The sequence below is a fragment of the Staurois parvus genome, unplaced genomic scaffold (genome assembly GCF_062004578.1).
Source record: "Staurois parvus isolate SC_StPar_1 unplaced genomic scaffold, SC_StPar_1.0 ptg000159l, whole genome shotgun sequence".
Classification (NCBI taxonomy): domain Eukaryota; kingdom Metazoa; phylum Chordata; class Amphibia; order Anura; family Ranidae; genus Staurois; species Staurois parvus.
In genome coordinates this window covers 2,131,881-2,195,501 of record NW_028317955.1, presented here as the reverse complement: position 1 = coordinate 2,195,501, position 63,621 = coordinate 2,131,881, and the positions used below count along the sequence as shown (strand labels likewise).

At 42.7% G+C, this 63,621-nt stretch overlaps 1 protein-coding gene across 2 annotated transcripts; it reads left to right on the top strand.

Annotated features, from left to right (window-relative positions):
* Window positions 1-3,176: 3,176 nt before the first annotated feature.
* Window positions 3,177-40,558, top strand: FNBP4 (formin binding protein 4). 2 transcript variants are annotated; one of them, XM_089675838.1, is made up of 17 exons: window positions 3,177-3,353; window positions 12,731-12,814; window positions 15,568-15,704; window positions 19,160-19,352; window positions 20,281-20,428; window positions 20,512-20,632; window positions 22,376-22,699; window positions 23,262-23,454; window positions 23,581-23,693; window positions 25,497-25,601; window positions 25,921-26,054; window positions 26,912-27,099; window positions 30,990-31,273; window positions 31,749-31,872; window positions 31,962-32,218; window positions 36,723-36,880; window positions 38,141-40,558. In XM_089675838.1, exons 1-17 carry the CDS (start codon window positions 3,248-3,250, stop codon window positions 38,229-38,231), a joined length of 2,760 nt encoding a protein of 919 aa, XP_089531964.1. In that variant the 5' UTR covers window positions 3,177-3,247; the 3' UTR covers window positions 38,232-40,558. The 2 variants fall into 2 exon arrangements, with proteins under 2 accessions (XP_089531964.1, XP_089531963.1); XM_089675837.1 differs by having other exon boundaries at window positions 3,178-3,353; window positions 20,509-20,632.
* Window positions 40,559-63,621: the final 23,063 nt, after the last annotated feature.

Genomic DNA, 63,621 nt, shown 5'->3' with positions numbered 1-63,621 from the left:
ATCTTGGTGAGGTTAGATAATGTAAGGGCAGAGGAGATATCTAGAGTCTGATAGACCCCAGATTTCTCAAAAAAGAATATATGACAATGCCCATTGCTATCACAGGGGATATTAACAATAAAAGTGATAAAAAAAAGAAAAAGAAAGGGACAGTGTAAAAATAATTTAAAAAAAGAAAAAAAAAAAGAAAGCACCCTCATCCACCCACGCATGCGCGCAATGGGGCATGCAAGCGTTGGCCCCATGTCAGTATGTAAACAGCAGTTGCACCATGCATGTGAGGTATCGCCATGAACGTCAGATCAAGGGCAGTAATTATAGCTCTAGACCTCCTCTGTAAATCTAAAATGGTAGCTTGTAAAGGCTTTTAAAGCATCACCTATGGATATTAAAAATGTATGCAGTTTGTTGCAATTGCACAGGGCATGCACAGTTTTACAGCGTGTCATGTTTGGTATCTATTTATTTGGCATTCCATCATCTTTTATATTTTACCAAACAATTGGCCATTATACTGTTTTTGGGTATTACAATTTAAAAAAATGATTTTCTTTCAAAACATTTGCGTTTGAAAAATTGCTGCGCAAGTACTATGTGACATAAAAAATTGCAGCACCCACCATTTTATTCATTAGGATGTCTGCTTTAAAAAATATATAATGATTGGGGGTTCAAAGTAATTTTCTAGCAAAAAAATACTGATTTGTTTTCATGTGAGCAAAAAGTGTCAGAAAAGGATTGGTCTTCAGGTGGTTAGAAGACTGAGTGATGTGTGGCATAAACTGCTGGGCATAAAATGCCCCCACCCCCCAAAATTACCCCTAGACACCCCAAACTATTTGCTGAGAGGCATGTTGGGTCATTAGAAGAATTTATTTTTTACCACAAGTTTTTGGAAAATGACAATTTGTTTTTGTTTCTTTACACAAAGTTGTCACTTAAATGATATATTTCTCGCACAAGCCATGGGTATATGTGGAATTACTCCCCAAAATACATTCTGCTACTTCTCCCGAGTGTGGGGGTACCACAGGTGAGAGACATTTTGGCAGTCTAGCCAAGTATAGGACCCCAAAATCCAATAAGCACCTTCAGGCTTTTAAAGGGCTTTATTTCCTCGTTACACTTCCTGACTACCTATCACAGTTTCTGAGGCCCTGGAATGCCAGAATAGCACCAAACCCCCCCAAATAACCCCTTTTTGGAAAGTAGACACCCCAAGGAATTTGATAAGAAACATGGTGAGTATTTTACAGATCTCGTTTGTTGCCACGAAGTTTTGGAATATAAAGAAAATGAAAACATATTTTTTCTTTTTCAAAACCTTAAGAGAAAAAATGAGATCTGCAAAATACTCACCATACCTCTTATTAAATTTCTTGGGGTGTCTACTTTCCAAAAAGTGGTCATTTGGGGGGGTTGGTGTTATCCTGGCATGTCAGAGCCTCCGAAACTGTGATAGGTAGTGAGGAGGTGACATAAGGAAATATGCCCTTTGAAAGCCTGAAAGTGGTCATTGGATTTCAGGCTCCTGTATGTAGCTAGGCTGCTAAAGTGTCTCTCACATGCAGTACCCCCAAACTCGGGAGAAGTAGCAGAATGTATTTTGGGGAGTAATTCCACATATACCCATGGCTTTTGTGAGCAATAAATAATTAAAATTATAATGTTGTGTAAAAAAAATTGTCATTTTCCAAAAAGTTGTAAAGAGAAAAAATAAATCTTACATGGACTCAATATGCCTCTCACCAGATAGCTTAGGGTGTCTACTTTCCAAAAAGGGGTCATTTGGGGGTGTTTGTACTATCCTGGTATATTAGCACCTCAAGAAATGTGATGGGCGGTCAGAAAGTAAAAACTGTGTAAATTCCATTATCTATACCAGGGGTCCCCAAACTTTGCAAACAAAGGGGGACAAACTGTGGTGGTCAGGGGGAGTAAACAATGCCAATATCTGGTGTCAGTGGGAGGAATAGTGCCCCATCATTGGCGTCAGTGAGAGGAACAGTGCCCCATCATTGGTGTCAGTAGGATGAATAGTGTTCCATCATTGGTGTCAGTAGGAGGAATAGTGTTCCATCATTGGTGTCAGTAGGAGGAATAGTGTTCCATCATTGGTGTCAGTGGGAGGAATAGTGCCCCATCATTGGTGTCAGTGGAATAGTGTTCCATCATTGCTGTCAGTGTGAGGAATAGTGCCCCATCACTGGTGTCAGTGGAAGGAATAGTGCCCTATCATTGGTGTCAGTGGAATAGTGCCCCATCATTGGCATCAATAGAATAGTGCCCCATCGTAGGTGCCAATGGAAAAAATTGTGCCCCTTCGTTGTCAGTGGGAGGAATAGTGCCCCATTATTGGTATCAATGGATGGAATAGTGCCACATCACTGGTGTCCATGGAAGGAATAGTGCCCCATTGTTGGTGTCAGTAGGAGGAATAATGCCCCATCATTGGTGTTAATGGAAGGAATAGTGCCCCATTGTTGGTGTCAGTAGGAGGAATAATGCCCCATCATTGGTGTTAATGGAAGGAATAGTGTCTCATCATTGGTATGAATAGGAATTGTGCCCCGTCGTTGGTGTCCATGGAAAGAATTGTGCCCCATCATTGTGTCATTGGGAGGAATTGTGCCCCATTGTTGGTGTCATTGGGAGGAATTGTGCCCCATTGTTGGTATCATTTGGAGGAATTGTGCCCCGTCGTTGGTGTCCATGGAAAGAATTGTGCCCCATCATTGTGTCATTGGGAAGAATTGTGCCCCATTGTTGGTGTTATTGAGAGGAATTGTGCCACGTTGTTGGTGTCAGTGGAATTGTGCCACGTTGTTGGTGTCATTGGGAGGAATTGTGCCCCATCATTGTGTTATTGGGAGGAATTGTTCCCAATTGTTGGTGTCATTGGGAGGAATTGTGCCCCATCATTGTGTTATTGGGAGGAATTTTTCCCAATTGTTGGTGTCAGTAGGAAGAATTGTGCCCCGTTGCTGGTGTCAGTAGATGGAATAGGGCTCCAAGGGACGGATATAGGCAAGCAATGTGGGCGGGGATTATTCCCTGCAGCTTCATGATTCGCTGTTTCTACTGAGCAGGCGTGCCAGCAGGGGAGGCGGTAAAGCACACCGGGGGCGGGGTTCCTGACAGTCACATGCCTGCCGGGAAGTCTAGACTGCATGACGTAGTGACCGTCGCCCGGAAGTGATGTGTTAGTTCCGCGCCCCGTGGTGTGAGGGGCCCTATACGCGCTCTCATGGGGAAGAAGACACGGGCGGTGTCGGGCCGGAGACCTATCCTTCAACTTTCTCCGCCGGGACCCCGCGCTGCCACCCGAGAGGAGGCTGGCTCTGGTTCGGAGGGTAAGCCCGCCGGCCTTAGGGAGGGTGCGGCGGTGTGGGGGAGGGGAGCACGTCGTCTCTTTCTTCTTCTCCTGATAATCGGTGGCGGGGGCCCGGCCGTCAGTCATGTCTGTACCGGCACAGGCCTCAGTGTGATTGTATGGGGGCCTAGAGCTGCTGTCCTGCCCTGAATCCCCCTGGGCCTTGTCACCATCATGTATTATCACTCTGTTTAGAGGATGAAAGTTATGAAAGCAAAATGTCCAATATAAGGCGCTCAGTCTGTGTTTTCAAATAAAAAGAACACCGTGTCCCCTGCAGTACCTCTTCTCCACCATGAGATGTCCTCAGTCTTCAACCCCGGGGACTGAGAACATACTGTGGGTGCACAGCGTCCCCTGTGTTCAGTGTACAGCACTAGTGGTCTACTCTGATATGGGGGACCTTGAGTGTGGCCCCTGACATCAACCTTGGCGAATGTTCATTATCAGAGACAGAAGACACTCAATAGGATATAGTCAGACTATGGGAGTGATACAGAAGGTAGAGACTGTGGACGGGACACAAGAGACGGTCAGAGACTGTGGACGGGACACGAGAGACGGTCAGAGACTGTGGACGGGACACGAGAGACGGTCAGAGACTGTGGACGGGACACGAGAGACGGTCAGAGACTGTGGACGGGACGCGAGAGACGGTCAGAGACTGTGGACGGGACGCGAGAGACGGTCAGAGACTGTGGACGGGACGCGAGAGACGGTCAGAGACTGTGGACGGGACGCGAGAGACGGTCAGAGACTGTGGACGGGACGCGAGAGACGGTCAGAGACTGTGGACGGGACGCGAGAGACGGTCAGAGACTGTGGACGGGACGCGAGAGACGGTCAGAGACTGTGGACGGGACGCGAGAGACGGTCAGAGACTGTGGACGGGACGCGAGAGACGGTCAGAGACTGTGGACGGGACGCGAGAGACGGTCAGAGACTGTGGACGGGACGCGAGAGACGGTCAGAGACTGTGGACGGGACGCGAGAGACGGTCAGAGACTGTGGACGGGACGCGAGAGACGGTCAGAGACTGTGGACGGGACGCGAGAGACGGTCAGAGACTGGGAGCGGGACAGGATAAAGAGACGGTCAGAGACTGGGGGCGGGACACGAGAGACGGTCAGAGACTGGGAGCGGGACAGGATAAAGAGACGGTCAGAGACTGGGGGCGGGACACGAGAGACGGTCAGAGACTGGGAGCGGGACACGAGAGACGGTCAGAGACTGGGAGCGGGACACGAGAGACGGTCAGAGACTGGGGACGGGACACGAGAGACGGTCAGAGACTGTGGACAGGATACAAGAGACGGTCAGAGACTGGGGGCAGGACAGGATACGAGAGACGGTCAGAGACTGGGGGCAGGACACGAGAGACGGTCAGAGACTGGGGGCAGGACAGGATACAAGAGACGGTCAGAGACTGGGGGCAGGACAGGATACAAGAGACGGTCAGAGACTGGGGGCGGGACACGAGAGACGGTCAGAGGCTGGGAGCGGGACACGAGAGACGGTCAGAGGCTGGGGGCGGGACACGAGAGACGGTCAGAGACTGGGGACGGGGCACGAGAGACGGTCAGAGACTGGGGACGGGGCACGAGAGACGGTCAGAGACTGGGGACGGGGCACGAGAGACGGTCAGAGACTGGGGACGGGGCACGAGAGACGGTCAGAGACTGGGGACGGGGCACGAGAGACGGTCAGAGACTGGGGACGGGGCACGAGAGACGGTCAGAGACTGGGGGCGGGGCACGAGAGACGGTCAGAGACTGGGGGCGGGGCACGAGAGACGGTCAGAGACTGGGGGCGGGGCACGAGAGACGGTCAGAGACTGGGGGCGGGGCACGAGAGACGGTCAGAGACTGGGGGCGGGGCACGAGAGACGGTCAGAGACTGGGGGCGGGGCACGAGAGACGGTCAGAGACTGGGGGCGGGGCACGAGAGACGGTCAGAGACTGGGGGCGGGGCACGAGAGACGGTCAGAGACTGGGGGCGGGGCACGAGAGACGGTCAGAGACTGGGGACGGGGCACGAGAGACGGTCAGAGACTGGGGACGGGGCACGAGAGACGGTCAGAGACTGTGGACGGGGCACGAGAGACGGTCAGAGACTGGGGACGGGGCACGAGAGACGGTCGGGGACGGGGCACGAGAGACGGTCGGGGACGGGGCACGAGAGACGGTCGGAGACTGTGGACGAGAGACGGTCGGAGACTGGGGACGGGACACGAGAGACGGTCGGAGACTGGGGACGGGACACGAGAGACGGTCGGAGACTGGGGACGGGACACGAGAGACGGTCAGAGACTGGGGACGGGACACGAGAGACGGTCAGAGACTGGGGACGGGGCACGAGAGACGGTCAGAGACTGGGGACGGGGCACGAGAGACTGGGGACGGGGCACGAGAGACGGTCAGAGACTGGGGACGGGGCACGAGAGACTGGGGACGGGGCACGAGAGACTGGGGACGGGGCACGAGAGACTGGGGACGGGGCACGAGAGACTGGGGACGGGGCACGAGAGACGGTCGGGGACGGGGCACGAGAGACGGTCGGGGCACGAGAGACGGCGGGAGACTGTGGACGAGAGACGGCGGGAGACTGTGGACGAGAGACGGCCGGAGACTGTGGACGAGAGACGGCCGGAGACTGTGGACGAGAGACGGCCGGAGACTGTGGACGAGAGACGGCCGGAGACTGTGGACGAGAGACGGCCGGAGACTGTGGACGAGAGACGGCCGGAGACTGTGGACGAGAGACGGCCGGAGACTGGGGACGGGACGCCAAAGACGGCCGGAGACTGGGGACGGGACGCCAGAGACTGCGGACGGGGGCGGTCAGAGACTGCGGACGCGACGCAAGGGGCGGCCAGAGACTGTGGAAAGGATACCAGAGATGCAAGGGGCGGTCAGAGTCTGCGGACGCGACGCAAGGGGCGGTCAGAGTCTGCGGACGCGACGCAAGGGGCGGTCAGAGTCTGCGGACGCGACGCAAGGGGCGGTCAGAGTCTGCGGACGCGACGCAAGGGGCGGTCAGAGTCTGCGGACGCGATGAGAGATTGTCAGGGTCTATGTATGTGCATTTTGGAGTTTTCGGAGACTGGGTACATGTGTTCAGTAGATCGTCAGTCAGCCATAGACTGGAGACATATTACATGAGGCTGTTAGAAGTCACTGCTATAACAAGGCAATCATGAAACAAATGTTCGTGTCAGCAGGGACCCCGAGGGCCACATATGAAGTGCCTGAGGGCTGCAGGTTGGGCACCAGGCATGTAAGGAGAACAGATGGAACTGTGGGGCAGAGCAAGGCATCAGTAGGAATTCTGGTCCAGTTACAGGTGTGTTGGTACCTAAAGGGGGGAATTACAAGTTTAGTTCTGATATGGAAGCTGCTGTTTGTAATGTGGGGCATCCCAAGGGGTCCCTGGAATAATCTGCAGAGTAGATGGATGGGATCACTGCAGATAAGACACAAGTCTGATAGGTCACTACTCTGTACAACAAGCGCTCCTCATACTATCCAGTACATTCTGCGAGCTCAGCAATCCCCTTCATCCCCTTTGATGCTGATGATAAATATGGAGATTACTGGATAACAATTTGTGATGTGATCAGTTAGTGTTGGGCTGCTGGTAGGAATGAGCTTGGGCACAGACCAAACCTGGAAGTCATCAATCACTGCTGGGCCAATGAGCTGCAGACGGGAGATTCCCCTGCCCCGCGGCCAATGTACACAAAGGGGTGGGGGTGCTACTGACATAACTGACCTAACGTGGCCATGTGTTCATATTAGGTTAGTGATGTCATCCCTGCCACTTTGTGTATGTCAGCTGCGGGGCGGAGATTCTCTTGAAGCTCATTGGCCCAGAGTGACAGCTGAACTGCGTTCCAAGTTCAGACCAAAGCCAAGCTCGCCTCTAGGCGCTGGTTGGACAGCCAACCTTACTGGGCTCCTCCTACCTGCAGCCCTCTCACCAATCATGAGATATTATGGAGGATACCATTGCTGATCTCTCCTTATGAAAATGCTAATTCCCTGGCTATCGTGACGTTTCGGTTGTATGAATCACTGACCCACGATAGCTACAGAGATGAAGAAATTCTGACATTCATTTGCAGCATGCTTGCCCAGGTCTGTGATTCAAAAATTGGATGCAACTAGCAATTTTAGGAGGAGGCTGCCTATAGCAGTGACACACGCACACTCCCCCCCCCCCATATTTGTTGTTCGCCACCCCATACACTATACAATCCAATTGTACGGACTTCTTTTAGATCTACCATCGTCCATATAGAGCAAGGGCCTGCCTGATTGGTCATATATTGTATACATTGTAGGTTTGTCTTATATTGTATCATTTAGGTAAATCTAAAGGAGATTGTATAGTGTATGGCTAGCCTTAAAGCGGAGTTCCACCCAAAAGGGGAAGTTCAGCTTTAAAGATTGGTCCCCCGCTACCCATTAAGGATTGGCACCTTTGGGGACCGGGGGGGGGGGGGTAAAATGGGTACCCGAATTTGACAGGTGCCCGCTCCCACTTCCACTGCCATTGCCTAGGCGATCGGAAGTGGAAGTTGTCGTCCTACCCTCCCTCCCTGAAGTCTTGTGGGACACGTGTCAGGTCCCAGAAGACTACGGGGCCATTCACAAAGCCCACACTGAAGATGATGGCGCCTGGAACACAGGACGGCCGGTGAAATGAGCTGCGGCGGGGGCAACGCGGGATCGAGGGACAGATGAGTGGCTGTTTTTTAAAAGTCAGCTGCTACAGTTTTTGTAGCGGCTGACTTATTTTTTTTACAGAGTGAGTGGAACTCCACCTTAAGTGGGGAAAAAATAATCACGTCTAAAGCTAGATAAGCTGGACATACGCTATACAATCATATAGAATCTGTGCAATCTGGTTTAGATTTACCGAAACTATGTAATAGAGGAACTATTCTAAACCATTCAAATTGAATCCAACCAGGCAGGCCATTGCATTACATAGTTTATGGCAGATCTAAAGGAGATTGTACAATTGGATTGTATAGCGTATAATCGACTTTCTAAACTCCATTTACTCACCTAAATCTACAGTCTTGTCATGTATCAGGTCCCAAGTCTTTCTTCTTCTGGACTGTGGTGGGCCCTTCTCTGGGTGTCCATGTCACTGCCTGGATAACAAGGACTCCTTCCATTGGCTGTCAAGCGGAAGGACTTTTTAGGCTTATGATAAAGGGTGGACGGATTGTAACGCACGGTCACAAGCTGAAGAAGTACCAGCGAGGACCAAGGATGGCAGATTTGTATTTAAGTGTGATGGAAGCGAGGTCAATGCATGCCCCAGGATCAGCTTTGAGTAGAAAATAATCCTCGTATTACAATACTTTGTGGTCTGATTCTGTAAAAGCCGTTCATAACTCTGCCCCAAAGTACATCACCAATCTTGTCTCCAAATATCACCCAAACCGTCCTCTCCACTCCTCACAAGACCTCCTACTCTCTAGCTCCCTTGTCTCCTCCTCCCATGCTCGTCTACAGGACTTCTCCAGGGCTTCCCCCATCCTCTGGAACTCCTTACCCCAATCTATCAGATTATCGCCTACTCTGCTCATCTTTAGGCGCACTCTGAAAACCTATCTCTTCAGGGAAGCCTACCCTGCCCTCAGCTAATACTGGAATCCTCTACTCTTTCAACCACTCCATCCCCCACAGCTAATTACCTCTTGTACCACTAACTCCTCCCTCCTAGATTGTAAGCTCCAAGGAGCAGGGCCCTCCTATCCCTCTTGTATTGAATTGTATTGTGACTGTACTGTCTCCCACCATAATGTAAAGCGCTGAGCAAACTGTCGGCACTATATAAATCCTGTATAATAATAATAAAATGGCAGTATGTGTTCTCTGTACATTAACTGACAAACCTCCAATAAGCAGTGTTGTGACACTAGTGAAAATAAATAAACTATGTGATGCTGTACTACATGCAGTGTGAGGAGATCAGCTGACAATAATGTGACTATTCATGAATCAAAATATGTGCACAGTCCTCCCTCCACATGAGTTGCCATAAAACTAAATAAGTACAGTAAAGATGCACATAAATAAACATCTACAGTATAGTGACTAAATAATCATATATAATGCAATATAAAAGTGCTTGGTCCATAAATTTAAGTAATATCTCCTAGATTGTAAGCTCCAAGGATCAGGCCCTCCTATCCCTCTTGTATTGAACTGTATTGTTGCTGTATTGTCTCCCGTTATATTGTAAAGTGCTGAGCAAACTGTTGGCGCTATATAAATCCTGTATAATAATAATAAGCAATAGAAATGGAGGAAATCTTGTTCCGTGATCATCTAGCACCAATACCAAAGGAAATTCACGCTGTGCCACTAGACTTCACACCTCTGTGCTCACAGAACTCTCACCTCCGGACTGAAGTAATACAATATGTATGTAATCACCCGAATTTCGACAGTATTTGAATCCTCCTACGCCTCCAGACCACTAGGGACTCTTCACATGTATTTCCTAATAACTCCAGTCATATGGGGGGGTGAGGAACCTTTAAAGTGTTACTAAACCCACGACCCTGCATTCACTATATTTGGTCTTCCACAGTATACAGAACATGGAAGTGAAATAATTTCAGTAAGTATAAACTGCTAAATACTTTTTTTCATTAGCAGTATATAGCAGTCTTGTGACTTTTATCAGTGTCCAGCAGAGCACTGGTTAAAGCTTGTAGGAGCAGTTTTCATTCTGCTCTGACTGTCCTATGAGGCTGCATGACCCCTGACCCTCTGTCTTGACAGTGATGATTGGCCCTGTGCTGATCACATGCACCCTCACGAAGAAAAAAAATAACACTCTAGCCATACACACTAAACTGAGCATATGCAGAGTGACTCCTAGAGCTCTGTACTATCAGCAGATGGATTGGGGAAAGTAGAAGAGGAGGATCAGAGAAACAAGATCAAACAGCCTTTTTGCACAATGCAGAAGATTAACCCCTTAGGTTCCACAGTGAGTATAACAAGCATGCTTTACTGCATATACAGACTGATTTTACTGGTGTGGGTTTAGTAACACTTTAAAGCTCTTGTCTATTTATGTAGCCATGTTTGCCTGGATAGCTGGTCAAGCCTTCTTGAAATTCCATTCTGCCTTATAACAGAAGTAATGGTCTTTTTGTTTCATATGTAAATCCCGGACCTAGATATATACAATTCTTATCTGTCTGGCCCCACACACAGCCCACGACCAGAGTATGAGGAATGCTGCACTCCACTGTGGAGTTGGTGTGTGGAGTGCAATGATGCAGAGAAATCATCTGCTAAAACCTGTTCAAAAGCCAGCATTTTCAGGAGTGTCAGGTTTCTCCCACCATCCCCTGCACATTGCTACAGGACACAATATTGAAGTTTATGGGGGTGGAGCAGCTGAGCGCAGAGATGGAGCAGAGACTCTCAGCAGTACCAGATTCTGAATAGACTTCCAACGCTGGCCTGGGGGTTCTTCCATTTCCCATTACAGAGCTAGATTTGATGGGTGAAGTGGTAGAAGTAAATATTTACTACTTTTATAGGGCGAGAGTTTGAAAAATTTAATTTTAGTGTAAGGGTTACTCTGAAATTGAGCTTTAAAATATGACTTGGGTTCTAACTCTTCTAAATGCTGTTTGACTCAGATGTTGGGTTGTTGTAAAACTCTAAACTAGAAAAACTGGTTCTGTGAAGTTGGCTTCATGAGCTGTCTGCACATTACGTGTGGATAGATCCCATCATTGCAGTACAGGGTGCTGCATGAAATGTCTCTTCTTGGTACTCCTATTTTCCACAACCACCCAATAATTTGCTGCGTGGTGCTTTGGTTACTATGGCAGAGACAACTCCCAATCAGAACTGTGTGGGAAAGGTTCCTTCACTTGTGTCATCATTGGGACAGAAAGTGAGGAAAATCTCTTCAACAAGGGTCAAACAGTAATGAAACGTTATTTTAACCACTTCCAGTCCGGACACTTTCACCCCCTTCCTGTCCAGGCCAATTTTCAGCATTCAGCACTATCACACTTTGAATGACAATTGCGCAGTCATGCAACACTGTACCCATATGAATTTTTTAGCATTTTTTTCAGATGGATAAAACTTTATTTTGGTGGTATTTATTTTTTTTTGCTATATAAATGAAAAAGTCCAAAAAATTTGTGTTTTTCTTATAAAATATTGCAAATACATCTTTCTTCATAAATCTTGGTCAACATTTATTCAGTTATCTTTTTAGTAAAAAAAAATCCAAATTCATTGATAGCCAAAAATTATAATTTTTTTAAAAAATTTGTTTACATTTTTATATTTATTTTTTTTTTTTTACATACTGTCACCCTAGCAGTACAATGTCACCATAGTGACACTGTACTACTTGTGGGGGGGATGAAATTGTTTTTTTGTTACACTGTTTACTTTTACACCCATAAAGGCTGTAAAAGCAATCATTTCTCCTTCTCTCTGGCTGCATTCTTGCAGCCATTGAGAAATAGAAATACTGTGTTACCTGTGATTGGTCACAGCTTGTCACATGGTCCAAGGCTGTTGTGAATAGCCTTGTACCATGTGACCTCTGTGATCATTCACAGATTTCACACGTAGTAAGCAATGATGTCAGAAGTGACATCTTGCTTACTACTTTGCATGTGATCACTGATTGGGCAATCAGTGATCACATGATCGGGACCTCGCCTAGAGGTCCCATACGACGATCGGTGTTCCTCTGTGTCTGGAGGACACAGCGGGCATCGGATCGCAGTGCTGCGCGCTTCCAGGGAGCGCGCACAAGCAGGTGGCAGGGAGGCCGTTTATAAACGGCCACCTGCACTGTCACTGTCCGATCGTTCATATACAACGGCCAGACGGGAGGTGGTTAAATAAAGTTGGTATGGGTGAGATTTACTTCTTTTTTTTTTTTTTTTTTTCTGCTGTTTGCATATCTCACTTCCTGTTTGGTGACCAGGATACGTTTGAGGTGTGGACCTCAAAACATTTTGTATTTAGGCAAATGAAAGGCCAAAATGTTTTGATTTCTGACTTCATATTTGGTGTTGCTACATCTTAGTGTATCCATGGCTACATATGTCCTAATTTGGGGGGCATCCTATCTTTGTTAGCAGCCGATTTTAAAAGCCAATGAATGGAAGTAAGTGACAGTATCACCAGACACCGTTTGATCCAGCGCCACTCATATGGGTAGCTTTTCACAGAAAACAACTCAAATGAGCCTGGCCTCTGGTTATTTGAGGATATCCGTGTGTCATGTTATTACTGAATCCGTTATGGTAAGTGTATTCACTTGTCTTTTTTCCATGGACAGATGATACAGATTCCCAGAAGGTGATAGCTCCTCCCGCCACAGGAATGATCCCAGAAGTCCAGCCTCCAGTGGTAAAGCCTACAGGTAAGATGCCCATCATTTGATACCTGGCACAATAGTGGTGGTTAGGTTTTGGTTTAATGCCAGTAACCTAAAAACTCATTTTCTATACACAATAATGCTTCTTAGATTGTAAGCTCCCAGGATCAGGGCCCTCCTAATCCTCTTGTATTGAACTGTATTGTTGCTGTATTGTCTCCTGTTATATTGTAAAGCGCTGAGCAAACTATTGGCGCTATATAATAATAATAATCATTGTGCCTGAAAGCATATACCAAAATAGATGAACTGATGAGGATAGGGGCTACAGTGTTTTCTGGGGTTGTATTAAAAATGCTTCTTCAGCATCACTTTACATATGTGCTTGGCCAGTTGTGAGCAAACTTAAAGGATAAGTTCACCTTTTGTAACATGTTACACGCATATTTAGGGTGTAACATGTTACGTTCGGACCGGACCCCGTTTTGACAGCTAGCGGGGTCTTCTCCCCTCTCTAGCTGTCAATCTAATTATGGGCAGCACAGTGGCTAAGTGGTTAGCACTTCTGCCTGGCAGTACTAGTGTTGTAGGTTCGAATCCCAACCACAGCACCACCTGCCTGGAGTTTGCATGTTCTACCTGTGCCTGCGTGGGTTTCCTCCGGGTACTCCAGTTTCCTCCCACAATCCAAAGACATGCTGAGAGGTTAATTGGATAAATAGAGGTAAATTGTCCCTATGAATGAATGTGAGTTAGGGACCTTAGATTGTACACTCCTTGAGGGTTAGGGACTGATGTGAATGTACAATATGTTTATGTAAAGCACTGCGTAAATTGATGGAGCTATATAAGTACCTGAAAGAAATAAATTAATTAATTTAAAAAACTCTGCCCACATGGCCGCGTCACTCATTCAGTCATCTGTGAATGAGAGACTACATGTCACGACAGCCTTAGCAGCTGTCAGCTTGTAGTCTTCAATGAACTACCATGGCACTGTGGAGCCCCGTGGTAGTTCATTCTTCCTGTCAGAATATCTGCTTGCTTGTACATCCCGTACAGCAAGCAGATATTCTGACAGGTCTGCAGGAGACTTGTATGATATCAACGATCTACTGATCAAGGCTTTCCAGGATCCTGCAGACAAAAATAATAAATGCACATTTTTTTTTACCTGCAAAAAAAGTGCATTTATTATTTTTTTTCTAAAAGGTGAACTTATCCTTTGAGAGAGTGAAGCTCCACTTTAATAAACATGGACTATTTTGAATCCTTATGTTGCTAGCATTAGCAAATAGATAGGAAAGTATATCTCAGTTACTTATTTTAAACTTTTTTTTTTTTTTTTTTTTGTTACTTCCTGGTTTCCAGGCCTAGGCAAATGATGTCTTCAGGAGGGGAGAGCTCTCGGCTCAGCCAATGCCTTAGCTAGGGGCAGATGGATTCCAGGAAGTAAATGCTACATGAATCATCTGCCCTTACTCAAGGTGGCCACTGCCAGAAATGCTAGGGGGTGCTTTTCAAAATGACTCAAAATAAAGCATGGAGACATGGATGAATGGGGGAGTTTGCTTTGAATATTAACAATGAATTAAATAGCATTTTTAGTTTTTGGTGCTCAAATGCTGTGCATTTCCACTTTAAGGAGCATTTACATACATCCAAATGCATGCAAGGGAGGGATTCTTTCTTTTAGATCATTCCAGCATGTGCAGAGATCTGTGAACCTGCAGGTAAATTCTATCGGGAAGAGTAGAAATCTTTTTCTAGGCTTGGCTTTCCCAGTACAAAAAGTCAATGGAGGAAGAAGTAAGAGAGTCCCCAGACAGGAATACCCTCTTTCCTACTGTACCCACAGCCAAACCATTACCTTTTTTTCTGCTCCCCTACCTCCCTCCTATTTGTTCACCCCCCTCCCTATCTGAAACCACACATTTACACTCTTCGTTTACTGTAGAACCTTAAAGTATATCCAATCCCCCAAACAAAATGTATTAATATGCAGCTTACCAGTCCTGCATTGGATTGCTTTTTTTCAGACTTTTTACATTTTATTTTCATTTTAATCCTGAAAATGACACACTTCCTGTCCTAGTATTTCTATGGTCACTCTTTATCTATGAAAAAAGCCATATTAGTCTCACTAGGCTACTCTCCTCATTACAAATATGTATTTCAATACAAACATATCTTCATTACTCGGGCTGCAACATTTGTAGTTAACAAGTTAGCTGGGCAGAAAGAGAACATTGTTTGTGATTCACAGAAAGCTACAAGGACACTGGTTCTGCCAATATTAGCAGTTATTTTCTGTACCTACTAAAAATCCTGTTAGCCTGAAAGATGATGTATTAGGTTTTTGTCCTTGGGTGTAGGTAGGCTTTATGGTAAGTCTCTTGTGCCTTTGCAAAAGAAAGAAACAACTAGCAAGGTGTGAAATGACATATTTCTTATCTTTTCTAGTTATGCCAAATAATTTATCAGTTTGCAGAGTACTTATTTTTGCCATAATATGAACATCGTTTCCTATGTATATCTACTGTATAAAATGTAATTACTTTATGTTCCATTGTAACATGCAGGTTTTTCTTTGACAAAGTTAAAAATAATTGATCATGGAAAGAAACAGAAAAGTGAAAATCACATTCAAAAATGCATTCCCATCAATTAGATACTTGCTTGATAATTTGTGGGAGGCCTCTCTAAAGAGGGGGATGAATGATAAAAGCAGTCAGCATAACAGGTTTATTTAATATGCTCTGACTATGTAATCAGTCTAAGCTGTTCTATATCTATAGGTGGTCTTTGTCTGCTTGGGGCATATACAGACAGCGATGATGAAGAAGGAGACTTGTCCGAGAAGTCCAAACCTACTCCGGCTACAAAAGCAAATTCATCTGCTGACATTGACAGTACTCTGGCCAACTTTCTTGCGGTAAGATAATTTATGCGTGGTTAGCTTGCAGTAACTTAATACTTCTGTGATGGATGGATGCATACGCACATTGAGCACTGATATGCAACATGTTTCAAAGTTGTTCCATCTAGGAAGGGTCGGGGTCTTTTTAAAGCGTTCATTTCCAGGTATTTGCACTTGTTTCTTTATTTGATTAAGAGCTGTAGGAATACTTGCATTTAGCATTGAGAATTACTTCCTTGCGGCTGAAAGGTATTAATCGGTAGAAGGGAATGTGGTAGGGAACTATTAGTGCAGTGGCTAACTGTCAACCAATATCCACAGATGCAGAGAATCAATCAATTATTGCCATTTACAAAACCTTTACCTTACTAAAATATACTTTTAATTATTAATTTGTACTTCAGATAGAAACACATACTTCAGGAAATAAAAAAAAAAATATTCCTGCGCCAATACAACTTAAGTGAATCACCCTTCTAAATTGCTGCTGTGCAAAAAATGTGAATACACAAACAGTGAAATATATAAATAAACAGCACAAAATAGACCTAAAATCAAGTATTAATCAATCACAAAATATAAGTGTCCCATAAGTGGTGCATATCTGTATCAAAAAAAACTTTTAGAAAAAAAACACCAAAAAGTCCCTTGTGGTGAGAAAAAAGAACTCCAAATAATTTTTCTAGCCTTCCACCTTTCACCCGTGCACACCAACATCAATTGCATTCACCAGATTTTGGTGAATGAAAAGCCTTTAAGGATTTTATGTAGAATCCTAAACCCTCTTTTCATCAGCTCAATGATAGCCTCCCCAAGATAAGATCCTCTTTCAGGTCCTCACCGTGGCTTCCTAGTTTGCTCCACCGTATCATCAAAGAAAAAAGCTTACATAGTGTAATATTGCCAAATCAATCATATACCATAACGAACAGAATCCAGGCCACTCACATTTCAATAGCTTGTAAAAGCACATTTATTGAGCCCATGACATCCTGATGATCAAAACCAGCCACATACTCCAGGGTTCCCACACCAATGTAGCCAGATGGAGCAGAGGAACAGCAGAGAACCAGCCTAAATCCCACAAAATGGCTGCTGTAATGCACCGCACGGCGTGCGTTCCACTCACCGGAAGTGACGTCAGACATAAGGCGAATGGACCAGAAATGCGTCAACGCGTTTCGCCCCTCCCATCGGGCGTTCTCAAGATCTTATCTTGGGAAGGCTATCATTGAGCTGATGAAAAGAGGGTTTAGGATTCCCCATAGAATCCTTAAAGGCTTTTCATTCACCAAAATCTGGTGAGTGCAATTGATGTTGGTGTGCACGGGTGAAAGGTGGAAGGCTAGAAAAATTATTTGGAGTTCTTATTTCTCACCACAAGGGACTTTTTGTTGTTTTTTTTCTGAAAGTTTTTTTGATACAGATATGCACCAATTGATATGGGACACTTATACTTCAGGAAATGCCCAGCTCTCGCTTGTCTTGTAAATGTATTGCACTGTGTGATTTTGTGTTATAGGCACAATATTGTGTTATCACAGATAAACTAAAGGATAAGTTTACTTTTTGTGAAATAACTAAATAAATGAATGCACATCTGTTTGCAGGTAAAAAAAAAAAATCATGCACTTATTTTTTTTTAGCCTGGGTTCACACTTGTGCGGTGCTGCACACTGCATGTGATTTGCACAGGAACCACACCGCGTTCCTGTGCAAATCACATGTGGATTCTGTGTGGTGCGATTTGAGCCATACATTATGTATCGCTCAAATCGCACTGCATTCCCACCAGAAAGGTGCAGGACCCTTTTTTTGGTCCACATTAGAATCGGATCGCATAGGTGTTCACATCCTTGCGATCCAATTCTGTATATCGCACTGCGTTTTGCGAACTGATTTCGGGGTGTTGTTAACTTAAAATACACACCCGCAGTGGTTCGTGTGAACGGGGTGTGATTTATGATGCAGTGTGGAAATCGCACAGAAACCGGTGTAAATTTCGCACCGCATCAGTGTGAACCCCGGGCTTACTCTGCAGCAAGCAAAAACATTGAATCCATGATCAGCAGATTGCTGGTGCAGTGCCAGGTTCTTGCAGACACTTGGCCAGCTGTCTGCCAATACCTCCCATACAGGCAGGCAGGAAGAATCTGTGAACTACAGGAGTGTTCACCAGCACCCTTGCAGTTCATTGAGAACTACGAGCTGGCGGCCGCTGGTACTTGAAGTTCTTTCATTCTCAGAACTCTGTGAGTGCCAGTTCACATGCAAACTCTGTGCAGATTAGATGTGATCCAAAAAGCATAGATTTGCATGTAATCTACAGAAGCATGATGTCCAATGCAGGTAGTTCACATATAGGCAGTGCGAATTTGATCCATTCCAAAAAAGAGTCCTGTATGAGTTTAGTGCGGATATGGTGCGAATTTCATCTTCTGCTATGCCCAGTCCTCTCAGAAATCACATTCAATTCACACCTGTCGCAGCAGAAATCTCACCGTGAAACCGCATCAGTGTGAACCGGCACTGAATGAATGTGTTTGTGTGTGCGGTGCCCCGATGTCACAGGGAGGAGGGGATCGGAGGTGCAGGAGCTGGAACTTGTTATTAGGGTGCGACATGTTCCAATCATGAACTTATCCTTTCATATTCTACTCAACTTATTACTGAATTACTTTATTAACCTGTAGATCTTATTTAAAGATTATCCAGTCGCAGTGAAACCTCTACTTTTGCCTCAACCTGCACCCCTTTTGATCGGCAGAGATGCCCCCCACGGACTACTCAGCAAGTACTCTTGTACTGCATAGAGCTGCATGGCTTTTATTTGTTGCCCCTGGAGACCCATTACATTTCCAAGACCTGATTGTTTCTTTTGGTTGGCTAGTGGTGTTTTATGACCGCCACTGTGAACCTAAATAGCTTTACTAAAGTTGGAGCGGAGGAATGCTGTGCTTCCTCGACCCTCCCACCTCTCGTCCACTTGTGGACTGGTCACACTTTTTCTTCTCTTTCCCATGGCCCCCCCCCCCCCCCCCCCCCCATCATATCCCCATTCATTTTTCCTAACCAAAGAAAAAAAATAGCTTAACCACCTGCCGGTATCAATAAAGATGTCTGGCAGACTCCGTCAAAACAGCTAGAAGCCAAGCAACTGTAAAATATTTTCACCTTCCCACTGAACCCTTTTGTTCCCGGAGGTCATTGACACTGTAGCTATAGAAAGATTAATTTTAAAAAAAAGTAACTTTTTTTAATTACCGAAATTTTATTAGACAAGTGTTGAAATGAGGCATACTGACATCTTCAGGCTGTAAGTGGCCTGTACGAGCTGAAACCATTTTTGCTTAGTGGTGCCTTCAGATTGTATGTGATCACTGACCTATCTGACACAATGTATAGTCCATACATTGCAATCCTCTTTGTATTTGTTTTTTGATATCCTAAAGGTTTTTTTTTTTTATCAGGAGATAGATGCTATCACAGCTCCTGCATCATCTGGAGGGGAAGATACAGCCAATTCTACAGCTCCTCCACCAACTCCTCCAAAGCCAGATCCAAAAGATTCTCACAGTGTGACCTCTGGTTCTCATAATGGAGCGGATCCCAATGCCACAGGGGAAATATGGCATTACGACACTCATTGTTCTCTCGCTGGAGGTAAGAATATAAATGCTTCTGGGCTTACTTTTTCTATGTAGACTTTTTTAAATGTAATTTGATTTCTTTTTTTTTTTAAATCAGATCTTTATTTAGTGTAAAAAGACAAATGTTTTATTTACCACAACAGACACACAGACAAACGCACAACATGTGCGCAGCACACTACAGTAGTACAAAGACAGTAATCATACAGTAAAAAAAAAAAATCCACATCATGTGGATATATGACTTCTAGCAAATGAATCGATAAACTAATGCAAGTTGACCAAGTAGTATATTTTCTTCCTAATGTCTCCAGCTGCACCCATCCCCTCTCGGAACAAAGAAAATCCAGTCATCACATTTTAGAGATGAAGGGTCTTACATAATTATAGAGAAAATAATCGACTTGCAATCATATGGTGTGTAGCCAGACCAGGGATTGCCAGCCATGGGCCCCACACAACCTCAAATTTTCTAATACAGTTTCTATGTTGAAATATGAACAATTGAGTACTGTCCGTGATACTTTTTTTTTTATTTGCACTAACATACAATTTAAGGACAAGCTTTCGGGGAATGTCCCCCTCTTCAGGTCTAAGCAGTACTCCTGAAGAAGATGGGGACATTCCCTGAAAGCTTGTACTCAAAATTGTATGTTAGTGCAAATAAAAAAAGGATCACGGACGGTACTCATTTGTTCCTGTCGCAAATGCACTAATACGGCTACAATCACCTCAAGCAGTATGTTGAAATATACGTTTTTCCCAGGAGATAACGATATTAACTTGAGATTTCCACTCTGTTGCAGAAGGTGGACTAGGCGATATTAATTTCTGTGCTATCAATTTTCATGCTATATAAAGTAATCTAGTAACAGACGGTATCAGCTCAGTGGGCATACTAGAGTCTAGATGTAATTGATTTCTAATGTGTGTTCCTGTAGCTGGAGTGGACATGGGAGACTGGCAGGAAGTGTGGGATGAGAACACCGGCTGTTATTACTACTGGAATACTCAGACCAATGAAGTGACCTGGGAGCTGCCTGAAAGTCTGGCTTCCCAAGTACAGGGGGCCCAAGGATATACAAACAGGTGAGGCCTTCATTTTGGTGATTTTTGTCCTTCCTGCTGTATACTAAATGTAAGCTATAATGACATGTTGTTGTTTTCAGTAGTGAGTCTTCAGACTTTTCCAATGTGGTTACATCCTCCGAGTCTGTTCCAGAGGTAAAGGAAGATAATTTGGGCTTGGCTGCCAGCAGCGTGCCAGTGCTTCCCAAAAAGGAGCCAAAGAAGGTATGTGGTCATGTGTTGAGGTTTATAAGTCATTGTAAAGCCTTAGAGTAGAAATTCCAAGATGCCTGCAAGTATTTTTGTCACATTTTACTTGTATATATTTAATGCTGAAATTCCACAGCACTTTACAGAATGCAATTCAGATCCGTCTCTGAGTCCAAAAGTATTTTAGACAAAAACGCATATCACACTCATACTAACATTGTTTTCTTTTAAATCAAATTATCTTGCATGCATGCAGGATGCCCACTGATCCTGGATCGCATTTCACTTCACAGAGCGCAAAAGTTGGGAACTGTGATTTAGTACATTCAGAAGAAAGGGGGTACCCTAGGCAACACAGAATCATTTGGTAAATGGACCTGAAGATGCCTTCTTGGGCTGTTTTATCAAATGTAAGGGAACAACACAAGTTCACTTTAACTATTTAATATCTTTGACTTTTTGTTATTAAACATGTCCAGTAAAGAATTTAAAAAAATTAAATTTCGTCATAAGTTTAGATTTACATTGGGCTGTATCCATGTGCTTCGCTGTAAGCACACACTGCTTTGGAAAGCTGTTCACAGCCATCCAAAGCGGTGTGCACGAGCTGACAGGGCGGAGAACTGTTTGGTTTACAAACAGTTCTTCCCGTCGGAGATGCTCGGCAATCACCGGGCAGGAACCAGGTAACTGACAGCCGTGGCTGCACTTGGCGGTACGGGTAGGGCACGTGCCCTCTACCCAGAAATGAAAAATCACGTGTGTGTATATATACGTGATTTTGCGCACCTGTGCTGCCCTGTAGCAGTATATCTGCTATAGGGCGGTCAGGAAGTGGTTAAACAAGATTTTCTTTAAAGTAGAACTATAGTGGCAATGCCTGTATGTCTATGGCCTGGGACGTATGTGTTATTTACTCATTGCGGATTTGTCACTGTATGACCAATGTTATTTGATCTGTCTGTAGTTTGTCACGCGTTTGTTAAAAAAAAAACCAAAGTGTTAAAATATCTAATAAAAAAGATCTGATTGAAAAAAAAAAAAAAAAAGGTAGAACTATAGGCAAAACCTTTTTTTTTTTTTCCTTCATTTTGGATAGAGCAAGGGAGGCTTATAACACCCCTCAGATTTTTTTTTTTTTTTCACCTTCTGCGTCCCATTATGTAGATTTCACTTCCTGTCCCATGGCCAAATGGGAAGTGAGGGGAAATCCCTGCAAATTAAAGGTATTCTTTGTGGACCCCCAGGTTACCAGAACTATTGCCCACATTTCCCTTCTAATATTTTTCTGGGGACAACCCAAAATTTCACTGATGATATTCAACGATAATGGTAAATAGGACAAGTAGAGAGGGTGAATCTATTTAACAGGGGCACAGACAGCAACAAAAACTGACAAGTGTTCTAATCCATCTCCAAAGTTTTACCTATACTTTTTTGTATACAGTATAGTCATTATTTCTAAGAATTACCATTTTTGTTTTGTTTTTTTTTATTTGTTTTTTTTTTTATGTTTGAATGCTTTTTACAATCAAATGTAATGCTTTTTAAGGGATGCATGCCCACCCTTGTCTGCCCTTTCCCTGGTGGCAGAAATGGACTCACTGCTAGCTCAGAGAGTTGAGGCTAAACATATTTTTTTTTTTTTTTTGAATTGTTGACATCTGTCCATTTCCAGGGAAAATTATCATGACTTTATTTTTATGCAGAATAGATCATTTATCCTGATGTACAATAAACAGGACTTTTGTATTTTAGGAGTTGAATGATGGAATCCAAGCTCTTTCCAACAAAGAGGAGGAAAAAGTGGGTGTGGCGGCATCTCTGCTCGCCCCACTGTTACCAGATGCTGTTAAAGAGGAGGAGGATCGCTGGAGGCGACGAGTCATATGTAAAGAGGATGTGGTTGAGCCTGCCTGTGAGGAGGATGAAGACATGGCTGCTGTCTGCACTGATAGCGAGGTGGCTGCTGACGAACAGGTCCAGGAAGATGTCTGCAGCACTGTGCAGTCTGGAGAGAGCGAGGAAGAAGGAGAGGAGCAGGATACTCTGGAACTGGAGAGGGTGCTGGAGAGAAAGAAGGTATATCCTTGTATATTAAAAAGTAATCTATGAAGCAAAGCGCATCTCTGAGAAGTTTCCTGACAAATTAGACAGCATGCTTGTTCTAGAGAAGATTTCTCTGAGACTGCTGTCTTGCATCAGGACATGTGTTCAGTAAAGGACAGTGGTAGTAAGATAACAAGCCCTGCTAAAAGCCTAGCCAAACCTGAAAACAAAATGTAATGTATTGCAGGTTACCAGATGTGGCAACTGCAGTAGTTTTCTTTCCTCAAGTGTGTGTGTTGTTTGGTTTGTTTTTGTTTTTTTTTGTGTTTTATTTTTTTTTTAACATTTCCACTTTGTATCTGCCAGTAACTCGCTTCTAGTTGTAGGATGACCACTCTCACACTACTGTATCAGGACCACAGAAACAGGATAGAGCTAGTGTAGTCCATGTAGGTGCCTAAGACTGATCGCAACTGATTCAGTTGGCACCAGTCAGTGTCTCTAGTGTGTAATTTATTGTATAATTCCCTTACAGCTTTGGTTGGCATCCTATTCGGTGGCAATATTTTTTTAATCTATTATTTCTCTTTAACAGGCTGAGCTGCGAGCACTGGAAGAAGGCGATGTCAGTCTTTCTGGGTCCAGCCCACGCTCTGACTTCAGCCAATCGGATGAAGTTCAGAAAGCGAAGCCTGTCTCTAGCAAGTGGAAGGTGTTTGTTCCATCTGCCAGCCCTGAGTCAACCAGCCACAGCTCCTCCAAGACTGGCCGGGAAACACCAGAGACCGGTGAGACAGTTTGCAGCTGCATGGAAAATTAAAAGATCCTTCTTGAATGTAGTTCCCACCTCTACAATTTGATTCTTTTCTTTATCTTGTCTATTTTATTTATAATTCTTTGTCGCTTTCCTTCAGAAATGGGGGCCGAAGCTGCAGAGTGTCCAGCTACTCCAATAGAGCCAGAAAGTGACCCTGCACCAGTGAAAGCCACTCCAAAGCAAGAAGATGGGGAAGATGATGATCTGAAGGTAATTGTTGAGTCCTCTTGTGGTGCTTTAATGCTTGTTACAGCTTTAGAGTTGGTTTTTTTTTTTTGTACCCCATAAGTTGGGTGATTTGTTTAAGAATTTTGTTATATTTGATCGTGCCAACTTACCCTCCAAAGCTTTATAGTAGGATATGTACAGTAAATGAGCTTGCTTTGTAATGGGGAACATGGGATGATAAAGAAGGAAAATAAGTTCCTAAATGGAACCTGTTGGGATAGGACTGTGGGAGCTGCCATTGTAGACTTTTTATAACTTGATGAGCTGCTCACTCAGCACAAGCAGTAAAGTATCAGGACATCTGACTTTGACGTCAGTGACTTAGAAGTGAAGCAAGGAACAGAATGTCAGCCTTCTAATTTGCAAGTAATCATTTGCAGATTTCATAATTATGTCTTCAGAGTTTAACCACTTCCTGTCTGGCCCATGTACGTAAACGGCTGGACGGAGGCAGTGCCGAAGTGGGTGGCCGTTTATAAACGGGCCCCGCATTAAATGCCTGTGCACGCTCCCTGGGAGTGTGCGGCACCACGATGCGCTGCCCACTGTGTCCGGAGGACACAGCGAAACACAGATTGCTGTACGGGACCTCTGTGTGAGGTCTCAATCGTGGTCACTGATTGGCCAATCAGTGATCACATGAATAGTAGTAAACAAGATGTCACTTCTGACATCATTGCTTACTACTTGTGAATTCTGTGAATGATCCCAGAGGTCACATGGTACAAGGCTATTCACAACAGCCTTGTACCATGTGACAAGCTGTGACCAATCCCAGCTCTCACAGTATTTCTCAATGGCTGCAAGAATGCAACCAGAGAGAAGGAGAAATAATTGCTTTTACAGCCTTTATAGGTGTAAAAGCAATCAGTGTAAAAAAAAAAATAATAATCTTCATCACCCCCCACAAGTATTGCAGTGTCACTATGGTGACACTGTACTGCTAGGGTGACGGTATGTTAAAAAATAAATAAATATTATTAAAAAAAAATAAAAAAGGAAAAAATTTTTTTAGAGAAATTATAATTTTTGGTTATAAACTAATTTTGTTTTTGTTTTTTTTACTAAAAAGATGGCTGAATATGTTTTGGCCAAGATTTATGAAGAAAAATTATTTATTTGCAAAATTTTATAAGAAAAAAAATAAAAATCCCAGTGGTGAATGAATACCACCAAAATAAAGTTTTATCTATCTCAAAAAAATGCTAAATTTCATATGGGTACAGTGTTGCATGACCACGCAAATGTCATTCAAAGTGTGATGGCACTGAAAGCTGAAAATTGGCCTGGACTGGAAGGAGGGGAAAGCGTCCAGACTTGAAGTGGGTAAAAAGAAATGTATAGTGATTATATATAAAAAATGATATATTCTAGACTTGCCATGCAGCTGCTATATATCTGAGTGAAGTTAGAGTGCTTAATGGGATCTTGTGGCACAAATAGGAAGAGTGGTGCAGAAGAAAGTTATGGTAACAAGAAATTAGGAGATAAGTGGCAGAAAGGTGGATACAGTGGCTGAGTATATGGTAAGGTGACTAGTGAATATGTGTGTTATGTTTTATGCCATACTTCCGGTGAGCGCTTGATTCCATATTAATGAAATGCCTAAATGTCCAAAGTAGGCTGTTACAGAGTAAATGTGCAACATGGTACAAGTATTGGATGTGAGAGTGATTTGCCATGGTTCTCATCAACCCTTTTGTATTTGGCTTTCTTGCACAGAGTGTACGGTTTATGTTTAACAAACTCACTATTGCAGCAACAAACATTTTTTTTTTTGTGCAGTTCCAGATTGGAGAGCTGGCTAATAGTCTAATCAGTAAACTGGAGTTTTTGGGCATAAACAGGCAAGCCGTGTCCAACTTCCATGTGCTGCTGTTTCAGACTGAGGTGAGTGTTCAGTCTTGTCCAACATTGTCACTATGGGGTTATGTTTTAGTAAAAGTGGTTACCAAACAGTCATATTGCAAGTCAAGCCAGTAACTTCCAGTCCATGTGAAGCAAACTGAAGGATGGCTCTTGTCTGGGGGTGGAAAGTAGGAAAGGATTTCCACTATAACTGGCGTTCATAGAAAATGTGGTTCGTAGGAGGCAGCTGGTACACTAGGGAGGAAAAACCCAGACTGTATTTTGGAAGGGTATTGAACCCTAGTCCACTGTGCTGAAATTTCTCAGCTGTTTACATTTCATTCTTTGGTATCTCCAACAGACTCGGATCTCAGATTGGAGGGAAGGAGCGCTCAGCGGAATCTATCTGAAACGTAAATTGCAAGACGCATCTGAACAAATAAAACAGTATGAAATTAACGCCACCCCTAAAGGCTGGTCCTGCCACTGGGACAGGTACGAATCTTCCCCAATTTTCACCTTTCACATCTCAAAACATGACTTGTGACATCACCACCTGACCTCGTGACCTCATCTGTCTGGAGACTGAACACGGCCGCACTTTTAGGTTCTGGGTGGGCAGATCCCTGGAGCACAGTGAGCGCTTGGGCCTGCACATTGGAGAAACTTAAGTTTTTTTTTCATAGCTGTGTATGCATATTGTCCATGTAAAGCCTTTCCTGAGAGGACAAAAAAAGGTTGGTTAGAACTCACTCCCAGTGCCAAGTGCGCTGATGGGGCAGGGACAGGGGGATGCGCATGCGCGAGCTCTGTGACCATTTCAGGATCTGGATCCCTATCCTTTCCCGTCTTACACCAGTGAAGTTCCGACAAGCTTCATGGCCCCAAGGGTGACAGCGAAGAACAAGAAAGGTCCCGTGATACAGGTCAGACCAAAATTATTTCTTTTTTATACTTGTCTTTTATTATTTTTGTTTAGTTTTTTGTACTTTGTGCTTTAATTGAAGATCTTTGCTCTCTTATCTTTCAGCTCTCAAAATATATACACATACCTATTTTATTCCCGCGGATATCATATTTGAACTTATTCCCAGAATGGTGGTGTCAACCATCCCCAGCTGTATTAGGCATTTAAGCAATTTGTTATCTTAATTTGATCTGTGTTCAGAGTTTCATAAAGTTGCTCTGCAAACTGATGCCAGTCAATCTTAGGATGGCATTTTTCATTAAAAGTTGAGAATTTTTGTCAGGTTCTCTCCTTTTGGCTGATTACAGCTGTAGGAGTGAGGACCTTATTGGGCAAATATCCGAGGGGTGAATATTTAAGATTTTTGTCTGTTTTTGTGATTCAGGAATCATAGGCGTTATTTCTATGTTAACGAAATCTCAGGAGAGTCGCAGTGGGAGTTTCCTGATGTGGATGAGGAAGAGGAGGGGTCTGCACCCCAAAATAAAACTCAAGCAGCCTCTAAATTGGCTGAAAAGGACAAGGTTGAAGGTGCACCGGCTCTTCCTCCGGAGCCACCAACAAGTATCCCAGGTAACTCAAAAGGAAAATGTTGCTTTACAGAGAGCATGTTTTTTTTAAATTTTTTATTTATGTAGATTATTTTTTTTTTTTTTTCTATATCATTTGTAACACAAACCTATGGAATTGCATCATTCAAAATAATCTACAGATTTGCCACTGCAATTTTTAACACATCCTGTAATGTTGGTCAAGAAAGTTCTCCAGGATTTTTGTGAAAATGTTGCTTTGTGCAGAATCACAGGGGAGGGTTTTCTTTTTAAAATCATTCTTATGATAGTTGTAGTTTAGCCACTAGGTACCAAAGGTGCAGTTCTATATAGCTGACCTCCAGGCTGGTATCTGAAAAGACTACTGGAATGCGTATGAGAAATGTCTTCATTGCCAAATGATTTGAGATTCAGTTTAGCCAGTCTTGGAGTTCAAGCACCGCTTTCCAGACCGGGTTAGCAAGACTTCACTTAATAATTCATCAGCCTGCTGATGTGACTATCACTCTTCATTTTCCTCCTGTCAGCAAACTCTTAGTGTTAGTCTGACAGCACAGCACAATGTAGTAAAGCCCTTATTGGCTTGCAGTGCTGCCCTTTATTCTTACAGTCTGAATTCTGTTGTGTAATAGATTATGGAAAGCTAATATAGAATTCAGGCACTTATTTGTAATATTATTATTATTATTATTATTATAATACAGTATTTATAAAGCGCCAATAATTCGCTCAGCGCTGTACATTACAAAGGGGGACAGAACATGTGACAGAACAATAACAATACAATGCAAAACATGAGGGGATCGAGGGCCCTGCTCTTTCAAGCTTACAATCTAGGAGGGAGGGGATAGTGGCACAGGAGGAGATAGCTGTGGGGGATGGAGTGGTAGGAAGAGTGGAGGAGGTCGGCAGGTTAGGAGGGGGTGGTGTAGGCTTCCCTGAAGAGATGGGTTTTCAGGGTGCGCCTAAAGGAGAGGAGAGTAGGTGATAATCTGATGGGTTGGGGAAGGGAGTTCCAGAGGATGGGTGACACCCTGGAGAAGTCCTGGAGGCGGGCATGGGAGGAGGAGACCAGGGAACTAGAGAGAATGAGGTCTTGTGAGGAGCGGAGTGTGCGTGTTGGGTGGTACTTGGATATTAGGTCAGTGATGTAGTTCGGGGCAGTGTGGTGGACAGCTTTGTACGTCAGTGTTAGGATTCTGAATTTGATCCGTTGCGCAATCGGATGCCAGTGGAGGGATTGGCAGAGGGGGGTGGCGTAAACGGAGCGGTTGGAAAGGTGAATGAGTCTGGCAGCCGTATTCAGGATCGACTGAAGCGGGGATAACCAGCGGCGAGGCAGGCCAGTGAGGAGGGAGTTGCAGTAGTCGAGTCGTGATATGATGAGGGAGTGGATGAGCGGTTTAGTGGTTTCTGGGGTTAGGAACGTGCGGATTTTGGCGATGTTGCGGAGGTGGAGTCTGCACGAGTTTGTTAAAGATTGGACTTGGGGCTGGAAGCATAGGTTGGAGTCCAGAATGAAACCAAGTACTCTGGCCTGCAGGGCGGGTTTGATGGTGGTGTTGTTGGATGTGATGGAGAAGTCAATGGGGGGTGGTGTCCGGGCTGGGGGGAAGACTAGAAACTCTGTTTTGGAGAGGTTCAGTTTAAGGAAGTGGAGCGACATCCAGTCTGATATGTCGCTCAGTAGGTGTGTGATTCGGGCGGAGACTGAGGGGGTGAGGTGGGGGGTTGAGAGATTTGTGTGTTGTCTGCATTGAGGTGGTAGTTGAAGCCCTGAGAGTGTATGAGTTGGCCAAGGGAGGAGGTGTAGATGGAGGAAAGAAGGGGCCCGAGGACAGAGCCTTGAGGGACCCCAACAGAGAGGGGGAGTGAGGGGGAGGTGGTAGCATTATAGGCAACGCTGAAAGAGCGTTGTGACAGGTAGGATGAGAGCCAGGAGAGAGCAGAATCTCTGAGGCCGAGGGAGTGTAGTTTTTTGAGGAGGAGGGCGTGGTCGACTGTGTCAAAGGCCGTAATATACATTTAATAGCCAATATAATGAATGCGTGACTGGATTAAATGAGATTCTGCTCTGTGTTCTTGAAGTATTTCACATGTGCTAACAGTACAGTAGGGCAGTAAAGGGAGGTAAGCCACAGCAGTCATAAAGGCTATGAGGTATATATGGTCAACAATAAACCTACATTGATAAGCTGCTTCTTTGAAACATTTAGATGCACCATTTTAAAAAGTGGCTCATGGCTGCCAGGACTAATATATTGAATGCTGCATGTGTGGTTTTTTTTTTTTCCCCCCATAATATTATAATGGGGTGTAGAAACGGGGGGCGGGGCTCCCCCAATCCACCAGGGATCCCCCATCGCCGGTCGTATTAAAGCTTGTGCTCTATTAGATGGAGCAGTAGAGGAAGGAATCCGTTAGGGCAAAGAGGGTCTACCCTCATTGGGAAATAATGTTGGCATAATCAGACTTTGATTTTGAGGCATGCCCAATTCTTGAAGAATTTCTGTAAGTTTGTCTTGTGTAGTTTAACTCAGTACATACATTTTTGCAACCTAACCTAATGAACAGCTCTTTTAAGGAAGGTATCGATGTTTTCCTCCAATGTGTGGGAACACGCATTCTGACTGCATTTGCCATGTGCATGGCCAGGGATTTCCAATAGTGCTTGTTAGGGATATTTATTTATTTCGGGTACTTATATAGCGCCATCAATTTACGCAGCGCTTTACATATATATTGTACATTCACATCAGTCCTTAACCCTTGAGGGGCGTACAATCTAACGTACATTCATACATACACATATTAGGGCCAATTTAGACAGGATCCAATTAACATACCAGCATGTCTTTTGTAGTGTGGGAGGAAACCGGAGTACCTGGGGGAAACCCACACAGGCACAGGGAGAACATGCAAACTCCAGGCAGGTGGTGCCGTGGTTAGGATTCGAACCAACAACTCTAGTACTGCCAGGCGGAAATGCTAACCATTTAGCCACTGTGCTGCCCGGGATATATGATGCAGCAGGTATTGGGTATAAATGGTGACTTCCCCAATGATCTGGTGCACTTTTTGCCAGTATGGTTGAATCATGGGGTATAGCCACCACACATGAAGATTACCTTCTTCCACTAAAGAATGCCAGTGGTGTTTTGGTAATGAAGAGTAGTATTTATGAAGGAGAGAAGGCAGGCATTGTATACAAGTGTTTACATCATTTGTAGTCCTTTTCTTGGATAATATTTTAGGGAGGCCTTGTGTATGAGGTTATACATTCCTCTTCAAGGTGTACCCTCAGCTCCATTTCTCGTATTTTCCAGTATGTAAAGATGAGTGGTCGTATAGGTGGCAGATGTAAGATGTCTCTGGTGTACCCAAGAGGCAAATAGATTGAAACAAAGCTGGCTCTCTGCCGTAATTCTTTTGGAAAGCTGGTTGGCTCAGGAAATCCCTAATTTTGAGATCTGCCCACATAGAGGGGGGTCACTCATCAGGTGATTGAAGCGATATGTACGCTTGATTTTGAAACAACCCCTGATTAAAAAACTTGTGATTACCTTGTGGGTGTGCGCATCGATTTCTCAAAAAAAAAAAAAGTCAGACTCGGCAGAAAATCAGGAATTTAGTCTAACGGGTCAGGAGTCCTGGGTTCTGGGATCATAGAAATTGAGGACTGCTCGCAAACTGTCCAGAAGGTTTGTGTAGTCACACCAATAGGCGGGCGAGTATATAGGCATTATGGGGCTGCCTAAGAAGTTATCGATGGGGCAGGGTGCAGAGAGTATGGAGTGAAGGATTGCTGCAAAGGGACCGCCACCTTTTATGTGATACATACACGTTCCAATCCACCACCCGGCATGCTTTGTTTTATTGTATTTATAACCTTCATTGTTCTCTTTTTTGCAGATTCCATCCCTGCTAAAACATCAACTAGTGCACCAGTTGGTCAGTACTGGAACTACGGTCAGCAGCCCCCACTACCTGTAGAAGTTCCTCTTCCCCCGCCCCCTCCCCCTCCTGACTCCCCTCCCCCTCCTCCTCCTGATTCCCCTCCCCCACCCCCACCTCCCTTGGAGGAAGAAGAAATTGAGGAGGTTGAAATGGAAGATGATGATAATGTTGAGCCACCAGTCCCAGGAATGGAGACTATAGTCATGACCTCTGCCAAAACTGAGACTCCTGCCTCTAAGGTGAGCCCTTGTGCCAGTAATTAAGGGTCACTCTTTTACAGCCTCGTAGTTGTATGTGCAGTGTGAGATCTAAGGCTCTTCTGTCTGAGGACTAGTCTTGGGAGATTTAGAATGAGATTCGGAGATGTCACCGCTGTGCTGCTTGGTTTTCTTCTTTCTGGTCCTCTGACATGAGGAAGCAAAGCCTTATATCTCTACCAGAATGGCCACCTCTACACAGAGCCACAGTGCAGAACAAGGCATGGAAAGTCCGTGATGGTGATAGATCAGCTGAGAGGAGATCACAAGAAATACTGGTGACTAGTCCTTTTAGCTGGCATTTTTTTATCGTTAATATTTCAGTTCCTCATTAAGGCCAGTAGGATCCCGGGCATTGAATTGTTAAACAGCAGGGTTAGGGCTTGGCTTCAGACAGAGCAGAATTTCAGACCAATGTGTGTAGCCAATGAAATAACATTTGTTCTGGTCATTTCAGGTGAAAAATGAGCAGGCTGTATCTGGAAAAGCCTCAAAGAGGAAAGCCACAGATATTTTTCAGGAACAAACGGTGACAATAGGAAGTTGTCCTGTGCTCTACACTCAGCAGGCTCTCCCTGCAGGTCAGGATTTGTTTACTGTCATCTGTAGCGTGGTTGGGTTTTAGCTCGTGAGCAACTTTTGATAACATTTCTGTGTTTTGTACCATCAGGTCCTGCCATAACTACCATGAATGTTGCATCCAGTTATATGGGGCTTCCACTCCAAGTCCCTGCACCTATGGTGATGACGAGTTTGGATTATACTATTCCAAGCAATCCTATGGTGCCAGCTATACCACTTGTGATGTCACATACTAATATTCCAACTCCAACAGTGCCAGAGCAAAAGGCCCCATCTCCACAACCCCAGCCACCCCCGAGCAAACCACAAGCAACTGAGAAGCCGAAAAAGAGTAAAAAACTGAAGGTATTGCGTGAACTGCTTTATGGTAGTTGTAAGGTATCATGTGTAGAGCTGCAGTGTGTAAAGCTTTATTAAATTCAGTAATGAATGTCAGGTAACAGTGGGCCTTTTGTCAACTCTATGTACACACTTTTATTTCTTTAGTTTTAGATAAAGTAATTCTTAAAACCCTTCTATGTCCCATTGTAGAGATTTCTCTTCGTTCCTCTTGTGCACACACGTAACACTAATAGAGAGTTAGGCTGGCCATGCACTATACAATTTTCTGTCCAAGTTCCTTTAGATTTACCTTCAACTATGTATTGCAAGGGCCTGCTTAATTGGATACAATTGAAAGTGTTGTTTAGGTTTGACCTCATATTATATGGTTTTTGGTAAATCTAAAGCAATTTTCGAAAGAAAATTGTATAATGCATGGCCAGCCTAAATCTCTCCAAAGTGAGGAGAAATACCCTTTTTAGGCAGTTGTAACCAGAACAAGTGATTTCCCCAATCATCCGTCCCTGCAAGATGCAGTGCATCCATTGCTTGCTTGCATGTGGAGTGGGCCCTAAGTGGTTGCAGGAGATCAGCAGCAGTGAGAAGCAAAAAAGGATGACAAAAAGTGAAAGCAATTTTATAAAATAAAGGCAGTTGTTCATGATACACAGCACTTTAGCAAACTAAACGTCATTTAAGGTTTACATTTAAATTCTTTAAAGGTAAATGATGCCTATTGAGCTGTGTATTTTAGCTCAGGCAAATTCTGTGCTGCCGTTTTCTGGCGGGAGAAGCTGTGAAGATCTGATGGTATGTTTGTTTGCAAATGAGAACATATTCTGGGAGAGTACAGGTATCTCGTGTTTGTGACGTTCTGGGAGAGTCTCGATATTGGTTATGAAGCTGTGGAGGTTAAAACATTCAGCTCTGTTGCCAATGATGACATTGCTTTGGGAGGGGTTATATTTAGCTAGTAGAGGTCCGGCACCTTTGCAGACCAGACCTCCCCACTTCTGGGACCCCCAATCTTAGACTAAGTGGACTGAACTGGACTACACAGTGGGGTTGATTTAATAAATAGTGATTTTGTTTTTTTTTTGTTTTTTTTTTATTTTAAACTTCACATGATTGCTTATTCAAAGTGAACACCGGTTTACCGTACTTCTTTTGATTCACTTTGAAAAGTGGACCTCCCCTATGCTCTGTTAATCAACCCCAGTTAAGGGGTAGGGCAGGGGTCTGCAACCTTTAAGACATAAAGAGCCACTTGGACCCGTTTCCGAGAGGGAAAAAAAGACTGGGAGCCGCAAAACCATTGCAACATTTAAAACAAATCCGACACTGCATATATTGCAAAAAGCGCTCTGGTCATGAAGGGGGTTTAAGGGCCCAGTAAGCAAAGGGTTAATCAGGGCCACAGTGTATCGTCATAATCACAATCATAGCCTTAGGTCAGTGGTGGGCAACCTTTTTTTTTCAACTGAGCCAAATCTCGCCAAAACCACGATTGAAATTTATTTTGAGAGCCACATTTTTAAAACTGAAAATACATCCCCCATATAGTAATTCATCCCCCATATAGTAATTCATCCCCCATAGTAATTCATCCCCCATATAGTAATTCATCCCCCATATAGTAATTCATCCCCCATATAGTAATTCATCCCCCATAGTAATTCATCCCCCATAGTAATTCATCCCCCATAGTAATTCATCCCCCATATAGTAATTAATCCCCCATATAGTAATTCACCCCCCATATAGTAATTCACCCCCCATATAGTAATTCATCCCGCATATAGTAATTCATCCCCCATAGTAATTCATCCCCCATATAGTAATTCATCCCCCATATTAATTCATCCCCCATATTAAGTCCCCAAGTCCCCCCTGTGTCAATTCACTTACCTTTGCTCCATGCGTTCCTCTCGCCGTGTTCCCGCGCCGTTCCGGTGTAGCATGAAAATCTGTCTCCTATGAGGATCTGTCCCCCTCGACGTATCTGCGCATGTGCCAGTTTCAGGCATTAGCAGCCAATCGGCGATCTCCGGCACATGCGCAGATACGTCGAGGGGGACAGATCCTCATAGGAGACAGATTTTCATGCTACACCGGTCTTCAGGGCGGGGACTGTGAGAGGAGCCTAGCGGGAGCCTAGCTCCGCGGGCCGGATTAAAAGGTCCGCCGGGCCGTAGTTTGCCCATTGCTGCCCTATTGCCTGTCACCTGGTGGGCAGTGTGCTCCAGAGCCGCAGCCAAGGTGAAAAAGAGCTGCATGCGGCTCTGGAGCCGCGGGTTGCCGACACCCGGGGTAGGGGATGTGTACACTTTAGTAGTAGGTAACCTGGTGACTGGCTTCTCCTATAAATGTGTTCTTTACATCTTATTGGCAGGGGTGGAAAATCAGTGTAGACTTCAGAAGCTAATGGGGGATTTTATGAGTCAAGAAATGTGTTTTTAATAATGGCAGAAAGTTTTACATTTTGCTATTGAATATAATTCTTCAATGCACACTGGTTAGTTGGCTTCTATGAACTTAATCCATTATTCTGCTTTATATATTCCATTAAATCCCACTGTTTCAGTAGCGTAAGATGTGCTAGTGTTTTATTTCACCTGTGTAGTGATTTCCTACTAGCTTTCTGCAGACTCCTTACATGGAGCTTTTAGTCTTTCCGAAGAGAATACGTAACCTGCAGTAGTTCCAGGCCAACACTGACACGAGTGCTGCCATAAACTGTACTAACCGGAGAGACTTAAACTCCAGGAATTGCAGCAGTTTTATTGGCCTATAGAGGGTTAAGTAATGGACTTGTCTTTCTTGTTACGTATCCAGATTTTTACTGACTGACAGGAGTATAGCTATCCCTCCTGGTGCTCCAATGCTGGTTCAAGTCTCGAATGCATCATCTACAGACTTGTTTGCAGCCACCCTGCCTACCCCTCCTGTCCTCTTTGCTTAATTATGGAAGGCTTTATGTTATGTGAACTCAGAAAATAGCATATAATCTATGAATGGACAATGGAGGGAGGGGCAGGCAATCGCGCAGAAGCCACATCTCTCCTGTCAGAACACCAAAACTATAGCAATAGATATACTGCTTGTTCTCTGTAAAAGTTGTGAAAACTCTAGTGCTCTGTGCTGGCCGTAAAAAGGCAACAGCCGAGAATCTGAATTTGATATATCCTGATGATCAAACATATTCTTACTCTTCATTTTTTATTTTTAGAGTTCTTGATAAAGCAACCGGAAAAAAGTTATGTGACATAACAGTGTGCAGAGAGACCATATCTTTGTAGAGTGCTTGCCTCCTGGTGTAATTAGTTTTTTCCAAAGACTTTTTTTTTTTTTTATAAAAGTCTTCAACAGTTTACAGTCTATAAAACCAAACCTACTTTAACCGCTTCCCGACCGCTCTATAGCAGAAATACTGCTACAGGGTGGCACAGGTGCACAAAATCACATATAGATATAGATTATATATACACACACACACACACACGTGATTTAGCCTTCCTGGGTAGGGAGCACGCTTGAGCCCTACCCACGCCACCATTCACGGCCACGGCTGTCAATCACCGGGTCCCGGCCAGTAATTAGTCGCCAGCGCTCAATGATTTCCGACCATCACTGACGAGGAGGAGGACTATTTTTTGTTTACTAACGGTCCTCGGGCACACTGCTCTGGATGGCTGTGCACAGCCATCCAGAGCAGTGTGATTACAGTGAAACACACACACACCCTGCCCCCTAGAAAAACACTCCCTGCACACAGTTAACCCTTTGAGCGCCCCTCATGTTAACCTCTTCCTGCCCAGTTCCATTAATATAGTGTCAGTGCTTTTTTTTTTTTTTAGCACTGATCACTGTATTGGTGTCACTGGGGATGTCAGTGACACCAAGTCAGTCCTCCCCCAGTGTCAGAATGTCCGCCGCAGTCCCGATATAAGTTGCTGATCACCGCCATTACTAGTAAAAATTAAAAAAAAAAAAAAAAATCCCAGTGTATATACTGCCATTTGTAAATGCTATAACTTTCTCGTAAACCAATTAATTTACACGTATTGGGATTTTTTTTTTTGGTGAGGGCAAAGACATGTTGCAGAATACATTTTGGTGTAAATTTGATTTTTTAAAATATTTTTTACTGGACATGTTTAATAGCAAAAAGTTACAAATATTTTTTTTTCTTTCTCAAAATTGTCGCTTTTTTTTTTTTATATATATAGCGTGAAAAATAAAAAACATATAGGCGATCAAATACCACCAAAAGGAAGCTCAATTCGTGTGGGGGGAAAAAAAAGGATGTAAATTTCATTTGGGTGCAGAGTTGCATGACTGCGCAATTGTTAGTTAAAGTAAGCAGCGCTGTAACACAAAAACTGGCCCGGTCAGGAAGGGGGGTAAATCCTCAGGAGGGCGAGTGGTTAAACAGCCTACACACTTGGCCGTACATTCTCCTGCTGTAACTTGTACAGTCACATAAACAGTGCTTGTCTTCTCTGGTAATCTCTAACCTTGTCTGTAGGTTAAGAAGAGTAAAGTAAAGATGCCCTCTCTAGTCCAGAAGTGGCAGAACATCCAGAAGGAGCTGGACGAAGAGGACAATTCCAGCTCCAGCGAGGAGGACCGAGGTGTTCTTAACCAAAAACGTATTGATGAGTGGAAGATGCAGCAGCTGAGCAGGTATAAATTAAGGCCTAGGGAAATCACTGAATTCTTTCCATTAACAATTGTTTCATTTCATGCAAAACCGGACAACATTGTCACATTCTGTGTTTTGAGCTCCCCTTTCTTTATATTGCACGGACTGACAACAATATGGCTTCTAAAAAGTCAGGACATTCCAGCTGCTTCATATGTCCAGAGCACATACCAGGATTAGATCTACTCAGATGTGTTCTGAGAAGAGATGGCCACACACAGGAGCGGAACTTACATTGTCTAAAGCCAAAACTACTAGAGTATGGAAGGATTGGATCCTCAGGGTGGGGGGGGGGACAAACAAACAAAAAATACACCCTGTATCCCATTTGGGAAGATTTACTTTTGTTTCCTGTCACAGAGACACAATACTAAGAGGAAACTCCCTAATAGCTGTCACTGAAACAGGTGTCCCCATTTCTGTTACCTGCCTTTTCCAAGTGATGATTGTAACATTTGGGATTTTGCATCACTTTCTTGTCCAGGACAAGTTGAAAGGGTGAATCTCTTCAGTGTAGACATGTTTTCTAACCCATTCACACAGTGCCCCCAATAGCAAGCCTCTGCACCCAGAAGGGTTTTTTTTACTTTGATGCATAGAATGCATTAGGGCTTTTTCACACTGACAGACTGATCCGGTCCTCTTCTCAGTTTTTCAGGTGGACCCGCTCAGACCACTCATAGCTCTCTGTGGAGCAGAGGATGACAGCAGACGTGTCCACTGACATCCGCCGGCATCCGATCTGATCCTGTATGCAAAAAACAGACGGATGGGGACAGGGGCGGACTGACCATTTGGAAACTCTGGCTCTGCCCGGGGTTAGTAGGGGGTCCCATGAGATGCCCCTGGTACCTTTTTCATAGGCTTTTTTGAGTTTGGGCGAGGACACAGGGGCCCCATGATCCCCTATTGCCCGGGGGCCCCATGAGTTGTCAGTCCGCCCCTGGATGGGGATCCATTCCCTATTTGTTCATTGGATCAGGCGAACGTCGGATGGAAACGGACCGGTGCATAGTGGACCTGCCATCCACCTGCTCGGTGGAGGGATCCCCCACTGGGCAGGCGGATCTGCTTGACGTCCGCCTCGTCTGAAAGGGACCTTTTTAAGGTATAAAACCTTGAGCCTTTAGAACCACTTTAATGTTTATGTGTAGGTGTTGTAACATCATAAAATACCTAAACTCACGTCTCCTACTGAATTGTACTGTGGCCTAATCCTTTATATTTGATCTGCATTTCAGTGGCATGGCAGAAAAGAATGCCAATTTTGAAGTCCTTCCTGCAGACTGGCGAGAGAGATTGAAGAGACGGAAAATGGAAAAAAGCACGTGACCACTTTTTGTACACTTGTATACTTTCTTACTTCACAACTGTTACTGTAAAAAAAAAAAACAACAAACTTCCTCCCCGTTTCCACCCCCCTACCCTGGCGTTGTCATCCGGAGAGTTGGCACGACTTGTCACCAGCTGTCACCCCCTCTGGCCTTGATGTTTTTCTTCCCTCATGCAGAGCTGCCTTTTTTTCTTTTGTATATTTCTCAAACTGTTCTGTTTTATTTGATTTTGTATTTATTTACTCTTACTTATTCCCTGATCCTCCTCACATTGAGGTACATTCCTTCACAGTAGACTTCCCTCCTCTGTAACCTAAAGGTGGGAGCCAGTTAGGGACCTTTTCTGAGGATGGATGAAGCAGTTTTATGTTGTACACAACCCTTTTTTGTCTTGCAGCACTTTCCTGATATTTTTTTTGTACAATCTGAGCCTTTCTTACCCAGCCCCTGGATGGTAATTCTGTGATGGTAGACCTCTATTAGGATGGATAACATCGCAGGGCCACAAGTCATCTCACGCTAGGAGAAATAAATGGTTTTGATTTGGATAAGTGCTGCTTTTGCTGTGGAAAGGTAAAACTGCACAGTGTCAGATTGTCTTTGTAGTAACCATTTTCCTCACAATTCGAACTCCTTGGTGTTAAAACACAAAGGGGGCTAGCACTGCCACAGCATTTGTAAGCAGTGGCAGATCTTTATTCTATTCACATTTGTCATCGGATTAAAATCTGCTCAGGTGTAACGGTGCTTGTCGTTAACCATTACTTTCATATGGCACAACTGTGGCCTCACATGGCTGACTTGATATTGCTGCACCAGCTAACAATGTGAAAATTGTGTTCTTTTCATCAGCTTTTGATTGGAAAAAACAAAACAGTCACATAGATATGAATGCTCTGTCTCCCAACCATTGTATCCATCGTTTCCTGATTTCAAACAATTGAAGTTGGGGTGGAAACTGATTATGCCTTTTAATTAGCTTTCTAATTACTTCCAAAGAAAGTTCCATGGTTCGGGAGCTCGATGATGGGAAATGATCGCAGTAAATTGCTCTAGACCATCAAGTTGATTTGGTTTTTTTCTATCGAAATCTTTCAAAATTGTCGTGTGTATGGCCAGCAGTTTGATTTTTTTTGTTTTTTTGTTTTTTTAATTTTACCTTTTCATTATGAATAGGAGGCTAGACCACTTTTACCAATAGAGCGCAACAGCTATTCACTGTACTTCTTTATAATGAGTGGGTTGCCTAACTGACTCCTTTGTCCAGGCCAAGCCGCTCTGAGTGCCCCAGCAGCCCCAAAGCTGGTTATTAAAGTGAATGAAAACTCTAACAATTAACCTTTCCTATTTCTCTTTTTATCTGGTAAGTGTACCATTGAAAGCTTTTTGGTATATCTGTTGGTCGGTCCTATCAGAAATCCAGAGCTGACCCTTGTTTTAGAGCAGATTATGTGTTATCTCAAGTAGAATAATTATCCTTCACAGTTCTTATCTTGTCAACCAATGACATCTTCTCCTGGGCTCCTTCCAGGTGCTGGACTTTCAGCCTCTTGATTGACCATCAGCGATATGACAGCTGTGCATGTACTCAGGGTCATTCATTACAACAAACTGGCACTGTGCCAAACATGCAGCCCAGTGTTTGATCAGAAGATTGCATACCGGGCACGTAAGTTAGCTTTATTGCAGAAGAGACATAGCATGTTTCTTGTGCAATAAAATGCTGCCTGTTCCCTATATTTTTTATTCCCACTTTAAGACACAGACCAGCTGGTCAGAGGGATCACTTATACAGAATCCCAGTAAAGCCCCAAGACCAACCAGGACTTTTTTCTCAGTTTTGGGTAGCGTTGAAATGTTAGATCTTTTGTGTTGAGAGATTTCTTCTTTCTTGTCCAGGTGACATATGTCAGAACAGGAAGGGAGGATAAATTTTCCCCAAAGGGGAATCTGATTAATTCTAACCCTTCTCTGCGCTATCCAAATAAAAAAAAAAAAAAAAGACTAGAGTTTTACTTTAGGCCTTTCAAAAGATAAACTTTGGTTCTCTCTTCTGACATTGTAGCAGGTTTATTAAACAGTGTCGTTAGATGAAAAGCACTTTGAATAATTTATAGTGTTTTTTGTTTTGTTTTTTTTTGTTTTTTTATTTTTCTTTATTTTTTATTTTTTTTGCCTGCCCACAGATGATTATAATCTGTATGTATTGGATTTTACTCCAAATAAATTGGCCATACTTTGAGAGGGTGCAATGTATTTTAAACTCTTCAGGTTTTCACTGTTTGTAAATTATGTAAATATCAATAAAATGCATTTTTACTTTCATCTCAGGTTGTTTATTTTTTTTTTCCCCTTGTGTGAGTACATGGTTTTAGACTGTTGGTGTATGTGGTCTTTAATATGCAAATACAAGAACAAAAATGTAATGCAGCTTGCCAGTCTATAGCTGCGATAACTGATTAGTTTTTCCTCTTAAGGCTTCTTTATTTTCACCCTGGTGATCCTGTCAGTAACAATTCTATTCACTCACTAGAGTATCTCTATTGAGCAGCATTCCACATTAAAACGGTAAGTGTGCTAGGACTGCAGAATGCCAATCTCTCTATTCACCTCTATAACATAAGGAGAGTGTACTGTGGAAGGTGACCTGAGCAGGGCTGAGTATGCTTTGGGAAAATGAGTAAACTGAAATCATACATATATTACCCCCGTGAAATAAATCTGGGAAATACAGCCACAACATTTGACGAAATGGACATAAACAAAAGAAACTGGTCAAGACCACTTGTCAATGTTAGTAGATCCATGTCATTGAAGTTGTAAGTAGATCCAAACTTTTCCTGTAAATAGTCAAGCCTTGTCCTGCCCCTTTTAAGGGCTCATGTACACTGCAGCGATAAACTCATGTTCATGAGCTTTTCTGCGTTTTTTACAGCAGCCCCTGAACTCTTCCTATGTTTTCCTATGTGTCCATGTACACTGTTCTTTACAGGCAGTTGAGTTTACAATTGTGTTTTTTTTTGTTTTTTTTTAGAGCGAAAACTTGCGTTCAGCAGTAGATTTTATCAGCGTTTCAAACGCAAAATGCTTGTAAACGCGGCTAACCGCGTTTATAGGCATTTGCGGTTTGAATTTTTTTTTTTTTAACTCTTCCATTTCCAGATGCTGCCCAGAGCCTTTCTTCATCATAAAAAATGTATGCAAAGCATTTTCCCGATACTCAAATGGACCTGGCACACCATACTTTTGAGGTTTTGAAAAAACCAAAATGTTAGGCACTGCTGCATTCATTTCTACACCGAAATGAGCTGGAACACATCCAAACACCACAAAAAAAAGACAACTAATCTCAACAAATTCTCTCAAAATGTCTGAAATAGTTAATTTTTTTAATGTTTTTCTGTGCATTCTGGGCATTTTTGAAGGTCTCCTGAGGTTAAAAAACGCTTCTACACGCAAACGCTACTAAACAGGTGTTTTTTATTCTATGTTTTCCAGCAGTCAGTTTCCATCATTCAGACGTGTCCTGTGTACATGGGGCCTAAGTCCCCTATAAACTGTCAGTTCCTTTTAGGATCAAAAGGAAGGCACAGGAAGAGCACAAGCCCTGGCCAAGCTTGGGTGTTGAGGTTTTCCAGATGATCTCAGTGCAGTGATCTTCCATTCCCATTGTGATGGTGTATCTGTTTTCCATTGAGCCAATGAAGGTCATGTTTGGTGGATTATATATTTGTATGTGTATAATTTACCTCTAGTTTGGGGGTCAATATATTTGGTATGGTGTTCACTTTACCTCTTGATGCTAACACCGCTGCATTGGGAAGACACAAGATATTAGGCGGTCTTGTTTTCAGCACTGCAGTTTGATTTCATCTTCTACCTCACATACCTCTTGCCACATTGCACAGCCAGAGAGATTACCATTCCCCCGACTATGCTTCAAAGGGGACCCATGTCAGAACACTGACATTATGAGGCAGGGCCACATGCGTTTATTGGTACATCTTTTACAGTAAGGTAATGCACATACAAAATTGATCTAGCAGGTGAGTATTTTGTATTGGAGACATGGTGAGCCTAGAATGACAACATAAAAGCAAAACAGGAATGCCAACCATTCAAAACCTAGGAGAAGGATAACCAAATAGGAGAGGGAGAAGTCACCAATAGTCATGTGCAGGGCTTGAAAAAGCCGCTCACCAAATGCGAGGAGAAATTCCTCTGTGGCGAGCACAGATGAAGCATGGAGCAACTGCACCTGCGCTCCAAGCCTCATTGTGAAGCCGAGTTCCGGTTTACAACTTCCGGTTTCCGGCTTCTGCAGCACCGCCACTGAGGGGACAGGTGCAGGAGAGGTCCGCTCTCCGCTGAGAGGAGACACCTTCTCCACCGCCGCGGGAGACTCGGAGGGACTAGGAGTAAGTACTGTATACAACATGTCCTATCACTATAATGGAGTACAGGGAATCTGGGATATACATTCTGTATACATGTCATATCACTATAATGGAGTACAGGGGAGGGGGATATACATTACTGTATACACGTCATATCACTATAATGGAGTACAGGGGAGCTGGGATATACATTACTGTATACATGTCATATCACTATAATGGAGTACAGGGGAGGGGGGATATACATTACTGTATACATGTCATATCACTATAATGGAGTACAGGGGAGGGGGGATATACATTACTGTATACATGTCATATCACTATAATGGAGTACAGGGGAGGGGGATATACATTACTGTATACATGTCATATCACTATAATGGAGTACAGGGGAGGGGGATATACATACTGTATACATGTCATATCACTATAATGGAGTACAGGGGAGGGGGATATACATACTGTATACATGTCATATCACTATAATGGAGTACAGGGGAGGGGGATATACATTACTGTATACACGTCATATCACTATAATGGAGTACAGGGGAGCTGGGATATACATTACTGTATACACGTCATATTGCTATAATGGAGTACAGGGGAGCTGGGATATACATTACTGTATACATGTCATATTGCTATAATGGGGGAGGGGGATATACATTCTGTATACACGTCATATTGCTATAATGGAGTACGGGGGAGGGGGATATACATTCTGTATACATGTCATATCACTATAATGGAGTACGGGGGAGGGGGGATATACATTACTGTATACATGTCATATCACTATAATGGAGTACAGGGGAGGGGGGATATACATTACTGTATACACGTCATATCACTATAATGGAGTACAGGGGAGGGGAATATACATTACTGTATACAGTTTTATATTTTGGACTCTATTCTAAAGAAAAATGTAATTTCATAAGCTTTAAGGGGGTGGGGTTGGAAGCGGACCTGGGCAAGGTTGGGTGGGGCAACTGGTGGAGAGTAAGGTTTGTGCCTGGCTATTAGGCCTGGACTCGTAATGTTAAGCCCTGGTCATGTGCATTATGGTAGCATGTTCTATTCTCAGAGTTTCTAATGTATTATTGTGCCTTGCCGTACCATTCCGTGTACCGAACACAATCGTTTAATTTCATCACCATGAAAATTACTTTCAATTAAGCATTTCCACCTTCCAAGGAAATATTTTGGTGTGTTTGCAGTTCAGTGTTAAGTAGTTGCTTCAAGCAGATCTTCAATTCCATTAATAAATCTGACAACAAAAACAAATCTTTATAGCAAAACCAAAACAGTTGTTGCTGCTTTCTTCCATTTTTCCCAATTTAACTGTTCTTTTTCCCCCTTCGATGCAAACTGTGCTACCATTTAAAAAAACACAAAACCACATGATTGGTAGCTCACTGGTGATGCCTGCGCCTGTTCTTTGCATGTGTTGTAAATTACACATCATCTCTGGCGATAAAAATTCCTTTCTTCTGAAGTCTTGTGAGATCTTACTGGATGAATCAGCTGTAAGGCCCTGGCTATATCACCAGTCCCTGGAAATTCCAGGAGGGGGGATTTGAAAAACTGTTAAGTCCCCAAATAAATATGACTTGAAGATGTTTTGAGATCACCGTGTACTATTGATTTTTCATTCTTTTTTTTTTTTGGGAGGAGGGGGTGGTTGGAAAGGTCTGTTTTAAAGCCGTACTAAATCCATCCATTTCACAGTTTCCCAAGACAGTTACATTGAAGGCTTACCGTGAATGATAATGGTCACAGCTGCTTGTGCTCTCAACCTATCAAGCCATCAAATGGTGTCATGATTACATGTGCAGTACTACAGCAACTGCGGAACAGAGGCTGAGACGGCAGCTTCCTTGACTGTAAAAGATAGTTTAGTTCTGTCTTATGAAGTATGGCCAAAGCTTTTTTTTTTTTTTGGCCTTCTATGGATCACAGGAGTGCAGTTCCTTCTGCACTCCTGTGACCTGTTTTCTGCTGAAAGCAGGCTAACGTCACTCAGCTAGTCCAGGGCTCTGGATTGATCCCAACTTTAAATTCAGGAACCACCCAGATGCATGAACCAGCAGCTAGCTCAGCCACTCGACTTGCCGCTGAGAGCCTCCCACCCGTTCCACAGCCCAGCACTCCAGCAACAGTCACCAGCTCTCTGTTCACTGAAGATCAGCTGTTTTTGCTCCGTTCTCAGTATCACTTTTTTTTAGAACCCCATACTTTGTCTTGTTTCACATGCTGAATAGACTGAGAGCGACTTCGATTTGAAATCGGATCTTGCTTTATGCATTGTCTAGCTGTCGAGGCAAATATGCAACCATTCCAAACCCCTGAGTGTTTGCCTGTAGCCTGAAGCTGTTCAAGTTGTGTAATGGTGGAAAAGTAGAAGTCCCAGAGGAACATTGATACAGATCTCATGTGGTGTGTTACCTGAGTCCAAATTGTTGATGCCACTGGGGAAAATGGGAGGGTGGCGTTTAAAGTGAACCTGTTACTTTGACCTTCATAGGAAAAGAACACATTAACTTTAAAGCAGATCTGAAATGAAAACTGGTTTGCATTTCAGCTTCGATTTCCACCCTATACAGGAATTGAGGGGATACAGGCAGGACAAATGGAAAAGGCAAGTCTACCTAAGGGCTCGTTCACACTTGACTTTATTTCTAACTGTTGCCAAATGCCCTTTGTGTTTGACAGGCATTTGGGAAGTGTTTTTAACGCTCCCCAAACGCCCCATGCATGGTTTTGAGGCGGGTGATAGGCATTTGCCAAGCATTAAAACCGCACCACAAACGCCTATAATGAAGTTAAATGGTATTAATGCTCCGCAACCGCCTTGTAACCACACCGCAAACGCCTGCCAGGTGTTGCGTAGCAGCACCATAGACTTGAATGGGAGGCTTCAACTCTCTGACTGGACAAGAGGCATCAGCTTTGCCGCAACGCTAACGCTTCAGTGTGAACAGCACATGTGCAGAATTTTCAGAGGTGTTGGAGAAGCGTTAAAAACGCTTCCCAAATGCCTGTCTGATGCCTGCTGAGCCTGAGCCCTGTTAAAATACAAAGGGGGCTAGCACTGCCACAGCATTTGTAAGCAGTGGCAGATCTTTATTCTATTCACATTTGTCATCGGATTAAAATCTGCTCAGGTGTAACGGTGCTTGTCGTTAACCATTACTTTCATATGGCACAACTGTGGCCTCACATAAGCTATAAATGGGGTATGCAGCGCTAGAGAACAGATAATAACAGATAATAAACACGGGACTGTTTATGATATGAAGTACCAATACAGCAGTTCATATAATAGTTCATATATTCCAGCCTGAAAAGATGGAAATGATCCAATGATGTTCCAGATCACAAACGATGCAATAAGAGAAATTAGTGAGGTTGTGCGCTTACCACAAGTACACACAATATGAGCATTGTATGTAATTAGCAGCAACCGGGCATCAAGGTCTGGTCAACCGTATCCTGGGCACCATCTGGCCATGTATGGACATCCGGGTCACAGGTACAACGATATCCAGGCCCCTTCTGGCTTTCAAATCCAAAACGCCACCTTGCATAAGCTCATTAAAAAACGAGCCGGGAGGCAAGAAAGCGCTAATAGTAAAGTACGTTTATTAAGAACATAAAATAAAAACCAGGCAGGCAGGACTCACATTGATAGAATATAAATCCAGGCCCACATCAATCAGCTCCCTGATGGTCAGTGGTACACTCAACATGCAGCGCATACAGATCAAAGTTCAATTGATAGAACCCTGGTGGTCAGTGGTATCACAAATACATAGCCATAGAGTATAATGAGTATTAACAGAAATATACTCATCCAGGTCAGGTGAGGTGGTACCCTGGTGGCTAGTGGATCTCTAGTATCAAAGGCGTCAACAGGGTGGATCCCCTAACATGTTTCGAGCTAAAGCTCGTTTTCAAAGGGGTGAATCCTGCCCCTAGACGCCGATTTAAAAATACCGCGGTCGCGCATGCGCATTACGCACCACGCGCCGCTCCGGAATACTGCGCATGCGCGAATGACGTCACACGCTACCTTGTAACGACTGCGCATGCGCGAGCGCATCATCAACATGGACACTGAGGCCCAATGTTAAAGTCTGCCCACACATAGGCAGGGTTAGGGCGGATCTGGACGGCTGCTCTTGTACTCCATAGAAGCGGAGACCAGAGCAGCAGCTTTATTAATGTAAAACTCGATCTAAATACACTAGATCACCAGGGGAATATATCAAAGTCATAATATAACAACAAATACCAATGAAATGAACAACATATACCAGTGGAATGAATGTAAAAACATAAAATTTAAAAAGACAGCATATGTTAAATGTACACATGCACACTGATGGATCATATATAATTAGAGTCCTTACACTGATCCATTAGTTATTGTTCCCCAGAAATAACATGAAGAGTCTTAAATGGAACACTATAATCATAACACATTAAAATCACTTATATGTGCTATTATCAGAAATAAATGTCACATATTCCTGACAAACGGTCAAACGATACTGAAAATCATGTAATGAGATTATAAATGTACGGTATTATTGATACTGACATTATTATTGTGCGATATACAAAAGCTAACACTCAAAGGTGCAGAAACCGGAAATAGCACATATATTAGTGAAAAAAATTAGATTAAAACCCTAATAAAAATAGCACAGTGGACAGGATAAAAATCTAAAACCATAAAATACGTTAAATCGGAAAACACTATAAACCTCCTCAAACAGAAATCAACTATTGTCAATATAACAGTTGATGTCTAGGTCTACATTAAGGCCTCTGGGTTGAAGGGACTTGAGCTCTACAATCCACTTCGTCTCAAGACGGGACACTGCTCTCCTCTTGTGCCCCCCCCTCCAATGCTGATCTATCACATCTATAGCTGTACATTTCAGAGATGAAGGGTCTTTAGCATGACAATCTTTATAATGCTTTGATAATGAATGGTGCTCAAAGCCCTTTTTTATTTTATTGTAATGCTCCCTGAGTCGATCTCTCAGGCGTCTGGTGGTTCTACCCACATACTGGAGATTACAGGGACATTGTAAAAGGTATACTGTATGTGTAGTATTGCATGTGATAGTTTGATGTATGGCATATCTTTTGCCGGTAATGCTAGAACCAAACTCCTTGACTTTAGTTTTATGTACCCCATTATATCTACAGGCGATACATTTATTGCACGGGAAGAACCCTTTAAGCCCGAATGGTGAGGTCATATTCCTTGGTTGATCGACTACATTAGGGGCTACCAAAAGTCTGAGTGGAGGTGCCTTCCTGAAAGTGATCTCAGGGAATTCAGGTAGAGAATCACCCAATATAGGGTCATTCCTAAGGACAGCCCAATTCTTCTTAATGATTCTGGTGACTTCTCTAAATTGAATAGAGAAGTCCGTGACAAAGGGGCAAAATTTGTCCGGTCTTACTCTTTTTTCCATAGTGAGCAGATCCTCCCTATCCAATAAGCCAATCTCATTTGCAGTTTGATCCAAAATGTGAGAGTTGTAACCTTTCTCCACAAATCTGGCTTTGAGTAACCCTGATTGGTAGTGATAATCTGGCAAGGTGGTACAATTCCTCCTTAGCCTGAGGAATTGTCCCCTAGGGACATTATTTAGCCAGGTCGGATGATGACAGCTATCCGTGGGTATATACCCATTCCTGTCCGTACTTTTAAAATACGTCCTGGTCACAACCTTAGTACCACTATTAATTAAAACAAGGTCTAAAAAGTTAATTTCTTTAAGGTCATATTCATATGATAACTTAATATTTAGGTCATTACAGTTCAAAGTAGTAAAAAAATTATTTAAAGAAAGCTCATCCCCCTGCCATAGAAGAAACAGGTCATCGATGTAGCGCCGGTAAAATAAAAGGGGAGGCCAGTCACGTGAATACACTAAATCCTCCTCCCACCTGGCCATAAACAAATTGGCCAGGCTAGGGGCAAACCTTGCCCCCATCGCAACACCCATGACCTGTAGGTAAAAAGTATGGTTAAACCAAAAGAAGTTTTTATGCATAGCAAAGTCCAGAAGTTCCAGAATGAACTCTTTTTGCCGTCTGGGAATATCAGAAACAGTGTCTAGATAGAACTGGACCGCATCCATTCCATCTCTATGCTTTATGTTACTATATAAAGCAGAAACGTCTGCAGTAACTAGATAAGTTTTCTCATTGATATTAAAATCTTTAAGATCTATTAATAATTGCTTCGTGTCACGTAAGAATGCTGGTGTGGATCTAACCAAAGGTTGAAGAAACATATCAACATATTCCCCTATGCGGGAGTTCAATGACCCTATACCACTAATAATGGGTCTACCGGGGGGACAACTTGGATTTTTATGTATTTTCGGGAGGCAATACATTACAGGAAGCCGCGGGGCTGCTGGGCATAAATATGCTTTTTCTTTTTTAGTTATTATATTATTTTCAAAACCTCGTTTGATAATAGCTTTCAATTCTTTTTTATAAGGCAACATTGGATTCTTAGGTAGCACTTGATACGTATCCCTGTCATCCAACAACAGATATACCTGTTTCATATAGTCTGCCTTATCTAAAATGACCACGCCTCCCCCCTTATCAGCGGGTCTGACCACTAAATCCTTATTAGCCAACAGAGATTTAATGCTGTCATTAATTTTATGCTGATTCCGTAAATTCTTAACTTTAATATTATCCAAATCCTTTAAAACCATACTTTTAAAAGTATTAATATGTGATTGTGCTGGGGGATTAAACAGTGAAGCATTCCGTAAATTGGAATGTCTAACATCATCATTCCCATTACCGGAAGCGTTGTGTACAGAAGGCGTATTTAAAAAATATCTTTTAATCGATAAACGACGTGTAAATTTGTGTATGTCCACATATGTGCTAAATTTATCTAATTTTCTCTTTGGTGCAAATTTTAGACCCTTGTTCAGTAAATTCAGCTCATCATTATTAAGAGTTACTTTACTTAAGTTAAAAATGCCTTTAGCTATCACATTTTCCTCTTTTTGTGGTCTGTTGACTCTTTTCCCTCCTCGCTTTCCTCTGTACGCGTACTTCTTTTCCGCGTTGCATTTCCACCTAAAAAATGATTGGGTTGGGGGTTGCGGAGAGCAGGTCCCATATTAGCCTGGGGGGTAGGGTTTCGCATATTCTGATTCCCATTCCTATTGTGCGGTGGATTATATGGGTACTGATTACCATAGTTCCTTCCCCCGTTCGGATTCATAGGGGGCCCCCCTTGATTCCTTTGTTCAGGGGGTCTCCAGTAAGGCTGATTACTCCCCCTATTGTTGCATCTATCATAATTTGGATTATAATACCCATCCTGCGAGTCTCTCCATGAGACCCTCCGTTGTCTGGGTGGTTGTTCCCACCCTCCAGAGTACGGGAATTGTTGAGTTCCTGTCCTAGGGTATTGATCCAAGGGGTGTAACCTCATATCCCTATTCCCTATTTCCTCATCATCGTAGTCATAAAGATCATTATATCTATTGTACGTCGAGACGTTATACTCGTCTCTATAAGGACCACGCTTAGCCGGTTTGGGCATTGAGGAAGAGGGCCTAGAGGTATTACCAGTATTCTTATGAGGATAAGGAGGTCGTAGCCCAGATCCTCTAGGAACTTCATGGTTAGGAACAGAAGCCACGTCTTTATCAGTGCCACTGGCATCCTGCCAGCCAAATACATTATTATTTTTATAATCCATTAAGTCCCTATTATATTTTTTCCTCTTTTTACTTTTCTGTTCCCTTTCGGTTTTTTCCAAAAGCTGTTTAACCCGGTCTGACTCGGTTTTATATTCCTCTTTGTTCATATGGGGTCGCAATTTCTCGCGTGTTGAATTGATTTCATTATCCAAGTGAGATAGTTTTTTCTTTTTACGGGCTACCAGAAATCCTAATAATTCTAAGCCCATTTTGTTGAAAAAGTTGAACCATTCGGTTTCACAATTAATATCCCCATTTTCCGGGGGAATATCCCATCTCAGAGATCTAGGTACTAATCCCTCCTTGATATATTTCTCAAGGAGAGTAATATCCCATATGGTTCTAATCTCTGATGTAGCGAGATTAGCCAAATGGAGAAAAATGCCATGTAGGTCATTATCAACCGTATCCTGAGTAAAGACATCATCAGCAATCGCTGTTCTATTAGACCTCATTTCAAAGATATCCATCTTATACAGAAATATTGCTGCTCAACTTAATAACGAGGTATAAATGGTACAGATATCAAAAGTGGGTAAGTGAGCGCAAACAGAACAAGTAAGCAGCTAACATACAGGGTAATCCTCAATACCTTGGAACATAAGCTATAAATGGGGTATGCAGCGCTAGAGAACAGATAATAACAGATAATAAACACGGGACTGTTTATGATATGAAGTACCAATACAGCAGTTCATATAATAGTTCATATATTCCAGCCTGAAAAGATGGAAATGATCCAATGATGTTCCAGATCACAAACGATGCAATAAGAGAAATTAGTGAGGTTGTGCGCTTACCACAAGTACACACAATATGAGCATTGTATGTAATTAGCAGCAACCGGGCATCAAGGTCTGGTCAACCGTATCCTGGGCACCGCATAGGGGAATATGTTGATATGTTTCTTCAACCTTTGGTTAGATCCACACCAGCATTCTTACGTGACACGAAGCAATTATTAATAGATCTTAAAGATTTTAATATCAATGAGAAAACTTATCTAGTTACTGCAGACGTTTCTGCTTTATATAGTAACATAAAGCATAGAGATGGAATGGATGCGGTCCAGTTCTATCTAGACACTGTTTCTGATATTCCCAGACGGCAAAAAGAGTTCATTCTGGAACTTCTGGACTTTGCTATGCATAAAAACTTCTTTTGGTTTAACCATACTTTTTACCTACAGGTCATGGGTGTTGCGATGGGGGCAAGGTTTGCCCCTAGCCTGGCCAATTTGTTTATGGCCAGGTGGGAGGAGGATTTAGTGTATTCACGTGACTGGCCTCCCCTTTTATTTTACCGGCGCTACATCGATGACCTGTTTCTTCTATGGCAGGGGGATGAGCTTTCTTTAAATAATTTTTTTACTACTTTGAACTGTAATGACCTAAATATTAAGTTATCATATGAATATGACCTTAAAGAAATTAACTTTTTAGACCTTGTTTTAATTAATAGTGGTACTAAGGTTGTGACCAGGACGTATTTTAAAAGTACGGACAGGAATGGGTATATACCCACGGATAGCTGTCATCATCCGACCTGGCTAAATAATGTCCCTAGGGGACAATTCCTCAGGCTAAGGAGGAATTGTACCACCTTGCCAGATTATCACTACCAATCAGGGTTACTCAAAGCCAGATTTGTGGAGAAAGGTTACAACTCTCACATTTTGGATCAAACTGCAAATGAGATTGGCTTATTGGATAGGGAGGATCTGCTCACTATGGAAAAAAGAGTAAGACCGGACAAATTTTGCCCCTTTGTCACGGACTTCTCTATTCAATTTAGAGAAGTCACCAGAATCATTAAGAAGAATTGGGCTGTCCTTAGGAATGACCCTATATTGGGTGATTCTCTACCTGAATTCCCTGAGATCACTTTCAGGAAGGCACCTCCACTCAGACTTTTGGTAGCCCCTAATGTAGTCGATCAACCAAGGAATATGACCTCACCATTCGGGCTTAAAGGGTTCTTCCCGTGCAATAAATGTATCGCCTGTAGATATAATGGGGTACATAAAACTAAAGTCAAGGAGTTTGGTTCTAGCATTACCGGCAAAAGATATGCCATACATCAAACTATCACATGCAATACTACACATACAGTATACCTTTTACAATGTCCCTGTAATCTCCAGTATGTGGGTAGAACCACCAGACGCCTGAGAGATCGACTCAGGGAGCATTACAATAAAATAAAAAAGGGCTTTGAGCACCATTCATTATCAAAGCATTATAAAGATTGTCATGCTAAAGACCCTTCATCTCTGAAATGTACAGCTATAGATGTGATAGATCAGCATTGGAGGGGGGGGCACAAGAGGAGAGCAGTGTCCCGTCTTGAGACGAAGTGGATTGTAGAGCTCAAGTCCCTTCAACCCAGAGGCCTTAATGTAGACCTAGACATCAACTGTTATATTGACAATAGTTGATTTCTGTTTGAGGAGGTTTATAGTGTTTTCCGATTTAACGTATTTTATGGTTTTAGATTTTTATCCTGTCCACTGTGCTATTTTTATTAGGGTTTTAATCTAATTTTTTTCACTAATATATGTGCTATTTCCGGTTTCTGCACCTTTGAGTGTTAGCTTTTGTATATCGCACAATAATAATGTCAGTATCAATAATACCGTACATTTATAATCTCATTACATGATTTTCAGTATCGTTTGACCGTTTGTCAGGAATATGTGACATTTATTTCTGATAATAGCACATATAAGTGATTTTAATGTGTTATGATTATAGTGTTCCATTTAAGACTCTTCATGTTATTTCTGGGGAACAATAACTAATGGATCAGTGTAAGGACTCTAATTATATATGATCCATCAGTGTGCATGTGTACATTTAACATATGCTGTCTTTTTAAATTTTATGTTTTTACATTCATTCCACTGGTATATGTTGTTCATTTCATTGGTATTTGTTGTTATATTATGACTTTGATATATTCCCCTGGTGATCTAGTGTATTTAGATCGAGTTTTACATTAATAAAGCTGCTGCTCTGGTCTCCGCTTCTATGGAGTACAAGAGCAGCCGTCCAGATCCGCCCTAACCCTGCCTATGTGTGGGCAGACTTTAACATTGGGCCTCAGTGTCCATGTTGATGATGCGCTCGCGCATGCGCAGTCGTTACAAGGTAGCGTGTGACGTCATTCGCGCATGCGCAGTATTCCGGAGCGGCGCGTGGTGCGTAATGCGCATGCGCGACCGCGGTATTTTTTAATCGGCGTCTAGGGGCAGGATTCACCCCTTTGAAAATGAGCTTTAGCTCGAAACATGTTAGGGGATCCACCCTGTTGACGCCTTTGATACTAGAGATCCACTAGCCACCAGGGTACCACCTCACCTGACCTGGATGAGTATATTTCTGTTAATACTCATTATACTCTATGGCTATGTATTTGTGATACCACTGACCACCAGGGTTCTATCAATTGAACTTTGATCTGTATGCGCTGCATGTTGAGTGTACCACTGACCATCAGGGAGCTGATTGATGTGGGCCTGGATTTATATTCTATCAATGTGAGTCCTGCCTGCCTGGTTTTTATTTTATGTTCTTAATAAACGTACTTTACTATTAGCGCTTTCTTGCCTCCCGGCTCGTTTTTTAATGAGCTTATGCAAGGTGGCGTTTTGGATTTGAAAGCCAGAAGGGGCCTGGATATCGTTGTACCTGTGACCCGGATGTCCATACATGGCCAGATGGTGCCCAGGATACGGTTGACCAGACCTTGATGCCCGGTTGCTGCTAATTACATACAATGCTCATATTGTGTGTACTTGTGGTAAGCGCACAACCTCACTAATTTCTCTTATTGCATCGTTTGTGATCTGGAACATCATTGGATCATTTCCATCTTTTCAGGCTGGAATATATGAACTATTATATGAACTGCTGTATTGGTACTTCATATCATAAACAGTCCCGTGTTTATTATCTGTTATTATCTGTTCTCTAGCGCTGCATACCCCATTTATAGCTTATGTTCCAAGGTATTGAGGATTACCCTGTATGTTAGCTGCTTACTTGTTCTGTTTGCGCTCACTTACCCACTTTTGATATCTGTACCATTTATACCTCGTTATTAAGTTGAGCAGCAATATTTCTGTATAAGATGGATATCTTTGAAATGAGGTCTAATAGAACAGCGATTGCTGATGATGTCTTTACTCAGGATACGGTTGATAATGACCTACATGGCATTTTTCTCCATTTGGCTAATCTCGCTACATCAGAGATTAGAACCATATGGGATATTACTCTCCTTGAGAAATATATCAAGGAGGGATTAGTACCTAGATCTCTGAGATGGGATATTCCCCCGGAAAATGGGGATATTAATTGTGAAACCGAATGGTTCAACTTTTTCAACAAAATGGGCTTAGAATTATTAGGATTTCTGGTAGCCCGTAAAAAGAAAAAACTATCTCACTTGGATAATGAAATCAATTCAACACGCGAGAAATTGCGACCCCATATGAACAAAGAGGAATATAAAACCGAGTCAGACCGGGTTAAACAGCTTTTGGAAAAAACCGAAAGGGAACAGAAAAGTAAAAAGAGGAAAAAATATAATAGGGACTTAATGGATTATAAAAATAATAATGTATTTGGCTGGCAGGATGCCAGTGGCACTGATAAAGACGTGGCTTCTGTTCCTAACCATGAAGTCCCTAGAGGATCTGGGCTACGACCTCCTTATCCTCATAAGAATACTGGTAATACCTCTAGGCCCTCTTCCTCAATGCCCAAACCGGCTAAGCGTGGTCCTTATAGAGACGAGTATAACGTCTCGACGTACAATAGATATAATGATCTTTATGACTACGATGATGAGGAAATAGGGAATAGGGATATGAGGTTACACCCCTTGGATCAATACCCTAGGACAGGAACTCAACAATTCCCGTACTCTGGAGGGTGGGAACAACCACCCAGACAACGGAGGGTCTCATGGAGAGACTCGCAGGATGGGTATTATAATCCAAATTATGATAGATGCAACAATAGGGGGAGTAATCAGCCTTACTGGAGACCCCCTGAACAAAGGAATCAAGGGGGGCCCCCTATGAATCCGAACGGGGGAAGGAACTATGGTAATCAGTACCCATATAATCCACCGCACAATAGGAATGGGAATCAGAATATGCGAAACCCTACCCCCCAGGCTAATATGGGACCTGCTCTCCGCAACCCCCAACCCAATCATTTTTTAGGTGGAAATGCAACGCGGAAAAGAAGTACGCGTACAGAGGAAAGCGAGGAGGGAAAAGAGTCAACAGACCACAAAAAGAGGAAAATGTGATAGCTAAAGGCATTTTTAACTTAAGTAAAGTAACTCTTAATAATGATGAGCTGAATTTACTGAACAAGGGTCTAAAATTTGCACCAAAGAGAAAATTAGATAAATTTAGCACATATGTGGACATACACAAATTTACACGTCGTTTATCGATTAAAAGATATTTTTTAAATACGCCTTCTGTACACAACGCTTCCGGTAATGGGAATGATGATGTTAGACATTCCAATTTACGGAATGCTTCACTGTTTAATCCCCCAGCACAATCACATATTAATACTTTTAAAAGTATGGTTTTAAAGGATTTGGATAATATTAAAGTTAAGAATTTACGGAATCAGCATAAAATTAATGACAGCATTAAATCTCTGTTGGCTAATAAGGATTTAGTGGTCAGACCCGCTGATAAGGGGGGAGGCGTGGTCATTTTAGATAAGGCAGACTATATGAAACAGGTATATCTGTTGTTGGATGACAGGGATACGTATCAAGTGCTACCTAAGAATCCAATGTTGCCTTATAAAAAAGAATTGAAAGCTATTATCAAACGAGGTTTTGAAAATAATATAATAACTAAAAAAGAAAAAGCATATTTATGCCCAGCAGCCCCGCGGCTTCCTGTAATGTATTGCCTCCCGAAAATACATAAAAATCCAAGTTGTCCCCCCGGTAGACCCATTATTAGTGGTATAGGGTCATTGAACTCCCGCATAGGGGAATATGTTGATATGTTTCTTCAACCTTTGGTTAGATCCACACCAGCATTCTTACGTGACACGAAGCAATTATTAATAGATCTTAAAGATTTTAATATCAATGAGAAAACTTATCTAGTTACTGCAGACGTTTCTGCTTTATATAGTAACATAAAGCATAGAGATGGAATGGATGCGGTCCAGTTCTATCTAGACACTGTTTCTGATATTCCCAGACGGCAAAAAGAGTTCATTCTGGAACTTCTGGACTTTGCTATGCATAAAAACTTCTTTTGGTTTAACCATACTTTTTACCTACAGGTCATGGGTGTTGCGATGGGGGCAAGGTTTGCCCCTAGCCTGGCCAATTTGTTTATGGCCAGGTGGGAGGAGGATTTAGTGTATTCACGTGACTGGCCTCCCCTTTTATTTTACCGGCGCTACATCGATGACCTGTTTCTTCTATGGCAGGGGGATGAGCTTTCTTTAAATAATTTTTTTACTACTTTGAACTGTAATGACCTAAATATTAAGTTATCATATGAATATGACCTTAAAGAAATTAACTTTTTAGACCTTGTTTTAATTAATAGTGGTACTAAGGTTGTGACCAGGACGTATTTTAAAAGTACGGACAGGAATGGGTATATACCCACGGATAGCTGTCATCATCCGACCTGGCTAAATAATGTCCCTAGGGGACAATTCCTCAGGCTAAGGAGGAATTGTACCACCTTGCCAGATTATCACTACCAATCAGGGTTACTCAAAGCCAGATTTGTGGAGAAAGGTTACAACTCTCACATTTTGGATCAAACTGCAAATGAGATTGGCTTATTGGATAGGGAGGATCTGCTCACTATGGAAAAAAGAGTAAGACCGGACAAATTTTGCCCCTTTGTCACGGACTTCTCTATTCAATTTAGAGAAGTCACCAGAATCATTAAGAAGAATTGGGCTGTCCTTAGGAATGACCCTATATTGGGTGATTCTCTACCTGAATTCCCTGAGATCACTTTCAGGAAGGCACCTCCACTCAGACTTTTGGTAGCCCCTAATGTAGTCGATCAACCAAGGAATATGACCTCACCATTCGGGCTTAAAGGGTTCTTCCCGTGCAATAAATGTATCGCCTGTAGATATAATGGGGTACATAAAACTAAAGTCAAGGAGTTTGGTTCTAGCATTACCGGCAAAAGATATGCCATACATCAAACTATCACATGCAATACTACACATACAGTATACCTTTTACAATGTCCCTGTAATCTCCAGTATGTGGGTAGAACCACCAGACGCCTGAGAGATCGACTCAGGGAGCATTACAATAAAATAAAAAAGGGCTTTGAGCACCATTCATTATCAAAGCATTATAAAGATTGTCATGCTAAAGACCCTTCATCTCTGAAATGTACAGCTATAGATGTGATAGATCAGCATTGGAGGGGGGGGCACAAGAGGAGAGCAGTGTCCCGTCTTGAGACGAAGTGGATTGTAGAGCTCAAGTCCCTTCAACCCAGAGGCCTTAATGTAGACCTAGACATCAACTGTTATATTGACAATAGTTGATTTCTGTTTGAGGAGGTTTATAGTGTTTTCCGATTTAACGTATTTTATGGTTTTAGATTTTTATCCTGTCCACTGTGCTATTTTTATTAGGGTTTTAATCTAATTTTTTTCACTAATATATGTGCTATTTCCGGTTTCTGCACCTTTGAGTGTTAGCTTTTGTATATCGCACAATAATAATGTCAGTATCAATAATACCGTACATTTATAATCTCATTACATGATTTTCAGTATCGTTTGACCGTTTGTCAGGAATATGTGACATTTATTTCTGATAATAGCACATATAAGTGATTTTAATGTGTTATGATTATAGTGTTCCATTTAAGACTCTTCATGTTATTTCTGGGGAACAATAACTAATGGATCAGTGTAAGGACTCTAATTATATATGATCCATCAGTGTGCATGTGTACATTTAACATATGCTGTCTTTTTAAATTTTATGTTTTTACATTCATTCCACTGGTATATGTTGTTCATTTCATTGGTATTTGTTGTTATATTATGACTTTGATATATTCCCCTGGTGATCTAGTGTATTTAGATCGAGTTTTACATTAATAAAGCTGCTGCTCTGGTCTCCGCTTCTATGGAGTACAAGAGCAGCCGTCCAGATCCGCCCTAACCCTGCCTATGTGTGGGCAGACTTTAACATTGGGCCTCAGTGTCCATGTTGATGATGCGCTCGCGCATGCGCAGTCGTTACAAGGTAGCGTGTGACGTCATTCGCGCATGCGCAGTATTCCGGAGCGGCGCGTGGTGCGTAATGCGCATGCGCGACCGCGGTATTTTTAAATCGGCGTCTAGGGGCAGGATTCACCCCTTTGAAAATGAGCTTTAGCTCGAAACATGTTAGGGGATCCACCCTGTTGACGCCTTTGATACTAGAGATCCACTAGCCACCAGGGTACCACCTCACCTGACCTGGATGAGTATATTTCTGTTAATACTCATTATACTCTATGGCTATGTATTTGTGATACCACTGACCACCAGGGTTCTATCAATTGAACTTTGATCTGTATGCGCTGCATGTTGAGTGTACCACTGACCATCAGGGAGCTGATTGATGTGGGCCTGGATTTATATTCTATCAATGTGAGTCCTGCCTGCCTGGTTTTTATTTTATGTTCTTAATAAACGTACTTTACTATTAGCGCTTTCTTGCCTCCCGGCTCGTTTTTTAATGAGCTTATGCAAGGTGGCGTTTTGGATTTGAAAGCCAGAAGGGGCCTGGATATCGTTGTACCTGTGACCCGGATGTCCATACATGGCCAGATGGTGCCCAGGATACGGTTGACCAGACCTTGATGCCCGGTTGCTGCTAATTACATACAATGCTCATATTGTGTGTACTTGTGGTAAGCGCACAACCTCACTAATTTCTCTTATTGCATCGTTTGTGATCTGGAACATCATTGGATCATTTCCATCTTTTCAGGCTGGAATATATGAACTATTATATGAACTGCTGTATTGGTACTTCATATCATAAACAGTCCCGTGTTTATTATCTGTTATTATCTGTTCTCTAGCGCTGCATACCCCATTTATAGCTTATGTTCCAAGGTATTGAGGATTACCCTGTATGTTAGCTGCTTACTTGTTCTGTTTGCGCTCACTTACCCACTTTTGATATCTGTACCATTTATACCTCGTTATTAAGTTGAGCAGCAATATTTCTGTATAAGATGGATATCTTTGAAATGAGGTCTAATAGAACAGCGATTGCTGATGATGTCTTTACTCAGGATACGGTTGATAATGACCTACATGGCATTTTTCTCCATTTGGCTAATCTCGCTACATCAGAGATTAGAACCATATGGGATATTACTCTCCTTGAGAAATATATCAAGGAGGGATTAGTACCTAGATCTCTGAGATGGGATATTCCCCCGGAAAATGGGGATATTAATTGTGAAACCGAATGGTTCAACTTTTTCAACAAAATGGGCTTAGAATTATTAGGATTTCTGGTAGCCCGTAAAAAGAAAAAACTATCTCACTTGGATAATGAAATCAATTCAACACGCGAGAAATTGCGACCCCATATGAACAAAGAGGAATATAAAACCGAGTCAGACCGGGTTAAACAGCTTTTGGAAAAAACCGAAAGGGAACAGAAAAGTAAAAAGAGGAAAAAATATAATAGGGACTTAATGGATTATAAAAATAATAATGTATTTGGCTGGCAGGATGCCAGTGGCACTGATAAAGACGTGGCTTCTGTTCCTAACCATGAAGTCCCTAGAGGATCTGGGCTACGACCTCCTTATCCTCATAAGAATACTGGTAATACCTCTAGGCCCTCTTCCTCAATGCCCAAACCGGCTAAGCGTGGTCCTTATAGAGACGAGTATAACGTCTCGACGTACAATAGATATAATGATCTTTATGACTACGATGATGAGGAAATAGGGAATAGGGATATGAGGTTACACCCCTTGGATCAATACCCTAGGACAGGAACTCAACAATTCCCGTACTCTGGAGGGTGGGAACAACCACCCAGACAACGGAGGGTCTCATGGAGAGACTCGCAGGATGGGTATTATAATCCAAATTATGATAGATGCAACAATAGGGGGAGTAATCAGCCTTACTGGAGACCCCCTGAACAAAGGAATCAAGGGGGGCCCCCTATGAATCCGAACGGGGGAAGGAACTATGGTAATCAGTACCCATATAATCCACCGCACAATAGGAATGGGAATCAGAATATGCGAAACCCTACCCCCCAGGCTAATATGGGACCTGCTCTCCGCAACCCCCAACCCAATCATTTTTTAGGTGGAAATGCAACGCGGAAAAGAAGTACGCGTACAGAGGAAAGCGAGGAGGGAAAAGAGTCAACAGACCACAAAAAGAGGAAAATGTGATAGCTAAAGGCATTTTTAACTTAAGTAAAGTAACTCTTAATAATGATGAGCTGAATTTACTGAACAAGGGTCTAAAATTTGCACCAAAGAGAAAATTAGATAAATTTAGCACATATGTGGACATACACAAATTTACACGTCGTTTATCGATTAAAAGATATTTTTTAAATACGCCTTCTGTACACAACGCTTCCGGTAATGGGAATGATGATGTTAGACATTCCAATTTACGGAATGCTTCACTGTTTAATCCCCCAGCACAATCACATATTAATACTTTTAAAAGTATGGTTTTAAAGGATTTGGATAATATTAAAGTTAAGAATTTACGGAATCAGCATAAAATTAATGACAGCATTAAATCTCTGTTGGCTAATAAGGATTTAGTGGTCAGACCCGCTGATAAGGGGGGAGGCGTGGTCATTTTAGATAAGGCAGACTATATGAAACAGGTATATCTGTTGTTGGATGACAGGGATACGTATCAAGTGCTACCTAAGAATCCAATGTTGCCTTATAAAAAAGAATTGAAAGCTATTATCAAACGAGGTTTTGAAAATAATATAATAACTAAAAAAGAAAAAGCATATTTATGCCCAGCAGCCCCGCGGCTTCCTGTAATGTATTGCCTCCCGAAAATACATAAAAATCCAAGTTGTCCCCCCGGTAGACCCATTATTAGTGGTATAGGGTCATTGAACTCCCGCATAGGGGAATATGTTGATATGTTTCTTCAACCTTTGGTTAGATCCACACCAGCATTCTTACGTGACACGAAGCAATTATTAATAGATCTTAAAGATTTTAATATCAATGAGAAAACTTATCTAGTTACTGCAGACGTTTCTGCTTTATATAGTAACATAAAGCATAGAGATGGAATGGATGCGGTCCAGTTCTATCTAGACACTGTTTCTGATATTCCCAGACGGCAAAAAGAGTTCATTCTGGAACTTCTGGACTTTGCTATGCATAAAAACTTCTTTTGGTTTAACCATACTTTTTACCTACAGGTCATGGGTGTTGCGATGGGGGCAAGGTTTGCCCCTAGCCTGGCCAATTTGTTTATGGCCAGGTGGGAGGAGGATTTAGTGTATTCACGTGACTGGCCTCCCCTTTTATTTTACCGGCGCTACATCGATGACCTGTTTCTTCTATGGCAGGGGGATGAGCTTTCTTTAAATAATTTTTTTACTACTTTGAACTGTAATGACCTAAATATTAAGTTATCATATGAATATGACCTTAAAGAAATTAACTTTTTAGACCTTGTTTTAATTAATAGTGGTACTAAGGTTGTGACCAGGACGTATTTTAAAAGTACGGACAGGAATGGGTATATACCCACGGATAGCTGTCATCATCCGACCTGGCTAAATAATGTCCCTAGGGGACAATTCCTCAGGCTAAGGAGGAATTGTACCACCTTGCCAGATTATCACTACCAATCAGGGTTACTCAAAGCCAGATTTGTGGAGAAAGGTTACAACTCTCACATTTTGGATCAAACTGCAAATGAGATTGGCTTATTGGATAGGGAGGATCTGCTCACTATGGAAAAAAGAGTAAGACCGGACAAATTTTGCCCCTTTGTCACGGACTTCTCTATTCAATTTAGAGAAGTCACCAGAATCATTAAGAAGAATTGGGCTGTCCTTAGGAATGACCCTATATTGGGTGATTCTCTACCTGAATTCCCTGAGATCACTTTCAGGAAGGCACCTCCACTCAGACTTTTGGTAGCCCCTAATGTAGTCGATCAACCAAGGAATATGACCTCACCATTCGGGCTTAAAGGGTTCTTCCCGTGCAATAAATGTATCGCCTGTAGATATAATGGGGTACATAAAACTAAAGTCAAGGAGTTTGGTTCTAGCATTACCGGCAAAAGATATGCCATACATCAAACTATCACATGCAATACTACACATACAGTATACCTTTTACAATGTCCCTGTAATCTCCAGTATGTGGGTAGAACCACCAGACGCCTGAGAGATCGACTCAGGGAGCATTACAATAAAATAAAAAAGGGCTTTGAGCACCATTCATTATCAAAGCATTATAAAGATTGTCATGCTAAAGACCCTTCATCTCTGAAATGTACAGCTATAGATGTGATAGATCAGCATTGGAGGGGGGGGCACAAGAGGAGAGCAGTGTCCCGTCTTGAGACGAAGTGGATTGTAGAGCTCAAGTCCCTTCAACCCAGAGGCCTTAATGTAGACCTAGACATCAACTGTTATATTGACAATAGTTGATTTCTGTTTGAGGAGGTTTATAGTGTTTTCCGATTTAACGTATTTTATGGTTTTAGATTTTTATCCTGTCCACTGTGCTATTTTTATTAGGGTTTTAATCTAATTTTTTTCACTAATATATGTGCTATTTCCGGTTTCTGCACCTTTGAGTGTTAGCTTTTGTATATCGCACAATAATAATGTCAGTATCAATAATACCGTACATTTATAATCTCATTACATGATTTTCAGTATCGTTTGACCGTTTGTCAGGAATATGTGACATTTATTTCTGATAATAGCACATATAAGTGATTTTAATGTGTTATGATTATAGTGTTCCATTTAAGACTCTTCATGTTATTTCTGGGGAACAATAACTAATGGATCAGTGTAAGGACTCTAATTATATATGATCCATCAGTGTGCATGTGTACATTTAACATATGCTGTCTTTTTAAATTTTATGTTTTTACATTCATTCCACTGGTATATGTTGTTCATTTCA

Excerpts from the sequence above, each read along its gene's own strand:
- FNBP4 (XM_089675837.1), top strand. The coding sequence starts at position 3,248 with ATGGGGAAGAAGACACGGGCGGTGTCGGGCCGGAGACCTATCCTTCAA. Across the intron at positions 19,353-20,280 it reads TCATTGTTCTCTCGCTGGAG|CTGGAGTGGACATGGGAGAC; the intron begins GTAAGAATATAA and ends GTGTTCCTGTAG. Across the intron at positions 32,219-36,722 it reads AAAAGAGTAAAAAACTGAAG|GTTAAGAAGAGTAAAGTAAA; the intron begins GTATTGCGTGAA and ends CCTTGTCTGTAG.